The following is a 72,089-nucleotide window of genomic DNA, read 5'->3' as shown; positions in this document are numbered from 1 at the left end:
GAGTGCCGTTTAACCTCCGCGCTCAGGTCGAAGAGGAGCTGAAGAAGCTCGAAGACCTCGATGTCATCGAGAAGGTGTCGGGACCGACTCCGTGGGTGTCTCCACTGGTGGTTGCCCCGAAGCCCAAGCAGCCTGGTGCCATAAGGCTGTGCGTCGACATGAGGCTGCCAAACACCGCCGTGAAAAGGGAGCGCCACATCACGCCCACCATGGACGACATCGTCGCCGACCTCAACGGGGCGAAGTGGTTCTCTAAACTTGATCTCAACGCGGGTTACCACCAGTTGGAACTTGATCAGAACAGCCGATACATCACAACTTTCTCCACACATGTCGGGCTCCGGAGATACAAGAGGTTAAGTTTTGGAGTGTCATCGGCGGCCGAAGTGTTTCAGAATGCAATAAGGGAAGTTCTGTCCGGGCTGAGTGGGGTCATCAACTTGAGCGACGACATCCTGATCTACTCGAACACGCTGGAGGAACACCATGCACATCTGAGGGCCACCTTACAGAGGTTACAGGAACATGGACTAACCCTCCACAAGGAAAAGTGTTCGTTCTACCAAGAAGCGGTGGACTTCTTCGGCTACCGGTTCACGCGCGAAGGGCTACGAGTTGACCCAAAGAAGGCGGAAGCCATCCAGAATGCCAGCACGCCCAGAAACCCCACCGAGGTGAGAAGCTTCCTCGGGATGGCCACGTACTGTGGCCGATTTATACCTAACTTGGCCGACCTGGCCGAGCCCCTCCGCGCACTCACCAGACAGGACCATGAATGGGAATGGACCGGCGCAGCAAACCAAGCTTTTCAGGAAATCAAAGCGAGCCTTCTGGACAAAGCCACGATGGCTTACTTCCAGCCACGCAGGAAGACCGAACTGGTCGTGGACGCCAGCCCCGTAGGTCTCGGCGCCGTTCTACTGCAGGAATATGGCCAGAACGACTGGAAACCTGTCGCCTATGCGAGCAAGGCCCTCACGGACACTGAAACGCGATATGCTCAAATCGAGCGAGAGGCGCTAGCCATCAAGTGGGCCTGCCAACATTTTCACTTGTATCTCTGTGGCCAACCCTTCACCATCGTGACCGACCACAAGCCACTCCTGCCCCTGTTCGCCGGGTCCTCCAGGCTTGCCCCACCGCGGATTGAACGATGGGCCGTACAGCTACAAGGATACAATTTCACCCTAGTCTTCCGGCCCGGCGCCCACAACCCAGCGGACTATCTGTCCAGGCATCCGGATGTCACCAGAAAAGCAATCCCACTGGCAGACAGCCTGCTGGTGGAAGAGTTTGTCCACATGGTGTCCGTGGCTGCCTGCCCGGAGACCCTCACCCTGCAGGAGATGGGAAGAGCCACCGCTGAAGATGAGACTCTGATCCGCGTCAAGACTGCCCTGGACACTGGAAACTGGACGAGGTTTCTGGAAGGAGCTCAAGGACTTCGTCCGGAGATTAGCCATGCCCGACAACAGCTCTGGCAAATCCGCCATGAATTGAGCGTCGGCGATGAAGGCGTTATACTGAGAGGGCATCTCATTGTGGTGCCAGCAAGCCTCCAACAACAGGCCCTCGTGATCGCCCACACGGGCCACCAAGGAACTGCCAAAACAAAGGCCCGACTACGCAGCAAAGTATGGTTCCCAGCCATGGATCGCATGGTGGACGAGATGGTGCGCTCGTGCCATGCCTGCACCATCACGGGGTCAGACCCGGCCCCAGCCCCAGTCATCACTGAAGAAGCGGCGACAGCACCCTGGACCCAGCTGAGCATAGACTTCGGGAGTTTCCCGGACGGCCGACACACGCTGGTCGTCGTGGACTCATTTTCAAAATTCCCCGTCGTGGAACTGCTCTCCTCCACAGCATTTGGACCGGTCAAGAAAGCGTTGGACCACGTATTTGCCGCTATCGGACTTCCGGAGGAGGTGAAGTTGGACAACGGACCCCCTTTTCAAGGGCGAGAGTTCCAAACATACCTGGAGAGCCTAGGGATAAAACACCGCAAGATCACACCGTTGTGGCCGCAAGCAAACGGCGAAGTGGAGAGGCTCATGCGGACTCTCAACAGGGCGCTCCGCATCGCCGTCAACGATGGCAGAGATCCGGAAGCTGCGTTGGATCAATTCCTGAGCGCATACCGACAGACCCCGCATAGCACCACTCACTGCGCACCGGCGCATGTCCTGTTCAAAAGAGCTCCAAGAGGCAACATCCCTGCGTCCTCTACATGGACCCCGGAAGAGAGAGATGGTGATGCCATCCAGGCAAGGAGAACAATCACGAACCAGAAAGCAAGCGAAAAAAGACATGCCAGAGACCCAGGGTTGCAAGAAGGAGACCTGGTTGTGGTACAAGATCGGCACCCTGGGTGGAAATTTAGAACCCCGTTCGAACCGGAGAGATGGGTCGTGGAGAAGATTCAAGGAACAATGGTGACGGCCCGCCTCGGCCACCAGACTGTCACAAGGAATGTGTCTTGTTTCAAACGAATAGGAGTGCCGGCTGGCACTCCCCAGGAAGCCGACGAAGCCATCGATGTCGGCACAGGTGGTCCGGATGATGGAGGAACAGGGGCCCAAAACTCCGTGCCCCTCCCGAGCCGTGACCAGCCAGGAGAAGACGGGCGTCACCTTGGTGTGCCCCGCAGTGACACAACTAGGGGGACTTCTTCTTCCCGAGATGAAACAACAACCCCGGCCGGGGCTGTTGAGTCTCCTGCCCGGACCAACCACAGATACCACCTGCGGCCCAATCCTGGGCCAAGCCAAAGACTCCGAGACTTTATATGCACTTCCCCTTAGCCACGGTGTGGGGAAAGTTTATTTGTGAACTAAATTGAAGGAGGGATGTAGAGAGCCACCCGGCCTCTCACCTACATTGTTGCACACACACACACATGCACGCCCTCACCCTCGGGACGGGTCCGCCCCGAGGTATATATTAAAAGCGCGGAAGACCGCTCGGGGTTTTTTCCGGCATACCAAACTACTTTGTGTGTGTGTCCCCTTCTTTAGTCAGCGCTGCGCGCGAGGCCCTGACCTCGCCCACCACAAAAGGTACCGCTGTAAAATGTCGCCACCTGAGGAGATATGATGCAGACGACAAGGTGCGGCCGCGCAGAACCAGCCACAAAGGAAAAGTCTGAACCGCTGAAGGCGCAGCAGATGGGCTCGAAGAGATCAGGAAAGAGTACCACCATACGAAGGGACGTAGAAGTAGAAGAATACCACTCCGGAGCTGGCACCTCACACCCGGGACTTCATAGCACTTTCTGGGCACGTAGGACCATGAGGCAGCATACGAACCAGGCTGCTAAGGAGACCAGCAGGGAAGTCTTTCCAATGTCAATAATAACTCTTCCACAACAGCTTGGCATAAAGTTTACACAAATAGCTCCCAGAAGCGCAGATGAAGGGCACAATGTTAAAAGAAGAACAGTCAAATGCCATTGGGAAATATTAATACTGGACCTGTAGCGTTCCTTGATATCAAAAGACAAGGCAAATCCAGGAAAGTTTCTCAGAAGATACACTTCAACATGTTTGTAGAAATTAAGGGCAAAGTTCAAAGCGAGTCCTGGGAAATCCTTTTCTGGATTGGCATGAACATCACAGGAATGTTGGACAGAGAAAACCGCAGGTGACACCCTCACAGTTTCATATATATGTGAAAAATTCCTAGGCAGTCTCAATAGTAGACAACAAATTGTATGGACCCAGTGGTAATAGGAACAGGCAGTACAATTTAAAAATAAACAAAGAAACATTAAAAAATAAACATGTTTTTAATATAATTGATAAAAATCATATAAAGAACAAGAGAGTTGAATTTATATGACAGTACAATAAAATAATATGCAGTTAATACATACATAAACACAATCTACAATCTTTATATATAAAAATATGGGCCACCATACAGAGTTCAGTGGTGCCCACAACCAGAATGAAGAAACAGTACTCGACGCGCGTTTCGGCGGAAAACGCCTTCTTCAGGAGCCACAAAATTAAAATCTGTAATTACATATAACAAAGGTTATAAAAACAATACTAGAGTGGCTTATGTTATCAAGTCAAATACTTTATAAATGCAATTTAAACATAACAGTGCGATTTATACAGAACAATGCAATAAAAAACATATAAGATCACCATACATAATGCCTATAACCTAAAACAAAAAGGTCCAACATTCATGTTTTGTGTCTAACAAGTAGAGAGATAACATATTTCACAGCGCCAGATTGCATCGTACTCAAGAGTTCAATAAATGTTTAAGGACATGTCTCTATATATACAGATGCTTCTACAACAACACATATAGGTCGAATGTCTTAACAAACAATATTTTTATGAAAGGAAATTGATGTCAACTTACTACTAGCCACAGGATATAGCGACAATGAGATCTTCTGGGGGTAGTAAGTACACACTGTACCTACAGAACAAATAATCTCTATGTCAGAAGTACCTACAGATTAATGTGACGCATCCTTTAAATACACAAATTATATTCATATTAGAGTTGATAACACAATGAGCAGGGTTATGATAGGTCATATGAACACAAGAGCTGCAGCACCGACACAAGGACATGTGGAGTGCTGTCATTTAGTCTCAGACAAAAACTACAATTTCTTTATAAAAGGATAGCTAGACCACTATGTTGTAGTTATATTCAGAAACCATAGGTACGTTAATTTATAAAACAGAACTAAAATTGTTCTGTTACAGAATTACCTGTTAGAAAAGATGCACAATATCCTTGATTGAAGTAGTACGTATTAGTGGCAAATTAGTCCCAGGTTCGTAAATATCGATGTGATAGTAACCTGAAAAATATATAGTGATGTCAAAGATCAATCAATATGACCAGAACCGATTTAAAAGGTAGAAGCGGGCTTACTAATGAGCCGAAAGTATCTATTATAGGACTATTTACCTTACGTAATATCTCACGGGATTAGGAGCTGGAGGTAGGTCCTGTGTGTGCCACTACTGAGTGCCAAGGTATAGTGCTGTATAGACACTGGGAATAGAGAGGAGTAATAACCAGATGTAAATGTCAAAACTCACTACTAAAGGTGATCGATATTATAAGTGGCTATAAACGTGAACAGTACCTAAAGTCAATGTCCGTAGTTGTTGTTAGTCGAAAACCACGTGTTAAAAGGATAAAACCAACGAGGTATCAGTGCTTGGCAGGATGATAGCTAAAAATGAAGAGGAAGATTATGTCATTTAAACAATTGAATGAGTGCTCAGATACAACGTATGCAACGATTGCTATAAAAAATATACATATATATAACTAATGCTAATTGATGATAGTGACAAACTTAATAACATAATTATTGCCACGAGAGCTAGTTTCATACTTAATGAAAGCTAGCTGTGCTTGTATTATAGAGAAGCGCTCGAAAACGAAAATAGTACTTAACGGTAGTGGTTACTCATAACTGGTAGTAACAGGCGTTTAATTACAGAATAGGTAGCTGAAGAGCTCGGTTTCAAGCTAGACTGATCAAAGTCCGATAGTCTCAGGTCTCGGTGTGAATATGGCCAAATGCGAGAAACCCTCTATTTAAAGAACCGAAAGGAAAAATATTTGATTCGGTTCGGTTCCGCTAATGTGTCACAGAAATACTAACGTGATTCAAAAAAATGAATGGCTGAAATAGAAACCCTGATCTAAGGCCTGTTGTTGTAGAAGCATCTGTATATATAGAGACATGTCCTTAAACATTTATTGAACTCTTGAGTACGATGCAATCTGGCGCTGTGAAATATGTTATCTCTCTACTTGTTAGACACAAAACATGAATGTTGGACCTTTTTGTTTTAGGTTATAGGCATTATGTATGGTGATCTTATATGTTTTTTATTGCATTGTTCTGTATAAATCGCACTGTTATGTTTAAATTGCATTTATAAAGTATTTGACTTGATAACATAAGCCACTCTAGTATTGTTTTAATAACCTTTGTTATATGTAATTACAGATTTTAATTTTGTGGCTCCTGAAGAAGGCGTTTTCCGCCGAAACGCGCGTCGAGTACTGTTTCTTCATTCTGGTCTTGGGCACCACTGAACTCTGTATGGTGGCCCATATTTTTATATATAAAGATTGTAGATTGTGTTTATGTATGTATTAACTGCATATTATTTTATTGTACTGTCATATAAATTCAACTCTCTTGTTCTTTATATGATTTTTATCAATTATATTAAAAACATGTTTATTTTTTAATGTTTCTTTGTTTATTTTTAAATTGTACTGCCTGTTCCTATTACCACTGGGTCCATACAATTTGTTGTCTACTATTGAGACTGGCTAGGAATTTTTCACATATATTTCATTCACCCTGCCCTAGGAGTTTCTATAATCACTACCCAGGGGGTCCTTGTTTTTCTCATGTTGTTTACCCTCACAGTTTCAAACAGTCACAAGAAATCCAGCAGGCACTTGAGATGGTCAAAGGATAAGCAAGTTGTCCGCAAAATGAAAAGCACCAGGAGAGAATACTCAAAGGGGAGATGGTCTGCTGTCCCCTCGCAGGTCGTCACCAGTGTTGAAGTCCAAAATAAGAATGAGCAGACTCCAAGGCAGCTAAGAGCAAGTACCTTTATTCTGATTATCCACTCTCCTCATCAGTCACAGACAATCTTTTCAACATTTTATCTTGAACTCCCAGGGAAGATACCAAGGAACGGGGTAGAGGAGGGGGAACGGAATGTACCACCACGGGGAAAGTAAAACAATGAGATTACAACACAATGCTATTACAGTATTATTTTATATTACTGTTTACGCTGTACGCATTATACTTCGCATTCTGTCTAGCGATTGTAGCAGTTCATATCTCTTGCATGATACATAAGCCTGTTCAATAAACCCTTTTATTGAAACACCCGTCTCTCTATTTCTATGCAGCTATGAAACAAAACATGCACAATTGACTGAGTGAAATAGTTATCTATTGTTTCCACGACTCTGAAGATATTGTTTCGATTCTAGGAGAAACAAAGTTGTCATGTTTATGCGGTTGTCAGAGACTAATCCCTTCTTGTTTATTCGAGAAAGTTTCTAGTGACCTCTGAGTTAGCTGGCACACACACAATTAAGTTTAATATACTCGATAGAGACATACTGACCTCAGTCCTATGTCAAATCTATTGTGTATTTTATTCCAATGCACAGAGCCTATTGGGAATATAGGAACTACACTATATGGCGCCCAACGGTTTGGTGAGGCACTAATTTAATGCTAGATACTGACGTAACTAGTACTTTTCTCGAGACCCCTTTTTCCCATAATACTCCAATAGACGTCTGGAGTGGGTAAGGATTAATAATCAACATAGCTGAGTAGGACGAAAAATCATGTATTAGCTTTTTGGTTTGTTCAATGTTGAAGGATACAGTGTTCCAAAATATTGTGCACCTTATCTTTGTTCCCTTGAAACTTGCTCAGCAGTTTTCATTAAACAAAAATGGCCCTAAATGGGGATAACAACACCGAAACCAGTGGAGCTGCGGCTGATCCAGCCGATACAGCTTTTAACTTCACAGGTTTCCAAGAAACCGATGAGAATGCTGCAGCCATTCCTCAACATTTAAGGAAAGCCATCACTATAAAACTTATAAAACATAGCCTAACATTAATGGGTGGTAGGGTGTTTTTGTGATAGAGGCACATGAATATCACCAGACAGAGGCATTCTATTCATGGATAGTCTTCCCAGAAACAAATCCAGTAACACACATGTTTCACTTCTACAAAGAAGATGATCCACCAGAGGAATATATTCCTTTCAAGGATATTGAAATTCCACTCACATACCATGAGCATGAGCTCTGGTTTAACGGAGCCCTAAAAACATTTAAATCACATTACCAGGCTCAGTCCACTAGTTAGACCAGGAGCAACATGGCCGGTTTTAGCCTGCTATACACCACATCCTGGCATTAACGACATATCAGGCATAGAATTACTGGCTCAACTCAAAGAGTTAATCAAAATCTACAGCCATCTGGTCCAATATGGCATGCGGACTCTACAGTCCAACCTACAGTAGTTATTCCACAACAAACCTCTCACCAGGGGAATACACTAAAAATTACACCACAGACTTTACACGGAGTCATGGGTAAATTACCTACAAAACGTGAACAAATTCCATTCTGAATAGCTCAAAAAAATTACTCAGATCGAAGCAATACTAGCCCTCATGAAAAATACAGAATCTTAACAATCTGTCTACCAATGGGGATCACACCACATCTGGAAGACTGCACCACTTGGGGTACAGTCTTCGCTGCAATCTACACTAAAACACATGGTGTTCCGTCTATGGCGGTAATACATGATGTCCTGAAACAGATTCAAAACAAATACGGGTCAGAGCTTGCTCTATATTTAGGTATGAAACTACTGAAATATTTCAAACAGGTCTCTACGATAATATTATCTAATATTAAAGGATAAGCAGCATCAGTGGCGATCCGCCAAAAATTAAGGGAATTTAATGTAACAGAGCAAACACAAGAACTAGCCAGAATAATTGAAAAATCCTATGAAGAATTAGGCAGAGACAGTTTGGGTGGGAAACCAGTGAAACCCCAACTGTGTGAAAGTCCTGAAAAGGTCTTTACTAAAAGCACTCCTACTCCTTCTAAAAAGAAGTGGGAAAATAGCAAACAAACTTCTAAAGAGTAGCGTTCTCATTCCAGAGGTAGGTCTCCTCAACAGGAGCCCTCTGAAAGGAGGTATAACCTCAGTAATAGGGATAATTTGAAAAAACCTGATAGATATCAAGACACTGATACACGTTCCTCTCGTACCTTTCAGACTTCATCACAGAAATCCGAAAGAAGAGGACGGTCAGAAAACAAAGCAAACGTTTGAAGTCCAAAGACGATTAACACGTTCAGAAGAATAAAAAACCTCAATTCAACAAAAAGAAGGCAGCAGGTCTAAAAATCAGACATGCAGAGGATCTTGAGGACACAACCCAAGAACGAAGAATGGGCTCAGACAATGTTGGACAGCGCAGCAGAAGTCACAATAGCTTTCCAGAACCTGAGGTGTCTTCTGGAGACAGTGGACTTGAATAAATTAATTCAAATTGAAACTGCAGATAGTTCTCCACATAGGTTATATGAAATAACACTCCGGATGGAGGAAGACATACCAAGAAAAGTGAGAGCCTCTTTTGGGAGTGACTTTCTAAGGGTTATGACATTCTTCTAGCAGCACAAGACCGGCCACCGGAATTAGTCAGGGAGTGCCCACATGGCGAAGACATCATTATGCCAGCCTTCTCTAATCATATTCCAATACATCTAAAACATACTTATGCCAGGAAGTGGACAGTAGCCCAAGCCTCAGCATTATACAAAAATCATGTAGGATGGGATGAGGATTCTCCTCACCATAAAATCCAGTTAAAAAATCAACCAACTGCACAAAGACAGTACCCAGTTAAGCAAGAAGCTAAAAACAGGTCAAGGAGATCTTAGATCAACTTGAATACCAAGGGGTGATTGAAACTTGCCCCTCATCAATGAACAATCCTTTGTTTCCTGTCACCAAACCAGACAATACATATCATCTAGTATTGGATTACAGACATCTAAACTCTTGTTGCAAAACATATGCAGTGCAAAATGCACACAGTACAGCATTAAAGAATAACATTGTGCGTAAAAAATATAAAACCACATTAGATATTTCTAACGGTTTCTTTTGTCAAAACATTGCACCTGAAAGTAGGTATGACTGCTTTTTCAATTATGGGGACACAGCATCATTTCTGTCGTCTCCCTCAAGGATTCAAGAATAGTCCTGGGTTATTCTCAGCAAGGGTAACAGAGTTACTACAAACCTATGACGAGGCATTGTCATATGTCGATGACATCTATCTGACAGACGATGACTTGGATAGGCACTTGAACAGGGTGAACACCATTGTACTGGGATTCGCCTGAGAAGGGTGCAAATTCAATTTTAAGAAATCGAGAATTGCCCATCTCAACGTCCTGTCCCTAGGATATGAGTTATCAAGTGAAGGTAAAAGCCTGGCAGCCAACTTTTTAGAAAAGTGTGCGCTGCTCCAACCTCCAAAAACGCGGAAGAATTTACAGTCAATTCTAGGATTCCTGAATTTTGGAAGAACTTACATACTACACTACGCAGAAAGGGTTAAACCTCTCTACGAATTAATCAAACCTGATTTTAAAACAGTAAAATGGACACAAAAACACACAGAAATATAGCGTTCACTCCAAACAGACATGTTAGCAACTAAACATTTGCAAACACTCGTAAATGTATGCAACTTAGTGATCCGAATAATTCCGGATCAATGCGGATTCACCTACTTAACTTTTAACAAAGGTGAAAAAGTACCAATTGCTTACAAATCACACTTGCACACAAAGCAGAAATTAAGTTCACTTCTACAGAAAAAATTCTGACAGCTGTTCAAACTGCTATAGCATAAGAGGGTGCCCTCGCACAGGTAAAACAAATGATGGTTGTGACACCTGTACCTGCCTTAGAAGCAGTAACAAAAGAGAGCATTCCAAATGCAAAAGCTTTACATCTGAGATGGATAGAATGGGTTAATTCTCTTGCTGCAACTGATGTTGAATACGTTTTTGATCCCTATTTAAAAACACAAGCATTTCTACAATACAAACAAGAATGTCCTCTGCCTACTGAAATTCTGCCTCTAAACAAGTATAAATGTATAATTTACACTGACGGATAGCACAACCCGCTACGGGGGGGGGGGTAATAAGATTACACTGCTGCATGCACGATCGTTAAAGGTCGTATGCGCAATGGCAAATTCAGACCCATGGTCACAAAAACGCAATTTCTAGGAGATTGTACAGCTCAGCGAGCTGAACCACAAGCATTCAAAATGGCACTTGAAAATACGGATCGCGAAATCCCCACACTCATAGTGTGGGATTCTTTCTATTATGTCCAATCCTACAATTAATGTTTACAGAATTAGCTTCAAAACGGTTCCCAAGATACAAAAGGTGGCACAATCAAGCATAAAACGCTTTGGGAACAGGTAGTTCAGGTACGAGAAGGACTATAAAACACTCACGTGGTACATACGCTGAGTCATCAACGTGGTGGCGTTCACGTTGAAGGGAATTCATTGGCTGATTAAGCCACAAAGGCAGCTGTGCAAACGGCTTCCGTAGCTGCAATCACTCATTCAAAAACAAAAATAGACAGCGAAATAATGCTGGCTGTCACTGCTTCAACAAAGACAGTGGTAAAACATTACCGAAAGGGTTTCCACTCAAATACTCGTATATAACTGATGGGAACAATGTTCAATTTGCTAGAACCCCTGGAGTGGGGGATAGGGTAATTCCAAACATGGAACATAGATTAGGACTCATCCTAGCAGCACATGAAGAGCTCGCCTCTGCTCATGCAGGTGTTTTTGCCACAATGTGTCATTGTTAAAACAGAGATACTGGTGGCCACGCATGAGGAAACAAACAGAAACTATGTTTTGGAATGTGAAATGTGCCAGAAGATGAAAGTCTCTACTGTGAAACGTCCTGCGTAGACGCCCCTGTTAATTTCAGATAAACCATTATCTTGTGTTTACCTGGACCACTGCGGTCCCTTACAGAGGGATGGTAACTATAAATATATCATGGTCGCAGTGGATTCATGTTCAAGGTTCCTTTGGATGTGGCCTCAGCGCTCGGCTGACGCTCGCACTGTTATAAAAGATTTGCGAGTCTTTATCGGCACATACGCAAGCGGCAGGCTACCTTCTGACCAGGGTCCTCCATTTAGCTCTCGAGCTTACAAAGAGGTCATGGCCAGTTTGGGCGTTGCATTGCGGTATTCTAGTCCATTCCATCCTGAGGGAAATTGGGTTGTGGAGAGAAAAAAACCGGACATAAAGTAATCTATAACAGCTAGGGTATTAGGTTCGGGTGAGGGGTGGGCTAAACATCTAGTAAGTGTCCAACGTAGTCTTAAGAACTTGCCAAGAAGTTCTCTAGGGGGTATCACTCCATATGAAGTCCTTTTTGGGACAAGATTGTTGGTCTCGGACCTTGATTGTCAGACATCAGTGGTGGAACAAAATTTTTTTTATATCAAAGATCATTTGGCTGTTTTACAGGACTTAAATGAACTAATAACGAAACAAAGCAACGAGTTCCTTAGGCCAACCACCACTGGGGAAAAACCAACTATCCCAGCAAGGCCTGTCTGGATCCCAAAGCTTGGTGATCTAGTCAGAGAAAAGATCGCGGACAAGAAGGAATTGGGGCCTTCTTACTGACAACCAGTACCTGTCCCAGCAATCCACGGATCAAGAACAGTATTACTGCCGCCACTTGCTGGTAAAAAGAAGAACAGGTTTGTGTCTATCGACCTGATTAAACCCCACTATGTGGCTGATACTAGGCAGTAGGCCAAGTGTAGTCCGCCAATGTAGCAGACGCTCTCCTCTAGCTACAATCCAAGAGGTTCAAACTGAGAGACTCATCACCTTTGAGGAATCTGCAGTGCGAAAAGGACTAAGCAACAAAGCTATGGAACTTGTACCTCTTGAGACTCAAATAACAGTTCGTCAAGAAACACCTGTCTACAACAAAGTAGCACCTGTTTACAATGAAGTAACAAGTGATCAAGTGGCTCCAGTGATTTCAACGAATCCTAATGCAATCCCAACAATTGACAGAACTGCCTCTGGCTATTTCATTAACTTTGATACGTTTTCTGAGGATCCCAGCAAACCAGAAACAACGCCAGCAAAAAGAACTTTCAAAGAACAAGCAAATGACCTTTTTCATCACCTGGAAAAGATATTTTCTGGTTTCACCATGGTTTGAGCTTTGGATTCTGTTGGGAATATTTTTTCTTCTACTTTGGTTGACTCTGGTAATAACTCTGGGTATGCTGATAAATGGAAGATATGTAAAAATGGACACAGCAAGTAAGAACGTCAACTTTCTACTCAAGCCATACAAATCATCCCATCGTGAACAAAGAAACTGGTCATCGGTGAACATCACAGCCGTTCCTATACCAGATGGTATAGCTTGGGACAAAACGGATTATGGCATTTTTGGCCCGTCGGAGCTGTTGAAGATTCTACACTTATTCAAGATTTCATTAAGTGACTTTGTTTCATCTAGTACCTTTTCAGATGATTGGGACATCGAGACTGTTAATAATATGATGTCAGGAATTGCACTCTACGCAGATGATGTCCTGTTTTTCCTTACAAATCTCAGTAGGTCGGGACTCCGTATCCTAGAGATTATGCAGATATTTGGCGAAGCCTCCGGGCTCTACATGAATCCGCGCAAATCAACCCTCTGGGTGCTGGGAGAACTTTCTGGGGTTGGGACCTGGGCATCCATGCTGCAGGTGGCGGTGGGAGGGCTAAAGTATTTGGGAGTGTTCTTATCTGAAACTCCTACGGTCTCTTGGGAGTGAAACCTAGCGCCAATTTGGGACCGGGTCCGGACTGAGATGAAGATGTGGTCCCGTATGCCCCTCACTATCTATGGTCGGTCGGCCATCTTTAAGATGGTGGCCCTCCCAAGTCTGCTATACCAACTACAGAACCACCCTTACCCGATTCCACTTCACTGGTTCCGACAGGTTGACTCGGCGTTGGGGTAGTTTCTTTGGGCGGGAGGCGCGGTGTGGGTTGCGCTGCGCACCTGTGTTTTGTCGATGTACTGTGGTGGGTTGGCAACTTCTGACATCCAGTTGTATTATCAAGCCTCCCATCTCCTGGTCCTGAATGAATGGTGGTATGGGGACAGGTGGGACCCGGCGTATGCTTTGGAGCAACATCTTATGGGCTCCAACACTCTACATTAAGTCCGATACTCGGCGCAACTGCGGAAGAGGTTGCCACAGTATGGAATGGTGGGGCACATTAACTGAGGAGACTCCCTTGTGGCATAATGGACGTCTGCCTGCACTGGCGTCCCTTCAGGGCTTCCGAGGCTGGGACAATATAGGAATCTCGACGCTGGGAAATGTGATGGCAGGGACGGGCCTTAAATATTTCCAAGATATAAGCGAGGAATATGGCATGCTCCGGTCCCACTTCTTTAAGTATTTACAATTCCGCCACGCCATTACACCGAGCCTGGAGGGCCTTGACTCGCTACCTGAATATAGCCCACTAGAGGCAAATGTATTTATGGGTGACCTGGGGGATAAAAAGATATCTTGCATATATCAGACCTTAGTTACACACTGCTCCACATCATTGCAGAAACTTCGGGAGTCCTGGGAAAGGGATGTGGGGACACTGGAGAAAGAAGATTGGCGGGAGGCACTCGAGGCCCCTAGAGGTGCGGCCATAGCGATGCGCCGGAGACTCATTCAATTCAAATACCTACATAGGGTCTACTTCACAAGGGAGAGACTGTGGCGGGCAGGCCTGATTGCGTCCCCAGACTGTCTCCGCTGCAGCCAGGTGGTGGGGACATTGATCCACACAGTATGGAGTTGTAGTTCCTTGGTTAGGTTCTGGAAAGGAGTGTGGGGCTGTATGTCTGAGGTCTTGGGATGGGAGCTCCCTCGTACTCCACAGTTGGGCTTACTACATGTGCTAGAGGGGGTGGGGGTAACGCATATAAAAGGCACCTATTGTTACTAGGCCTAACCATAGCCAAGAGAGATGTGGCCAAAGCATGGAAAGATCCCCGGGCTCCCTCAGTGCTGGTGTGGAAGAAGGGGCTAGACTTCTGTATGGGGCTGGAGCGGCCAATCTTTGTGGCCCGAGGCTGTTCAAGGAAATATTACAGGATATGGAAGCGCTGGGCGGACTATCGGGGTATGTGGTTGGTCGATAAAGGCCATACCACCCTCCTGGTCCTACTCAACCTCACGGCAGCCTTCGACACCCTGTCTCCCTCGGTCTTGGTTTCTAGGCTCAGGGAGATAGGAGTTGGAGGCCCAGCCATTAGCCTCCTGGCCTCCTTTCGCCATCAAAGGGAACAAAGAGTGAAGCTGGGTGACTTTTTGTCCCCCTCCAAACCAGTGCAATGTGGGGTCCCCCAGGGATCCTCTTTAAGTCCCATACTTTTTAATATCTACGTGGTCCCACTTGCCAGGGTAGTGAGATCTTATGAGTTTGAGGTGTTGTCGTATGCAGACGACACTCAATTCATGGTCTCCCTTACACAGTCTGTGAATGACTCTGTCCGGAATTTTAGAACGTGCATGGAGGCAGTATCCCAATGGATGATCCAGAACTTTTTTAAACTTAACGGTGAGAAGACGGAGGTCTTGATTTTCGGGGATGTCAAGACATTTGGTCAAACGACTCGTGGCCGGCCTCCCTTGGGGATTGTCCCCTTCCCTCCTACTCTGCTAGGAATCTGGGGGTCCTGATAGATACCTCTCTTTCCTTTGACCATCAGGTCAGTAGGACTGTGTCCACCTGTTGTGGTATTATTAGGATCCTTAGAAAGATTGCATCTTATCTTTCTCCTGATACCTAGAAGCAAGCCACAGTGGCTCTCATCTCCTCGAGATTGGACTATTGCAATGCTCTGTATGTGGGCATAAACAAGAGCCTTGTTCATCGCCTACAGATGGTGCAGAATGCCGCGGCCAGGATGGTCCTCAATCTCCCTAGGCTTTCCTCTGTATCCTTGGCCAGGAAAAACCTTCATTGGCTGCCCGTCCAGTCTAGGATTTCTTTTAAGCTTCTTTGCCTTGCCCATGGGGCTATTTATGGCTCTGGATCAGAGGGCATGAGGTTCCTCCTTCATCCTTATTCCCCCAGTAGAGCCCTCCGTTCATCTTCTAAAAATCTCCTCCTAGTTCCTAGATTTGCAAAAGCAAGATGGGGAGGTAGAGCTTTCTCCACCTTTGTACATAAGCTCTGGAACTCCCTCCCCCCAGAACTGGTAGGACAACCCTCCCTGGCGCTCTTTCGCAAGGAACTGAAAACCTGTTTTTTTCTAGAGGCCTACTCGTAGACTTGCATCCGGTGATTTGAGACTATCTGTCCTGTTGATGCCCTTGGGCTAAGTTGCGCGGTATAAGTCTCCCCTCACTCAAGAAGTGTGAGACAATATTGTGCGGCTGGGAAGGGTGGGATCCGGGTGGGGGAGGTGGGGGAAGGGGCGGGATAAGGGGTGGGGGGGGTGTAGAAATGGTAGGTTTTTATGTTATAATTTGATTCAAATGATACATAGATTGCCAATCATCTGATGCTGTGTACTTGATTTGCAGTTCTCTCTGGAATGCGGAGTGCTGTGCAATCTGTCAATAAAATCTGTTAAAAAAAAAAATAATATGATGTCAGACTTAGAAATGTCTGCAGTATTTACAAATCATGAATATTGAGAGATTTCATCAGACTGTGAACAAATGTATTGGTATAACCATTATTGTCATAATTTCTTGCACAAATCTGCAAATCCTAGAAATGTATTAATGTATAACCAATGGGAACATTGTCCTACGCCACCAAAGGGTAGCTCAAAAATATTTGCTATGAAATTTCCATACATTTTAAGGTTCACTGTGCCCAATGCTGAATCGTTTTACTTTAAAAATGTAAACACAACAGGAATGAAAAGTATGTTAACAAATACCAAACAGATTTATTCTGCATCCTTTTATGCCCAACTGTCTAAACTAGGTTTCGACTTTTGGAAAGAAAACATTGAGACAAAAATTGTCTGGGGTACAAAAGATTGGCAGGTACAGGGGGTAGAAGCTATGTTTAGAGCCTGTATCATCCCTGAGCAAATTATGTTTTTGAATGACACTGTCCAACAGACGTCTTGCCTTGGGTTAGCCAAGATCAAAGGCATTAACAATCCGTCCATACCTACACCTACACCTGATAGTGATAATACTTCAGAGGGGGAGGTCGACGTACATACTATTTTGCATCACAACAGAACAGATCCAGATTGGAATAAATGGTTGATCTGGCCCACAGACACAAACAACTGTCAAGATCGATTCCTGAACAAAACACAGGGTTTCACATTCAATAGGCCAGACCCAAGATATGTTCAAAGTCAGCATCCTGGAATAGTAACAACATACAGTGTAGGGAAGCTCTGCCTTGATAGGCTACAAAGATCTGTACTTTAGGATGTAAAGCAACTCTTATTTTTACTTAAAGATGGAGCTGATCCTAGGGAATTCTTGCTAAGTCCAAGAAAACAGCACCAAAACATTTTATATATGCCGGTATATATGCTGCATGTAATGAAATATGGAAGCTTACGCAATCAGAGACTGCAGAAAGGATACGAGAAATTGATCGTATTAATTTAGAGAAATCTCAGTGGTTGACAATGGGTTAACGACTGTCATCGAGGATATATTCATTGGACAGCATAGTGTCTTCTGCCATAGACATCATGGAATAGGACTTGGTCATGGTGCAACATGGTCAGTCGCAATTACATTCTATCATGCTATTAGGCTAGATGTTACAAAACCTTCGTTCAGGCTATGTGCCTTGGCATTTAATCAAAACCACGTCATTGTTATCAGAATTCAATCTCACTGATAAACAGATCAAATTGGCACAAAGGGGAGCAGACTATACAGTGCTGAGCATTGAAAAACTGGAAAGATTGTCATTTACGGTAGCAGAGAAACCAGCTACTGAATGGGTTATACATGTTACAATTTTCTATTTTCAGTATTGCCTAAAACACATACCAGCAGGCACATATGAAAGGTTGGGTAAAGAATACAACAAGAATTCCTGGGAATTACCATACACACACAGATGTTGGAGTGGGGGACGTGAAGTGTTTCTTAGCGGTTCAAATTGTGAAAATGCACTACGCGGTTCTCTCCTTTGTCAGGGTATAAACTTACATGGGGCCTGCAATGGTTCCTCTAACAATCTATCCTGCTACCTGCAAGGTTCACCAGCTGCGGTGATTGATCCAATTTTTGGACAACTTTCAAATGGAAGTTACTTCATGTTGAACGATCACAGCTGCAGTGACATGTTGCCAGGTATACCATATCTAGTACCTGTGTCAGCCAGGGTCACTTGCTGTATGCAAGTATTGTTTCCAAAAACCAAGACAGCCAGGGAGTCACCACTTTGGCCTCCACTGAACATCTCTTCTATACGAATTAATACTCTAAGCAGAATGAAAGCCATTCTTTTGCACAAAACTGTGCCACTGACCTCGGCCAAAGAAACCTATGATCTACAAATAGCAAGGACTTCTGCCGAGATACATGCCCTTTTAGCTACAAACTGCCCTATACATTTCTCAGAAATGTTAAGTCGTATCTTGAACACATCTGATACGAGCGGTATAGTAAATGTATTTAAGACTGTATTATCCGGAATGTTAGCACCTTTTTAAGCAGTCCTAGGAATATTTCCAACCTCCGTGCACACTGTGTTTGGCGGACTGCCCCTCCTTTTGGGACTCGTTGCAGGGATACTATTTTTGCTCCTACTGCTGTGATATGGCAAGTCAAATCACCAGCGACACCCATTTCTCCATGTAGACAACTCTACTGGCGATGAAGTGTCGTGAGCACATCGTCCAAATTGTGGGACTACCTCGTCTATGAGAATTAAATTCCACATGGTTTCTGTCATTCAGACCAATTTGGCAAGATTGCATCTTACCTGTTCTACGCTGCCTGCAATGCGGAGAAGAATGCGTGGTAGACACATGCCTCACACTCCCATCAGTCAAGCCAATGGATGTTGATACTTTGCTTGAACCGGTAATGGCCGGTGTTGTCCCCAGCGGGTACCAATTCTGATGACTGCATTCATTGAGATCTCACAGACGCAAATTGCAACTGCTGAGGTACGAGAGGAAACAAGCGCGCAGGTAACATCCATTACGAACATTGCTAATGCGACCAATGCTGACGGCGATGCTTCACATTTATGTGCGGATAATCTTCTAAAGAAGGTAATCCAACTTTCACCTACAATGGTAGACAACTTTTTTTCAACAGACATAGAAGATTTCATGTTTTCTCCTAGCCCTAACACTGACTTTTGATTTTGGCACACAGACTTTTGATTTTGGCACACAGTGTTCTGAGAGACTTTGAATTTGACCTTAATTTTTCAAAACAAAGTACTAACTTTTGGAACTCTCTTTCCTATGATAAATGTTTTTTGTTCCAAATTTGTATTTTTCGATTTTTGGCACAAGTAATCTGCTTATAGTTGAACTATTCATAGAGAACAAGACTTCTTTGAGTACTTCCAGAGACAATATGTGACCTTGATCGCAAAAACAAACAGTTTTATGTAATCTGACATTAAATGATTTCGGCACTTTTTCTTCTGTATTTACGAGACATTTCATAAATGTATATTTTCATGATTCATTCATTTAGCATTTGCGAATGTCATGTATGCTTAGAATGAAGCATTGCCTTAATGTGTACAGCACCAATGCAATAGTTTGAATGTGTTATTTACAATGTATTTGAAACATGCTTTTAGCACTTCATGTATAGATATGATTTAGATATGTTTAACATGTTTAGAACTTAGTAATGTCGTACATAACAACGTGGAGTGGGTGTTGTATGTCAATTTAGATTCCGTATGCATTGCCCTTATATAGGCATAGATATCCAGTCCTTATTTAGGCATAGTCCATGCTACCCAAATACAGGCATGGCTACTTCCATCTGTTCATCTACGTCACAACGAGTTCTTGGAAAACCAGGCTCTTAAGCCGTTAGGGACTTCCCCTTTCTTGGATATTGATTTCTCCAAGAACTAATTTATTATGCATGAACATCTATTCCTTAGGAGTTCATTCATGACGTTCATATGCCCGACTATGTCAATACTGGCATTCCTAAACACCTTCAAGGTATAAATATACCTTCACTTGCTATGGCAAAGCAAGGTGTGGTTCGGTGCAGTTCGACTACCTACTTGCACGACACAGCTCGCCACAGCAAGTCCCGAAGGAAGCCAACTTTCCAGCTGAAGCACTGACCAGAAGCATTCGTCCTCCTGCCGAGAAATCCAGCTCCAGTGTTTCTGACTCCCCTTGTGGGGTGTTGGGAAATCGAGTCCCGAGAAAGAGATACCAACCTCTCTCATTCTAAGGTATGGAGCTGATTAGAACCTAGAGAAACTTTTGGCAGATTCTTGGCAAAACTAAACTTAAGCTAAACAGCACCTACTTCTTCCCTTGTACTAGACCTAGGTTAGGTACACTGGGGTAGGCGTATTTTAGAAGCACCAGTTGAGTATTTTAGCCTTTGTTATCTATGTATGTATTTTTATATACTTCAAAGCAACAGACAATGCTATTACAGTATTATTTTATATTTCTGTTTACGCTGTACGCATTATACTTTGCATTCCGTCTAATGATTGTAGCAGTTCATATCCCTTGCATGAGAAATAAGACTGTTCAATAAACCCTTTCATTGAAACGCCCATCTCTCTTTTGCTATGCAACTCTGTAGAAACGAAGCATGCACGATTGACTGAGTGAAATAGTTATCTATTGTTTCCAAAACTCTGAAGATATTGTTTCGATTATAGGGGAAACCAAGTTGTCATGTTTATGCGGTTGTCAGAGATTAATCCCTTCTTGTTTAATCGAGAACGTTTCTAGTGACCTGTGAGGTAGCTGGCACACACACACAATTAAGTTTAATATACTCGATAGAGACATACTGACCTCAGTCCTATGTCAAATCTATAGTGTATATTATTCCATAGCGCAGAGCCTGTTGGGAATATAGGAACTACACTACAAAATAGCAAGAAAAACCCACGCATTGATAAAGGTAATAGTCTTGCCTTGTTGGCCTATTGATTTTGCCAATGCTTTCTGCAGATGCTGAGCAGCATTACAAAAATAAATCCATGGCAGAGTCCACCCCTAAAAAAACTACAAATATAATGGTGCAAGAGCATTTAGGGTGGAACTAGGTCTGATGCAACACGGAGAGCACAAAATGTGACTTGTAAGCAGCACATGCAGAAGTGAGCAAGAAGATACGGTCCCCCCTGGGTGGTGGAAGCAAAAAAAAAGCTACCAGATGAGGATCCATGGAAGGATAAAGATCATCCAGTCGAAATGACTGTAAAGAAGCCCCGTAGAAGGGTCAAATACTAAGAAGCCAAAGAAAACCCATAAAAAAGATGCACACTAAAGTATGCAAAAAAGTTATGGATTGAATGCTTGAATTAATCTCAGCTTGTGGTAATTACACAGGCCTGCATCCCAATCCATTGTTATTTTGCACACCATGCCACCTCAGTTTCGATACAGCTAAATGCAAATCAGTCTTGCCCTTGCTACAATTGGAAGAGTCCACCCGAACTGCCAAGCCTGGTCCTACCTGAACCAGAACACAAGCAACTCAGAACCGGTTGTGCCCTAGTTATGGGCTTATCAGCCAGGTAAAGCTTTATTCCAGAAACACAGAGTGCACAGGACCACGTCTGGGCCTACCCATCCCACTTAGGGCAACACACTGAAGTATACAATAAGGGGGTGTATTGAATGTTTGAATTAATCTCAGCCAATGGTATCTGCAAGAAGGTGAGACTCACAAGAAAGCCAAAAAAAGGCATGCAGTGAGTTGGTCCAAAGCCTATTGTATGGATTGGTATTGTCCACAAGAGGTTATGTTATGCAGATTCATAGAGTGCCCAGGAGGGTATATGGCGTTGAACAGGTGAGATCTGGGCATACCTAGGGACTACTCGAAAAGCCCGGTCTTTGGTAGGATGCTATTATGTGTAGCAGCGGGTCATTCCATACTTTAGAAGCGATGTAGGAAAAGGCTCAATTGCCAAATCTGGTTTTCTGTATGCGTAGGTTTTGTGTAAGTAGGAGTCTGGATGACCTAACGTTTGTGAAAGCAGATGCGATTGTTGAGGTATGCTGGATCAGTGTTATGTAGTGCCTTGAAAATATGGGTGGCAAGTTTGAATTGTGCTAGTTTGTGAAAGAGGAGGCAGAGGAGCTCCTTCTAGTGTGGTGTAATGTGAGTACGGTGTGAGAGGTTGAGAGTGATTCTGGTCGCCGAGCTCTGAATGGTCTGCAGCCTTCTGGTGAGTTTTTTGTTGATCCCGGAATAGAGGGTTTTCCTGTAATCCAGCTTGCTTGTGACCAGGGCGTGCATGGCAGTTTTGAAGGTGCTGATTGGGAGCCATTTGAAAATGCTCCTTAGCATCTTCATGGTAAAGCAGCATTGACTTGGGCAGTCGTGTTGAGTTTGCTGTCGATGATGATCCTGAGGTTCTTGGCATGGGTGGTGGGTGTCAGTCCTCTCTCTATTGGCAACCAGGTGGAGTCCCACAGTGATGTGCTTTTTCCGAAGACTAGGATTTCGGTCTTTCCGGTGTTCAGCTTTAGTCTGTAGGTCTTCATCCGATGGGCGATTTCAGTCATACAGGCATTGAACTAGATCCAGGTACTGAGTGTCTTGTCATGAAGGAGAGAATGAGTTGCATGGTATTGGTACTGGAGAGAATGTTCATATGGTGAAAGCAGATTATGCTGCCTAGAGGGATCATGTATGGGTTGAAAAGGTTCAGGCTCTGGGAGGATCCTTGCGCAACTCAGCTGATGAGGTCATGGACATCTGAGGTGTACCGTGCCCTGCTGACTGACTGGGTCCCTCCAATCAGGAAGGAGCAGATCCATCAGAGTGCATTTCCTTGGATTAGTATGTTGTGTAGGCATTAGATGAGGATGGGGTGGGAGACTCTGACAAATGCTGCGGAGAGGTCCAGGAGGATGAGGGCCACCGTGACTCCTCTGTCCAGGGTCATGTGGATGTCATCCATGGAAGTGATGAGGGCAGTTTCCCTGCTGTGGTTGGGTTTGAAACTAGACTGCTTGGTGTCAAGTAATTGGTGGTCGTTGAGGTATTTGGTGAGGTGTCTGTTGATGATTTTCTCCAAGATCTTGGCTATGAATGGTAGCAGGGAGATTGGTCTGTAGTTGGTGAGCAATGAAGGATCCAAAGAAAGTTTCTTCAGCAATAGGACAGATGTAGTTTCCAGGCATCCAGACTTCGTAGAAGAGGGGGAGGTACTCAGAATGTGAGCATGGCACTGATAGGTTGCCGTCGTCTGGAGTAACGATTCAGAAAAGGGGGTGGTGATGAACAGAGTGTCTGAATTAAGCAGACCACTCTTACCCAGTCCAAAGATCTGGGCTTGATCCATCACCGTTATTTATCTCACTGCACCATCCCAGCTCAGAACCTGGCTATATGCAAATCAGTCTGTCCCTGGCCCAGTGCATCATGGGAACAGGGCAGACTAAACTACCAAGCCAATTCTTCACCAGAAAGGAGACAAGCTACCGGGGACCGGTTTCTGGCATTTCAGCCGTCTTCGGCCCGGCTTGCTTGAATCCTGATGGTGCAGTGAGAAAGGGACTCATGTCTGAGTATACCCTGCCACACCTATAGAGGCCAAAAACGATTCAGAAAAGGGGGTGGTGATGAACAGAGTGTCTGAATTAAGCAGACCACTCTTACCCAGTCCAAAGATCAGGGCTTGATCCATCACCGTTATTTATCTCACTGCACCATCCCAGCTCAGAACCTGGCTACATGCAAATTAGTCTTTCCCTGGCCCAGTGCATCATGGGAAAAGGGCAGACCAAACTACCAAGCCAATTCTTTTACTGGAAAGGAGACAAGCTACCGGGGACCGGTTTCTGGCATTTCAGCCGTCTTCGGCCCGGCTTGCTTGAATCCTGATGGTGCAGTGAGAAAGGGACTCATGTCTGAGTATACCCTGCCACACCTATAGTGGCCAAAAACGATTCAGAAAAGGGGGTGGTGATGAACAGAGTGTCTGAATTAAGCAGACCACTCTTACCCAGTCCAATGATCAGGGCTTGATCCATCACTGTTATTTATCTCACTGCACCATCCCAGCTCAGAACCTGGCTATATGCAAATCAGTCTGTCCCTGGCCCAGTGCATCATGGGAACAGGGCAGACTAAACTACCAAGCCAATTCTTCACCAGAAAGGAGACAAGCTACCGGGGACCGGTTTCTGGCATTTCCAGCCGTCTTCGGCCCGGCTTGCTTGAATCCTGATGGTGCAGTGAGAAAGGGTCTGAGTATACCCTGCCACACCTATAGTGGCCAAAAACGATTCAGAAAAGGGGGTGGTGATGCCGTCTGGAGTAGGCGTGTTGGAGAAAGTGCTCCAATGGGACCATTGAGTTGATGGACTTTATGTTGGCCACCGCTTTTGGGGTGATGGGCCATGTGGTTAGCATTGTTTCGTTGGATACGAGTGGGAGGGGTTTGGCGAGGTCTGTTGGGTTTGGTTGCGGGCTTAGGCTGCTGTAAATGGTGGTGATTGTGTTTCTGAAGAGTTGACAGAGATAGTTGCGGAAGTCCTGTAATGGGGTTATCGAGTTGAAGGTGGGCGGTAGTGAGGTGAAATCTTTCACAGTAGCAAAAATGTATTTCCTTCTGTTGGTGCTGGCATTAATGCAGTCTGCTAGATCAGGGAGCTTGGTAGTTTGGATCATTTGGTGGTAGCTCCCTAAGGCAGATTTGAATGTGCTCCTGTCTGCATTTTCCGGGCTCATTTTCCATTTGCTCTCCAGTTGTTGGTAGTGGTGTTTCGTCAGTCTGAGTTCCTCTGTGTACCAACTGGCCTAGTGTCTATATCTTGTTGTATCCTAGTGTCCTCCCACATCTAACACTAAAATAGGTCTTTGACAGCAGGCAGCTAAAAGCTATTTCTAGGTAATACCTTAAAATGGGTAACTGATGTAGTGCCAGAGGCACTTCTTTGGTTTGACACCACTTTATGACTTTTGACTACCATCATTTTAATTGACTTTGGTGTTTCATTTTACCCTAGCATGAATGTACGACCTGGATATGCCTGGTTTCCCATGAAGATTTCACTTGTGTACTCTCATTGTTTTAAAGTGGGAGCTGTCACAGAGTAGAACAGCTTGCCAAGAACAGAACATGAGGGATGTGCATTTGAAAGCAAGACAGAGAGAGAAGTGTGGAATGTACTTTTTGGTCTCGAAGTGCAGTGTTATGAGCAGTGGTGCTCAAATGTGCATTATGTTGTACATTAGCAGAAGAAGTGTGTGAATCTTTAGGCAGTGGTGCACGAATGTGCATTGTGTTGTACATTGGTAAGTATTATGATGTTCTTACTATTGGCTTTGACAAGCCCTCATTTTATCTTGAATTCTGACTCTGTTTTGCTTGAGCTTTTTTGCACGCACAGGCAGGCACCCAAAGTGCTTAAGTTGTTTGGGTTATTCACATTCAAGGTTGCTTTGTTTTCTGGAGTAGATTGTTGAATGTACTGCCAGAGGCTTTCATAAGCTTCTTTAAGATGAAGGCTGGAACATGTGAGTATGCAGAGGGAACGTGGGAACTCCTTTACCGTTGGAATGCTTGCATGTAAGGTGGCCAATTCCAGTAATTTTCCATGGCGCAGAGGGAAGGTCTCTCGGAACCTTCTAGTGTGTTTTGAAATTATAAAGCTGAGGTTTTTTGACTTGGAGACAAGGATTTTGGAATCCAAACCGGGATGGATGCATCTACTTCGGTACAGCAGAACCCAGTTTGCTGGAGTGGGCTACAATATAGTGTTTGCAACCGGTGAGGTGATTTGTTTTTGAGTATTGACGTTGTTATGTGTGAGTGAGTCAGAGTGCACATTCAAGGTAATCATCGGATGTATTTAGTGTATATATATTTCTGTTTTCTTGCAGGCCGTCCAGTATTTGCTGCTTGTGTTTATTATTTATGCATTGAACTGCTGCATTTGGCAAGTGTGTTATTATTGCTTGCATATTCACATATGTATCTATGTGCATTTGAATGTTCTTTTGACATCTGGGAAAGTCTTTCTGTTAGAGAGCATTGCATAATTAAAACCCCAAACCTAGTTCTGAAAAGAGAGTCTTTGATGTGTTTCATTTTATAAAGTGAGTTCCCTCTTCAGGGGTGTGTGGTGTTGTGTCTATTGCTTCGTCGTAATTGAGCCACGTGTGGTATTCTACATTATCTAAGTGCGAAGCAAGACATCGGACTAGTAAAAAATAGCCACTCAGGGGGCAACTCAGCTCATCAACCCCTTGGGCACCAATGCTGTTGATCCTGCCACACTACTGATAGTTACTCCTCTGCATTTATTCAACTTGCATGATACTTTTGCGACTACATTTCAATATGAAGGAAGTTAACCTGAAACACAAACTTTATGACCAACCAACCAAACCCATAGACTACGGAACTACAGCACCACCACTTACATTTATCTAAGGTTATGGGAAAGAAGCAGCTCTAACAGTCAGGATGTCGAAGGGGAGCCAACAACAGTTGGTTGACTTTGACAGCCCTGTAAGAAATTGGATTATTATTTTGGGAAGATGACTACCCACATCAAAGAATAATCATAACCATTGGCAGGGTGAACCCTCAAAGTCACTAAATTAACCTGAGCTCAACCCTCTCGTGGCTTCAGCGCAGAGCAGACAGGCTTAACTTAGGCCAATGTGTAAAGTATTAATGCAGTATCAAAACAGTTCTGAAGTCAAAATGCAAAACAATAAATATCACAGAAAATTAAAGTAAAATTTACTAAACAAACTGACACCAAAATAACAAAAATTCAATGAGGTGAATTGGAGATGTAAAAGTTTTTTGTTTCTTTAAAATATTTTTATTAACAAAGCTCATGAGACCATTCAGTACAAAACAAAATCTATATAGCATATTGGCAAAAAACACAAGAACTGAAAAGAATATAATTGTTGGGGAGCAGCAAGAACAATCAACAATTACCATCTCCCTTACCGCTTCATGACTACCTCCAATTCTCTGTATTTCTGCCAGGGCCCCTGCACTTTCTTCCATTTGTTAGTACACCCCCTGCTTTTGTATACAGTTTATTCAGCCCTTTGGCACCAGTCATGGTCCCACTTCCATTCCTCCCACCGCAGGGGTATTTGCGCCCCTCACCCATGGCAATATTTTGTTTCGCCACCCCGCTGCCAGGGCCAGCCATATCTCCATATACCTAGACCAGTCAGTGTCCCCTTTAATCACCAAATTCAAAGAGACTTTATTTGATTGCTTTTTGAGACAATCATAAAAGTACATATATACAGTTCATTCAATAAAACTATGAAATATAAATGATACATAATTACGTAAAACAATTTGTCATACAAACTATCATATGTCTCCATAATTACAGAATAATAGTTTTCCTGTGACTAAAACCTTTTTTTAAAACATGCTTATCCTCCAAGTTCTGTGTACATCGCGAGTAATGCAGGACGGCATTATCTCAGACCCAGCTCCTTCAACATCGAGAGAATCCAAACTTTCCTCAGGTTACTGTAAAATTTACAGAATAAAAAGACATGTATTGTTCATTGTTCCGAACAATTGTCGCATGGACACGGTCCTAATGTTTGCGACCAATCAGTCATACCTGGGAAGCTCACTAGCCTGTGGATAATATTGCATCTAAAACAAGTTAATTAAAACCAGTCATATCCACCAGGTACAAACAATAAATATGATTGAATACTGAAAGAGGATAAAATCAATTGATTGTACTGGACTGTAGGTTTTAAACTCAGTCGCCAGTCTTATAGAGTACAGAAGTAGTAGTCCCTGTTTCTTTTATTCCTTTCTACTGAGCGACTGCATAGTGCTTGGGTTATTATAATATTCCAAGTAGCCAAGATCAGACATAAAGTTTCTAATAAACCTCAGCCATAGGATCAATAGCACTCCTTCAAGTTTTAAGCTGTCTGCTAAAATGTCCTGATTTCGCTTGGTCTCCGGATTAGACCATATTCTATGCCATAGGAGAACTGGCTCCATTTTGATCAGATCTGAAATAAACAGCAGTCCCAGCTCCGAATAAGCAGACATAAGCAGACGTACTACTAAGGACAGCTAAAATCTATCTCAAGAAGATGTTCTCCGCCGTCTGAAGCGACTAAGTGTCCACAAAACCCCAAACTGCCGCTCCATACATGGCTGCAGAGACACACTTCGCTTTTTATATCTGCATTAGTTCTAGTGGTGGTCTTCTCCCTAGTTTTCTTGCAAAATTTGTGAGGGCCGTTGTTGATCTAGCCATAATACTTTTTTTGTCATAATGGCTCGAGTCCAAGAGACTCTATGATCAAACAGTATGCCTAGGCATGCAAAGCTTGTAGTGTGCTCTATTTTCTGGCCCACCAGGAACATAACCCTACATATGTGACTCCCAGGCCCACATCTCATAATATAATTCTTAGAGATATTCACCTTGAGATCCGATTGGCCCATAAACTTAGTAAAACTGTTTAGAACCCGTTGTAGACCTACTTGGGTGAGTGAAATTAAAACTGCATTGTCTGCATAGAGGAGTACAGGGATGGGACGTGCAGCTATTTGTGGGAAGTCGTGATTGTCCTTAATTAATGTCTCACATAAACCATTAATATAAAGATTAAAAAGGAAAGGTGCCAGGACACATCCTTGCCTAACCCCCTTCCTAATGGGGAATGGAGCCTATGCCAAAGCGCACTCACGCCTTAGCATTACAATATAAGGAAGTGGATAATTTGTATATCTACCCATAGCAGTTCTAGGATAGCCCCCAAATCCTCATGTTTCACAGTGTCAAAGGCGGTAAGATCGACAAAGGCCAGGAACAATCTACCTTTTTTCACTCACGTGTACTTCCCCACTAAAATAGATACATTTAAACTCTGCTCCACTGTCCCTAATCCCGCCTGGAAACCATATTGTATATCGGACAGAATATTATTTTCCTCATCTCATTCATTTAGACGTTCCAGTATTATACGTCCAGCCACTTTTGTCAAAGCATCTAATAAAGAAATAGGTCTATAACACTTGAAAATGGAACAATGGTGGATTCCACCCATGTGGTTGGGAAGTGGGCAAAACAGCTAGCAGTTTTGGTCTCCATAGTCAGAACATAGGGAACATAGGGTCAGAACATAGGGTCTCAGGTTTGCCAATCGTTTCCCTTTGAATACTCTCGAAATTAATGGCAGAGTTTCCATCTATATTGTATACTCTCGAAAAATAGTCAATCCACAGATTCTCGGCTATGGCGACCTCTACTGACGGCCCCTCCTCAGAATTCAAAAGGGTGATTTTACCACCCTCCAAAAAGCCAAACTATCACCCCTTACAGATGCTTCATGAAGGGATTCCCAAGCCTCATTTCTCACTTTTGCTTTTCGTTCCCTGAGGACCACTCTTTTTCCCCCTCTCACTCTCCTTATATTCTCAACATTTTTTGGAAACTTTTTTAATTCCATTTTTAGATTAGAATAGGCCAGCGAGCACGTTGAATCAAACCAGCCACAATGATTTCTTTTGTTCTTCATTGGAACAAATAATGATTATCTTACTGCCTCAGATATTAACTTAAAGGAGGAAAGGATGCCAGCTGGGGTAGCTGCCTCGTCCAGGCACATGTTGATGGCTGAAATACACTTACCTATCACTTTTCTAGTAATAGCTACTGTTGGAAAAAGAGTCAGCCTCTGTGAGGCCTGCACAAATAACATGACTACATTTGTCCTTCACTGGGAACCAAACACCCAATTGTAGCGCCTGACTCTTGGAGGATAGTGTTGCAGAGCAGTCTGAGGTTTAATCAAGGGAGGTTGTGTGGGCTAGTAGTCTCCATTTGCAGGTGCACAAAGATAACACTCAATAATTGATTGTCCAGTCTGTACTTTGCTTTATAAAAGTAAGAGTACATTTATTAAACACACACACTACTCAATACTATGCACCAATTTACAAATATACATAAGCTGTTGGAATTACATTGTGATATTGCATGACATCTCCACCCCTCCCTCAGGGGGTGGGGTCTAGTACAACCACTCCCATGTATGCACATCATCTTGCCCCCAATGCAGTTAGTTGATCATAACCTGGGACTTGGGCCCTGCGCACTGCAGCATCCCAGTGGCGACCCACCCCATTACTTCAACCAGCATTAAAAATGGGTACACTTGCCTTGGTGACACATAACCGTGACTGAGAATCTCCTACTGACCATAAAGTATGCACCTCTACATCGTAAGGGCTAACAGTCTGGGTTGTTCCTCAGCTAACAGCAGCAGCAAGAATACATGTTCAAGCACCATTTTAGAATGATAGTACACATAACATTTGGATATCATTAAAAATGCATATCAATTACAGCCCCTAAAGGCATCAGAGAGGAAACCACAGGATTATGCATATACAGCAAGACACCTAGCAGGAATGTCTGACAACATAACCCCACTTTGTTAATGACATCACTTTACATGTACTTCATATTAAACACATGAAATTCAGTCCCTCTAAAAGAAATAACCATTAGTAAATGCATTTCAATGCAATCACACCATTTCACCTCCAGGGGATGCCCTTATCAAGACATCCCCAACTCAGCCCTTCACTCCATGATGCACTTCTTAATCCACCCCAGCTGTAGATCAAAAGTTCCAGCCTAGGAGGTGATGCAATCTTGGCTGAGCCCTTGAGAGGTTATTCTTTTTAAATCCTCATGTGACTTAGGGTGGGACTACACCCCGGGGGCCTCTCTGAGACCGGTAGCGGAGCCTCACCTGCTTTGTCGTCAGTCTTCTTAGGGGTCAACGGTCGCCTTCCTTCCGGGGGCCATATCTGCCCCATTTTTGCGTCTTCTTGCTCCTTTGCCTTCCAGGTCTCCAAGAGGGTGCATTCTGCAGGGAGCGGTCTTCACTGGCTCCCTGCGCCAGCCTTTCGCCTGGCTCTCCTCCTGGGCCTCTCTTCTCCCTGCGCAGAGGCCCCTGCTTCTGCGCACCGGTCCAGGGCTCTTCTTCTGGCGCTGTTAGGGCCCTGGGGGGCAGTCAGGGGATACCTCCTTCCAACCGCCCATTGCCAGGCTCCAGCACCTTCCGCCTCAGCAGACCACACCCCAGAAAGAGCTTCTCTTCCTGTTCAAGTTCTTTTAAGAGTTTGGGAGGGGGCTGGTAGGGAGTCTCTGTTTGCCCTATAACACAGTGACACATCATTTCCCTGCCCCTGCTCCCTCCTCCTTGTCCAGCCTCTGGGTTTATTAAAAATGGCGTTGTCCAGTGTCTCTGGCCACATGGTCACCTTCCCCCAGTGCTGCCTTGACCTTGGTTCAGCTTGGTGCCTGGCACCCAGCGACAGTTCTTGATGGATTAGTCTGTAGCTCCACTCATCTTCTCTCCTTGGAGGGAAGGTCTTCACTCTGGGAAGGAAGGTCATTAATCTAACCTGCCAGGGCCAGACCCCAGCCAGTGACTCAGAGAAATATGACATTTCTGGATGACCCAAAAGCAGTACAAATATGACTTGGGACTCTGCACAATACTTCTTTTCACATATGCTACAGTGGACTTTAGTGTGTGTCTGGAATCGGTAGACCTTATGGAAGTTACATTAGCCCATTGGCTCCACATCTCCATCAGGGAATAATGAAGTGAAAAACACAGTAAAACGGGCGTGGCCAAGGCGGCGATCATGGCGGACGCAGCTTGAGTGAGCTCCGTCCCGCCGATCCGATATCCTGCATATATCCCCCGCTTCCCTCATCCCCAAGAGCCCGAACCGACGAATCCGCCCACCGGACCTTGCTGCGGAGCAGTGGTGATCTTTTTGGGGCTGAGGTGGATTGCTGTGCGGTGATTTGGGCCCTGGAGCAGTGCGGCCTGCGGCCACGAGTGGAGCCAGGGCTCTCGCCTTGCAGGGGCAAAACGGAAGTGCAGCGCGGCCGGCGTGCCGCAGAGGAAGGAGCCGGTCCCTGACCATCGGGACCCCGGAGGCAGCGGCGGCGAAGGTACCCGGCGTGATTGGGAAGGAGACCGGCGGGTCGACTACTGGGGGCCCCCGCTCCACAACACCAGCTGATTTGAAAGCAGGATCGGCGTCTGGGCGGGCTGCTGCGAGGTCGCGGTGGCCGGGCGGTAGCGGCCGCTCTGTGAGGCAGCGGAGAGCCCCCCCCCCCCTCCTCCCCTGGTGACACGACTTTCCCCCCCCCCCTTCCTCTACAACACCGGAGCGGCGATTCCTGGTGCTGCTCGAAGGGGGGGGGGGAGTGACATTTGGCCTGGGGGCACAAAATCCGGCGCCTCTCCCGCAGTGCCCTGGACTCCCCTGGCTCAGAAACACTGCAGGGCCACAGGGCAGGCCCATATGAGTGGAGGTGGCAGCAGGCACCAGCGGCCGGCCATACCCAAACATTGCAGCGACTGGCTCGGCGGTGACGGCCTGTGGGTCGGTGGCGGTAAGCCCCCCTGGAGAGCGCCCTGCGGAGCAATTTACGTGGCCCTGGCCCTGGCGTTGGCCCATCTGCTGGTCATTGGAGAGTGAGGCAGCCCCATGGAGGTACAGCTGGAGCGCAGGGGTTCGGCGCCCGGGGCAGAGGCGCGTCTTGACCGAGAGGGGGGCCACCTACACCTTGTTTATTATACTGATAGCGCCCTGGGCCTGATTTCCACATTACTTGGCAGCGATGACGAGGGGCGGCAATAGCGGACACTCCTCGAAGCAGGGTACAATAGACAAATTTACGGGGCCGCCGGGGGGTGCCGGTGCGGCCGGGGGACCTCCTGCATCTGTCCCTGATAATGCTGCCCTCATGGCGGCGATAACACAGTCCCGGGACATGTTAGACGCAAAAATTGGGGCTGTCGGAGCAGATGTTACATTACTGCGCCAAGACCTACGCAATGCAGTGGCTCGCATAACGGAAGCCGAAACAAGGATTACTGGAGTGGAGGATGACGTCGCGACCCTTAAGAAGAAGGTGGCCAACATGGAGGGCATCCAGAGGGGCCTTACCCTGAGGGCAGAGGATGCTGAAGGGCGCGCCTGAAGGAACAGCCTACGGTTTGTGGGCTTTCCGGAAGATTGTGAGAAGGGTTATATGGAGGCCTTCCTGACCACTTGGTTGGAAAGTTGGATGCCGCCGGAGTCCCTATCGCGCTGCTTTATAGTCGAACGGGCACACCGGACGCTGATCCAGAGGCCGCCGGTGGGGGAACGCCCTAGGCCTGTGATAGCCAAGCTGCTCAATTATCACGACCGCGACGCGATCCTACGTCAAGCCCGTATGAAGGACCCCCTGCTGTATGACAATCATAAGATCCTAATTTTTCCGGACTACACTAAGTTGGTGCAGAAGCAGCGCCAATCCTTCACTGAAGCCAAAGCGAGACTGCGGGGTCTGAAAATTCAATATGCTCTGCTCTACCCGGCCCTCCTGCGGGTGGTGTTTCAATCCAGGACCTTATTCTTTAACACCCCAGAGGAAGTCTTCGCCTGGACGGGCAAGACAGTCCGTATTAGAGTGCACACCCCCCCAGGTCGGGATTCGGACTCCTCCACAACTGGGCCCCCTCGGACTCCACGGCGATCGCGCAGCAGAAGCAACTGGAGGTCCCGCTCTTAGAAGAACTCCTCTTCCGAAAATGGGGCGGCGGGAGCTACTGGGGCTCCAGACTCTCAGGAACCGGCGTCTTAGCTATCGCAGTGAACAGTGATTGCTCCATCTAGAATTGAGGGCAGATGGTTCGCTCCCCCCTGATGTAGACAGCCTTGGCGGACCGTAGCAAAGAACTTCATTTGTACAAGTAACTTTATGGTTTTGGGACTCGGGTGGGGGGACGGCATAGGGAGGGCGGACTCGACCCCTCTGTTAGGTCTAGTTTGTTAGTGGGTTTAGGGTAGTGATGGGGGTCCATTGGTGGGGTGGGCGGTCTGTCTCATGTTGGGGGCAGGAGCCACGCTACACCGCGACAGATACTTCATTGTTCATTGAGGTATGGGGTGGGGGCGGGGGGCGGGGGGGGAGTTGTGGGAAGTTGATTGCAGTTGGCGAGGGGTGGTTGGGGCCTGAGGGAGGTGGGGGGGGGGCTGTCCTGCACACGATTGTCTCGAATGATGCTGTTGTGGCGTCCACTCTTGTTGTGCCTACTACCTGTTGTAAGAATTCATCTGCGCTTAGATGGGGGCTGAAAACCCTAGGCGGGCGCAAGTTGGTGCCTTAATGAGAGTGATGAGCTGGAATGTGAGGGGTATGCTGGACAAGATCAAAAGAGGGGCGGTGTTGAGACAAGGGAAGAAGGAGAATGTAGATGTCCTAATGCTGCAAGAAACACACCTAATGGGTAACAAAGCACTGAGCTTACAGAGATATGGCTAATATCAGGTCTACCACGCGGGCTTTGGGAGAGGTTCTAGGGGGGTGGCCTTACTGATACATCGTAGACTGGCCTACACACACACTAAACACTGGATAGACCCTCAGGGCCGTTATGTCTTTGTACAGGGGACGGTGGGCTCAGAATCAGTGGTTTTTGGGAGCGTGTATGCTCCACCCCCACTGCAATGGGCCCTGATTGAAAAACTCTTCACGGTATGGGCCGAGATCCCAGAGAGCCTTGCGGTGATAGGGGAGGCCTGGAATGATGTCATGCAGTGTCGAATTGATCGCCTCAGACTCAGGGGTGACCCCGCTGTGGATACCCCCACTAGATTACATGGCATGGTGAGTGGCCTGAACTGGGTAGACGCATGGCGATATTTGCATACACATGAGAGGGAGTTCACGTACGTCTCGGCGGTCCACCGCTCGTTTTCGAGACTAGACTACATTTTTGTTCCTGCCGCGGTCATTACCAGAGTGGTCTCGGCGGCTATCCTGCCGCAGGGACTTTCGGATCGCTCCCCCGTGGTTGTGGAGGTTGCCCTGGACAGGGAGAGACGCCCATTCAGGTGGCGCCTCTCCATCTGGCATTTGCAGCAGGAGGCATATCAGCAACATCTAGAGGTGGCCATCGCCCGGTACTGGGATGGCAATTTAGGTATGGTCTCTGACACACGGACAGTTTGGGAGGCTTTGAAACCTACGCTGCGCGGGGTGGATATAGCATGGTGCGCAGCGGCGCGTCGCAGACGACGGGAGGAACTGGTGCGGGCCACGGCAGAGGTGGTGCAGCTGGAAACTCAATGTGGGGTGGCGAATCGCCTGGAGGACGTAGGGAAACTTATACTGGCGCAGCAGACGTACGCTTCCCTCCAGTTGGACGAGGCCCGCCAGATCTGGTTAGCGACCAGAAGTAGGATTTATCAATGGGGCGACAAGTCCAGCACCATGCTTCATAGACTCTGCCAAAAAGTGTTCCAGGCACAGGACCTGCCGGGCCTCAGAGACGATACCAGGGCCTCTATTTCGGCTCGAAGGGAACTGGCGAACAGTTTCGCTGGCTACTTTGCAATGCAATGCGCCCCGCAAGACTCTCTCTCGGCACTCGACATTGATAAGTTTATAACTGATCTCCCGCCCCGCGCGCTTCCGGATGATGTGCGTGAACGCCTTGAGGCCCCACTTTCGGCCAAAGAATTGGGCACGGCACTGGGGGAACTCAATACTGGTAAGGCCCCTGGGCCCAACGGTTTCCTAAGTGAATTTTTTAAGCGCTACCACCTGCAACTAGGGCCACACTACAAAGCCATCCTGGAGGCAGCACGGGAAGAGGGACATGCGGAAATAGTAGTATTTTGCAAACCCGGTCAGCCTCCGGACCGCCACGAGTCCTATCGGCCAATTTCTCTTCTGAACATTGAGGCCAAAATACTTGCTAAAGCGTTTGAGAGTCGCCTTCTCCCCTACATATCAGATTTGGTCCATCCAGATCAAGCTGGATTTATGCCCCGCAGGGCGACACAGCATAATATTAGACAAGCCCACGTGGCAGTGGAGGCGATGAGTAAAACCGGGGATCAGGCGGCACTACTACTAGCTGATATTGACAGGGCCTTTGATTCTCTGAGTTGGACCTACTTGTTTGCCCTCCTTCCGCGCCTTAATCTGGGGCCCCACTTTATGTCCTATATCCGACTTCTTTACACCGGCCTGACGGCCTCGGTGAGGGTGGCGGGGAAGGTATCGGCAGCCTTCCCGATAGGCCGTGGCACTCGGCAGGGGTGTCCCCTCTCGCCTTACTTGTTCGCTCTAGCTATGGAGCCGCTGGCGGCGTGGGTACGGATGGATGCACAGCTGAAGGGATTTGAGTGGCAGGCGGGACCATCGGACAGAATCGCATTGTATGCGGATGATGTCCTATTCTTTCTTACAGACGTGAACCGGTCCCGGCCGCGGGTCCTAGACATCATGAGAATATTCGGCGAGGTCTCCGGACTATGCCTGAAACCGCAGAAATCCACCCTATGGACTTTGGGAGACCACTTCGAGATCGGGCCGTGGGCCTTGACACTGCAGAGATCGATCGGGGGTCTTAAATATTTGGGAGTGTTCTTGACGACCATGCCGACAATAGCCTGGGAGCGCAACGTAGTTCCTGTATGGGACAAAGTGCAGCAGGAAATGAAGTGCTGGTCCCGCATGCCTCTCAATATATACGGTAGATCGGCCATCTCTAAGATGGTTGCCCTCCCCAGATTACTGTATCAACTACAAAACCACCCATTCCCAATCCCGCGGCATTGGTTCCGACTGGTCAACTCGGCTCTCGGTCGATTTTTGTGGGCCGGCGGCGCGGCAAGAGTAGCGCTGCGGACCTGCTTTCTGTCCACATACTGTGGGGGGCTGGCGACCTCATATCTTCTATCGTATTACCAAGCCTCACATCTGGTGGTCCTGAATGACTGGTGGTACTGTGGCGGGGGGGACCCGGCATATGCCCTGGAACGATATCTGATGGAACCTGACTCCCTACACACGGTATTATACTCACCGCAGCTGCGGAAGAGACTGCCTAGAGCAACGCAAGTTGTGTTCCAGGTATGGCGGCAAGCACTGCGCCGCATGGGATGGTGGGGAAAGCTGACAGGGGAGACCCCGCTCTGGCACAACGGGCAACTCCCGGCCCTGATGTCCCTTCCGGGATTTAGGAGCTGGGATTTGATAGGTATCTCAACCTTGGGCCAGGTCCTCAGAGGCACTACGCTTAAAACCTTTCAAGACCTCAGTGCCGAGTTTGATATGCCCCGCACCCAGTTCTTTCGCTATCTACAGTTTAGGCACGCTCTGGCACCCGCGCTAGTGGGCTTGAATGCGCTACCCGAATTCAGCCCGATAGAGGCAAAGGTCTTTATGGGGGATTTAGAGGATCGAAAGATATCCAAAATATACCAAACATTAGTGACACACTGTTCCTCGGATCTACAGCCCTTGAGAGATCGCTGTGAGCGGGATGTGGGAGAGCTGGAAGATGAGGACTGGCGGGAGGCTCTTGAGTCCCCCAGGGGAGCAGCAATAGCAGTCCGTTTACGCCTAATACAATTCAAATACCTGCACCATGCTTATTATACCATTAAGAGACTGTGGAAGGTAGGGCTGATTGAGTCCCCGGCGTGACTGCGATGTGGTCATGAGTTGGGCACCCTTTTGCATACAGTGTGGGAATGTAGTGGCCTGGCGAGATTCTGGAAGGGTGTGTGGGACTGTTTGTCGGAGGTGCTGGGGTGGGAGCTCCCACGCACGGCGAAATTGAGCCTGCTTCATGTGCTTGAAGGGGTGGGCGGAAATGTTTACAAACGACACTTGCTGCTGCTGGGACTAACACTAGCCAAACGAGATGTGGCACAGGCCTGGAAGGACCCTGGGGCTCCCAAAGTAGCCGGGTGGAGGAAAGGACTGGACTTTTGCATGGGACTGGAGCGGCCGGTGTTCGAGGCCAGAGGCTGTCCCACAAAACACTATAAAATATGGAAGAGATGGGCAGACTACCGGGGATTGTGGCTGGAGCCTCCACCGCCGCCAAGGGGCGAGGATGGGCAGATGTAGTGGGCATATTAAGGCACAGTTATTTCCATGGATGATTATATACTTACCCATAACAGTGGTGAAGAGACGGAGTGTTGCAGGAGGGGGGTGGGGGGATGGTTGGGTAGTTGGGGGGGGGGGGTGGAGAGTGGAGGGTATGTTCATTAAATGTATCGCACAATATGAACCGTGATTGTTGTCACAGCCCATCCGGGGTTCGGAGCACTGTGAATGTTTATTTCTGCGATTCAATAAAACCAGTTTTGAAAAAAAAACACAGTAAAACACACTGACTTTCCCTGGCATGTTTCTTTCCAGTGTATAAAGCCTATTCTATGTCACCACCCAAGTCTTCATAACTCCTGCCATATCATTCACTCTGTAGCTGCTCCTATACTGCGCACGCTAGGAATCTCCCCTGCGCAGCCCCTAAACGTGCGCACACACATGTACACGTGTCTGCATGTAACCAGCCTGGTGTCCCTTACTCCAGCTGCTGCGCAGTGGCCTGGACAAGCCAGGGGGACACCAATAAAATCCCCATGCAGTCTCTAACATCCTGAGTTCACTGTGGGTGAGTCCCAACTTATGAGGCTCCCCCACAGTAAAAGCTCAACAATTAGGTGCTCAAAGAGCAAAAAATCCAGGCAGCCCATAGTCTCAGTGTGAGAAGTTAGCCTGGTATATGATGTCCACTATTCTAGTGGGCACCTTGCACCAGTCTAAACGACCCTTATGATGGTGGTTGTAAGGTCAACCTTATAGATCAGCTATCCTAGTGGTGCATGTAAATGTAAATGTAAATGTACAGGAATTTATATAGCGCAAATCACCAAGCGGTTTCTAAGCGCTTGCTTAGGGAACCCGTCCTGGTATTCCCCTGTGAGATAACCCCTGCAGGGTATCCACAAGGTGAAAGCCAGGCATCCCGCCGCGAGGGGCCGTTGTGGAGATTAAGCAAGCTATTGCCCAGAGTCGCAGAGGGTGAACCCTTGAATCGAGTAGGCACCGGAGCGAGAATTGTCGAGTCCATGGACATTTTAGGACTCGAGACCCCGCTGAGCCGGGAATTGAACCCTGGTCCCAGGCTGACCTCTGCTTCCAGGTCTACCTCCTCTAACCAGTGAGCCACACTTCTCCACAGCATGGACCAGCAGTCTTAGGCTAAAACTTCAAAGAGCATGTGAAGCAAGCTGTTTTACCAATTATAATACCTTGAATACCAAATGAAAGGACACCACACAAGGTATGAAATGCGTTACTTACCTGTAACAGCAGTTATCCAGTATTGGTGTCTTTCATAGATTCACATGCCTGAATCATTCCCCGTCGCCGAGACGGGAGCCTCCGGTACATAAAAAAGTAATGTCCTATAGACATACATAGAGAAAAATAGGCCTAAGGGCTTCCCCTTAGTAGCCTTTCGTCGTCCTTATGTAAAAAGGACCAAACTCTCACAGTTAGCCAATCAGCTCCGACCTCCCTCTAGAACCTTCCTGGGAGGAGCCTCAGTCCCTCAGATTTTCGTACGCACCCAGCTAGGTTGGCGTAATATTGTTAGAGAGGGATGTGAGCCCTTCCAGGGGAGGCGGGAGGGTTGCATGTGAATCTATGAAAGACACCAATACTGGATAATTGCTGTTACAGGTAAGTAACGCATTTCTTATCCAGTATTTGGGTGTCTTTCATAGATTCACATGCCTGAATCAGAGTAGCCAGCAATTATATATGCACAATCGTAAAGCAAGAAGTTCTGCAGACATGTCAGATAATACACAGATCATCAACAACATGGTAAAACAGCGCAAGCAGAAACATACAATCATAAGGAATGTGCATACCTGGATGGCGGGATGTAGGAGGGCTCACCTCACTGAAAGAGATGGCGTAACACCGCCTGGCCCACTGCCGCGTCCTTCTGAAGCTCTATATCCAGGCAGTAGTGCCTGGAGAAAGTGTGCGGAGACTTCCAGGTCGCCGCCCGGCATATGTCCAAGATTGGCACTCCAGCGAATAGCGCCGCTGACGTGGACATCGCCCTTGTGGAATGAGCAGTAACACGATCAGTCAAAGGCCGTCCGGCCTGGTTGTGGCAAAATGCAATCGCCGAGGAGATCCATCTGGAGATACTCTGTTTCGCAAGAGGCAGGCCCATTCTCGGTCTGCTGTATGCCACGAACAGTTGTGTAGACTTTCTGAGATCCTTGGTTTTATCCAGGTAGAACTTTAGGCAACGTTTGAGATCCAAAGAATGCAGCGCCCTTTCCGCTGCCGTGGAAGGGTTCGCAAAGAAGGACTTAAGGACAATCGGTTCGTTCAGATGAAAGTCCGAAGGCACCTTGGGTATAAATTTAGGGTTTGGTCTCAGTATCACCTTGTCCTGTCTGAATTGCAGATATGGTTCCTGAATGGACAACGCTTGTAGCTCGCTAACTCTCCTGGCCGATGTCAAAGCGTGCAAGAGCGCCGTTTTCCAAGAGAGGTGTTTGATAGACGCCCGATGAATGGGTTCAAACGGATGTCTCATGAGCTGGTTGAGAACGAGATTCAGTTGCCAGGTCGGAGGGACCTTCCGAGGCCTCGGAAAGGATCTGTAGAGCCCCTTCAGGAATTGCTTGACCAGCCTACTGGACCACAGGGAAGGTCCTGTAAAAGTTCTGGTGAACCTAGAGATCGCCGTCAGGTGAACCTTAATGGAAGCGTGTGCCAACCCTGACTGAGCCAGATGTAGGAGGTATGGCAGTATCTGTTCAGGGGTGACTTCAAGCGGCCGCAGGCCCTGGCCCGAACACCAAATGCAGAACCGTTTCCACTTGAGGGAGTAGGTTTTGTTCGTACCACCTGCCCTCGCTTTCGCCAGAACGTCCCTGCAGTCCTGCGGGATATCTAGGTCACAGAATTCTCTGTGCTCAGGAGCCAGGCCGATAACTTGAGCGAGTGGAGGCTCGGGTGCTGTACCTGTCCGTTGGACATCGTTATGAGGTTCGGGTGCTGCCTCAGGCGAATTGGAGGCCTGATGGAGAGGCGAAGCAGATCCGAGAACCAGTGTTGTCTCGGCCAGAACGGAGCAATCAGGATCAGGGTGCAAGGCTCCGCTCTCATCTTCCGGAGGAGCCTCAGGATCATCGGAAACGGAGGAAAAGCGTACGCAAACACGCTGAACCAACCGATGGAAAAAGCATTTCCCAGTGACCCTTGTTGGGGATGCCAGCTTGCGTAGCACTGGCATTTGGCGTTCCCCTTGGTGGCGAACAGGTCGATTTTCGGGACACCCCACTGAGAGAAGATGTGAGCCAGAGTGTCGTCGTTCATTTCCCACTCGTGGGAGAGGGATGTCTGTCTGCTGAGGGCGTCCGCGATGGTATTGTCCTTTCCGGGAACATATTCCGCTTTGAGCGAGATGCCGTGCAACACCAGCCAGTTCCAGATTTTCTGCGATTCGCGTGATAGAGAGAGCGACCGCGTTCCCCCCTGTTTGTTTAGATAGTGCATCGTCGTGGTGTTGTCTGTCTTGACGAGCACCGGGGAGTTCTAGATGCGCGGCAGGAAGGCTTGTAGAGCAAGATAGACCGCTCTCAGCTCTAAAAGGTTTATGTGGAGCAGTTTCTCCTGATCCTCCCACTTGCCGCTGATCTGAAGGTCCTGGAGAACAGCGCCCCAGCCCTCCAGGGAGGCATCCGTTGTTATTACCAGGGGCGCCGCCGGAAGGAGAAACGGCAAGCCTGCCGTCAGATTCTTTCGATGTCTCCACCAGTGCAGACTTTCGGAAATCTTTGGCGTTATCCTTAAAATGTCTTCGAACGAGCCAGTACTTTGAGTCCATTGGCCCGTGAGAGCCTCCTGCAAGGGGCGCATCCTGAGCCTGCAGTGAGGGATGAGGAGTATGCAGGAAGACATCATTCCTAGCAAGGAGGTGTAAGTCCGGACTTTGAGGCGTGTCTTTGTTGCCACAGCCGTGGCCAGGGACAGTATCTTGTCCTTTCTTTCCTTCGAGGGGAAGGCCTTTGCGCATTCCGTGTCCAAGGTAGCTCCGAGGAAGGTAATCCTTGTCGTCGGAGTAGTGTGGGATTTTTTGAGATTGAGGGTCAATCCCAGCTGTTGAAAAAGAGTGGTGCAGGCGTTGGAGGACTCGGCTGCGCCTTCGGGTGAGGGTGCCTTTACCAGCCAGTCGTCGAGGTAGGGGAAGACTTGGTGACCCAGCTGACGTAGAAAAGCCGCCACCGGTGCAAGGCACTTTGTGAAAATCCGCGGCACGGACTTGAGGCCAAACGGCAGGACCTTTAACTGATAATGTCTGCCTGCCACCTCGAACCTCAGGAACTTTCTGTGACGCTTGAGGATGGGGATGTGGTAGTAAGCGTCCTGGAGGTCCAGGGAAGTCATGAAATCTCCCTTTTCCAGTGCGCCCAGGATTTCCTGGATTGTCACCATCCTGAATGACTGGCTCCGAAGGAAGGTGTTGAGCGCTCGGAGGTCCAAGATGGGTCTCCACTTGTCTTCCTTCTGTCGCACAAGGAAGAAGTGGGAATAAAATCCCGTCCCCTTCAAGGATGTTGGAACCCTTTCTATGGCTCCTTTGTGTAGCATGACGGACAGTTCCTGTAGAAGGAGGAGTAGGTGCTTGTGCGTCCGTCTCAGGGGAGGCGTATTGGGAGGGATGTTTGTGAATTCGAGAGAATGTCCAAATCGTATCATTTGCAGGACCCACCGGTCCATGGTAATGTGTTGCCAATTGGTGAGGAAATGGGTCAGTTTTCCTCCAATTTGAAAGGATGGAAACGGTGGTGGGACTGGCTGGAGTAAGCGGTCACTGGCGGCCGCTAGCGCCCTTCTTGGTATTTTTGCCCCTGAAGGTAGATCTGCCATAGGAAGATTGTCTACCCTGTGGCTGCCTGTGCTGGAACTGACTCCTGTTATTGTACGAGTAAGAGGACCTGTTCTGGTAGGAACCCCTATAGGAGGACTGACCTCTGGAGCGGCCGCCCCGAAAGGACTGGTTTCGAGACTGCAGGGTGCCCAGTGCCCTGGCGGTATCGGTATCTTTCTTTATGGCCTGCAGCGCCTCATCGATTTTGTCACCAAAAAGATGCTGGCCGTCGAAGGGCATGTCCAGCACCTTCGATTGAACCTCCTGGCGGAAAGATGTAGCCTTTAGCCAGCCCTGACAGCGGAGAACCGCAGCCCCAGCGAGTTGACGGAACCCAGTCATTGCTGCGTCGATAGCACAGTCGATTATCTCTGCCGCGGAATTCTGACCTTCCACAAGGAGAGCCTTGACCTCGCTCTGGACTGCATCGGGCAGTTCTTGTAAGTAAGGGGCAATGTCCTCCCAGAGTTGGCGATTGTAGCGCCCCAGTAGGGCGATGGAGTTGGCCACTTTGATTGTCATTGCAGACGTAGTCGTAAACCTCTTGCCAATCGTGTCCAGTTTCCTGCCTTCCTTGTCAGGAGGTGCGGACAGCGGGGAGGATGGGTTGCAAGAGTGTTTCTGGGCCGCCTGAGTCACCACCGAATCCGGTTTAGGGTGGCCGTTGAGGCAAGCCGCCGCCGTTTGTGGGGCTTTATATTTCTTGTCCAGGCGTGGCACCACCGCGGGCACAGAAGCGGGCGTTAGCATCAGTTTCTTGCCCTGGTCCCATAGAAACTCAATAATTGGAATAGATTTAGCCGACTTTTGGCTGTGTTCTTTGAAGTCATGCAAAAAGCATTCCGTTTCAGTCGATTCCACGACCATATGAAACCTCTTAGCCGCCCTGTACACCAGCTTGTGAAAGCCGCCAATGTCCGCCGGCATCGAGTCCGCTTGGCGTGGGTGTGGCGAAGCCGGGGACGACGAAGCTGGAGAGGACGCCACATACTCTTCTTCGTCATGCTGGTCCGAGTGGACGTCTCGGACTTCTCCTTCTTCCAATTCTTCCTCCTCCTCCTCCTCCTCCTCCTCCTCCTCAGAGGATTCCTCTGCCTGAGGTTGGACCTTGTCACGGGGTCTCACCACCTGAGGCCGGATCTGTTCGCGTCCGCTTTGAGCGGGAGGGTGATTTGGGGCAGACGCCGGGGCACGTGTGACAGGCGTCTGAATCCCACTGTCTGCATCCGGGAAGCGCTGCTTGTAGTCTTGCACTAGGTACCGCAGATCATTGACAAGGGTCGCCGGCAGGCATATCATTGGGGTGACCTCCGTACGGACAATAGTGTGGACTGAGTGTTCCTGATAAGTGAACTCCTCATGCTCTTCGTCAGTACTCTGGCATTTGACATTAAGGTCCGAGATAGAGGTAGCGGGACCTGGCTGGTCTTCCCCATCAGACTCCTCACTTTGGAAGATTTCCTGAGGTGGCTGCTTTTCCACTCTACTCGGAGACGTCGATTCCGGGGTGAGCTGCGCCCTGGTAGTTTTGCCAGACGCGGCCTGCAAACCTGCCGCGGTGAGGGGAGCCGTTGACGGTGTTGACGAGAGGGCAGACACCTCGACTAGCTTGGATTTCTTCCATGGCGCTGTCAGTGCCGTCTCCGTCGACGTTCCGCCCGTGGACGGAGCCTCTGTCGAGGACGGGGTAGTCGACGGCACCTTCGCCGTGGGTGACGATGTCGACGTCGATGTGGTCGTCGATGTACAAATGGCGGGCTTCTTCGGCGTCGACTCCTTCGTCGACGGCTGCATGGTCGAGCTTCCCGTCGACGGTTTTGTAGTCGACGGTGTGTTCTTCGGTTGTGATTTCGACGATGATGGGCTCGTCAACGCTGACGTCGTCGGCGGGGACTCCGTCTTTGATAAGGTCTTCGTCTTCGACGATGACTTCAGTAAAATGATAGAGGAAACAGGTCTACCTGAGGACGAGGATGTAGTCGTGGTTGCCGCCGCAGAGGGCGACGACGCTGACGTCGTCGACACGGTGGTCGTGACCGAGGTAGTCCTCTGGGCATGTCTAGTGGTAGATGGAGCAGGCTTTTTGAAGGTTTGATCGCCTCGAACAGACACTGAAGATGTCGCAGATCTCGCCTCTGAAGACTTTTTGTGTGCCTTCGTAGGAGGAGCGTCTGTATGGCCAGGGGAATGTACCCTGGGCCTCTTTTTAGAGACTTCCGAGGACCTGGAAGCACTGCCTTCTGAAGATTCCAGAGTGTCTCTGTCCTTAAGCCTGTCGAGCCATGCGAGAAGGCGAGCCTCTCTATCCTTCACAGTCTTTTTAGGGAAGGCTCTACACACCCTGCATTTGTCAGAGACGTGGTCAGGGTACAGGCAATACAAGCACAGATCGTGCTTATCATCCGCATGAATCCGCGTCTTCCCGCATGAAGAGCAGGCCCTGAAAAGAGCTTTCTTCTGCGATTCCGCCATGGAAGAGGCCTTTTTCTGTGATTCCGACATGGAATAAGGCAGCGGAAGGGCAACACTTACTGTAAGAACAGTGTAGTGAAGCAGTGTATTGAAGATTTGAGATCGAAGAAGCACTTTCAAAGAAAGTTAGATGATTTTTGAAGTAAAACCTGAGGAGAGCTCAGGCTGGAGACTCCCTAGCACAACGTGCGGTAGAAAATCTGAGGGACTGAGGCTCCTCCCAGGAAGGTTCTAGAGGGAGGTCGGAGCTGATTGGCTAACTGTGAGAGTTTGGTCCTTTTTACATAAGGACGACGAAAGGCTACTAAGGGGAAGCCCTTAGGCCTATTTTTCTCTATGTATGTCTATAGGACATTACTTTTTTATGTACCGGAGGCTCCCGTCTCGGCGACGGGGAATGATTCAGGCATGTGAATCTATGAAAGACACCCAAATACTGGATAAATATAAATATATATGTATTTATTACTAACACAACCCCTCTGAACTCTTTATGAGGTCAGAGATCGAGATACAGTACAAGTTACTCAATAAGCATACTTTAAGTTGCACAAATACAATTCTGCCCTAGGGGCCTCACGAACCATATACTAAGTAAGTGGTATAAGAACCACTTCAGGTATAGTGAATAGGCCTAGAGCCTAGGGAATCGCTGGGGCTACACTGAACAACCAAGGGATTGGAAGTAGGAGGCCCACGGGAGGCGTGTGCAGTGTCTAAACACACACGCAAGTTACCATAGTTATAATGGGAATGTAAAAGTTACAAAATAGTAGATTAAGGACACTTCTGGATGGACTACGGTAAAACCCTTTTAAACTAGGACACTTCGAGAGTCATCACCCACTGGAGCACCAGAGTACTCGAGTTACCTCACCCAAGGAAGCTGGGTGCATAGGAGTTCTTTCGTGTTTGGTTTTGTCGCTGTTTCCTATGGAGAGCTGCAAGAAAGTGCTGCAGGTGACCAGGAGAAAAGTGTCCGGGTGGATCCAAGGGTGGATCGGAGTAGTGAAGAACCTGAAAGCAGAGGGGACAGAGTCTGGGTCACTAGCCAGTGACCAGGAAGGAACCAGGCGATGTCGAGATGCAATCAGTTGAAGAGGCGAAGCTTGTGTTCGAGGCATGTGGGCTGCTGAATTCATATCTGTGCATAGATCGCCACCTAGTGTTGGGTCCGGATGATTGCACATTGTTGTCCTGGAAGAGTCTTCGAAGTATCACGAGATAGGTGGCTCCTCCCCTGGACTACAGTGCGCATGGGCATCGCCTCCATCCCCAGATTGTTTTTTTCCGCCATTGGGTTCGGATGTGTTTCGGTTCCCTCTGTCGGAACCGATAGTTGTTCAACTTCTAATCAAGACCAAAAGGTCTCTAGGCTGGGCATCGGTATAGTTGCGTACGAGTTTCTTTTCTGACTCTCAGCTCCGATCTCTTGCTGCCCTTCCACGTGCTTTCGGCGCGGACGGGCCTACACTACACTTTTTGCTATGGAGCGAACTCCGTTTAAGAAGTGCCCGGTGTGTAACTCCAAATATTCACACCTCGACGTGCACCCTGTGTGCAATACATGCTTGTCACCGGATCACCATGAGGACAGCTGCATGGCGTGTTCAAAATTCCGGTGCAAGAAGACTTTGAAGATTCGTCGGGCCCATAGGCTCCAGGCTAAGTTATCGACTGCGGCGCCCCCACCAGACGACATATTCCAGGAATCTGTCGAGGTAGAAGACGACGGACAAGGTTCGGGCTCTAATCCCGCGTCCGAGGGGGAGACCTACGACGCGGGTGAGGAGAACTTTGACGAAGTCACCGACGAGGTAGGGGACGACGATCAGGCATTTGCCACTATGGGAGATAGCTCGGAGGAGGAGCATCCCCAACCAGACTCAGGGGTTATTCCCCTTCATACGGCCCAGGTCGAGGGATCGCCTTCGGGCCTTACCCAAGATCTAACTATGAGTCCTACGTCCCCGCCTCCGGGCCCGGTCACGGACATTTACGAGACGCCACTTACGTTGAAGAAAACGAAAGTGAAGCCAACTGGTCACGCACCCTCGGATGCGAAACCGAAAGTGAAAGTTGCGCTGGTGAAGAAGGTTCTGGAGGCGTCAACTTCCAAGAAAACCAAAATGGCCGACTCGAAGGGCCACGCCAAGATGGCCGACCCGAAGCCCTCGGGGTCGGTGCCGAAGGCGAAATCGTCCGACGCGGCTGCGTCGGCTCCGAAAGGGGTTGTGGACCCGAAGACGGCTCCGAAGAAGCGTCAGGGCGACGACGCGCATAGCCATGGGGCGTCGGGCCCGAAGAAGGCGCCTGCGGGTGATCAGGCTCTAGATGCTGAGAAGTCGCTCGAGCCGGTCAAGCCCTCTCCGGCCTTGACGAAGAAGGTGGCGGAATCCCTGCAGCGGATTCGAAAGGACAGTGTGGTTCCCGCTTCGGGCACTGTGGCGCCAAAGCTCACGCCTAAGCCTGCGAAGGAGCAAACGCCTATCCGTTTCACCTTTCCTCCCAAGTCGGCGCCGAAGGCCTTCGCGCCAAAACAGGGCGGACCCTCGAAGGAGGTATTGGCACCGAAAGCTGCCTTGGTGGTGTCGAAGCTTCGGCTCCAACCGCTTGCTGAAGAGGAACGTCGTGAGGTAATCATCGACATAAAAACACCGGGAAACTGTCTCTCCTCAAGAGGAAGATCACGACCGAGCCGGCGTTGGAACATTTTAAGATCCCTCTCAAAAACAAAAGAGACTCTGCGGACTCTTCGGCGCTGGTGGAACCCGTGTCCCCACAAGCCCTAGGACACTCGCCTACGCATTCCGCCGCCGGCGATGCGGACGGAGAAGACGCCGAGTACAACTATCCGGTGTACTCGGATCCGGAGGAGGAGCACGAACCTTGGTCAGCCGGAGGCGACCCAGAGGACCCGCAGTCGGGCCAGGACGCGCAACTTTTTGCGGCGAAAACGTCCCCGACTGAGGACTCAGCGGCCTTTAACGCTCTGATCGAGAGAGCTGCGGCTAACCACGACGTCGAGCTGCACTCGGACCCCGTGAATGTGGACTTCCTGTTCGACACTTTCTCTATAGCAGAAAAGTCAGTCAAGACGCTGCCGATGCTTAAAGGTGTGCTTAAACATGCAACGGAGGTCTTCAAGGAGCCCACCCGGGCGCGTGTGGTCAACCCTCGCATCGACAGGAAATATAAGGCAGCGCCCACGGATCCTACATATATCAAGGGACACTTGCCTTTGGACTCCTTGGTTGTTTCCAACGCTCGGAAGAGGGCGAACTCTCAAACTACTGGTGACGCTCCTCCCCCAGACAAAGAGTCCAAGATCTTTGAGGCCTCAGGCAAACGGATTGCTGCACAGGCAGCTAATATCTGGAGAATATCTAACACACAAGCCCTACTTGCACGTTATGATAGGGCCCATTATGACACTTTAGAGGCCATACTGCAACACTTGCCTGACCAATACAAGGAGGCAGGAGAGATGCTGATTCAGGAAGGAAAACTCATTACGAATGCATCCATCAAATGCGCACTGGATGTGGCAGAAACAGCCTCCAGGGCTATCAATACCAGTGTGTTGCTTAGACGCCATGCCTGGCTTAGAATTTCAGGGTTCAAACCTGACATCCAAACTACAATAATGAATCAAACAGTGAATCCTGACCATCTGTTTGGCCCTGAGGTGGATGCCACCCTGGAGAAAATGAAAAAAGATACGGAAACTGCCAAGTCTATGGGGGCTTTACAAAGTCAGCAGTTTCGGAGTGGTTCCTTTCGCCGCTCAAATTCCAGAGGCACCTCAAGGGGACAGGCATCCCAGTCCACACAATATTACAAGACTAACACCCAAACCTCGTACAACAACAAGGGTAGAGGTGGTTACAGAGGCAATAACGTCAAGGGCAGGGGACGTGGAAACAATAGCTCCAGGTCCACCACCACCAACAAACAGTGACGTCTTGTCACTGCCCCCCGACCATACAACACCGGTCGGGGGGAGACTCCAGCAGTTCCTGCCGGCGTGGAAGTCCATCACCACGGACAGGTGGGTGGGGTCTCTTATCCAGTACGGGTACTGTCTAGAGCTTACTTCCATTCCACCGGACATACCCCCAAGGAGCCGTCCTATGTCAGGCGAGCACTTGACCTTGTTGCAGCAAGAAGTTCTAGTCATGCTGCAAAAAGGGGCGATAGAGCTCGTTCCATTGCAAGAGCGGGGAACAGGGGTTTACTCCCTGTATTTCCTGATTCCCAAGAAGGACGGATCCCTCAGGCCAATCCTGGACCTCAGGCCCCTAAACTGGTACATCCTCTCGGAGCACTTCCATATGCTCACGTTGCAGCAGGTGCTTCCCCTGCTTCAGCAGGGGGACTTCCTGGCTACGCTGGATCTGAAAGATGCCTATTTTCATATCCCCCTGCATCCTTCCCACAGGAAGTATCTCAGATTCACGATTTTAGACCAGCATTACCAGTTCAGGGTTCTGCCGTTCGGGGTCACCACGGCACCAAGGGTATTTACAAAGTGCCTAGCGACTGTGGCGGCGCATCTCCGTCGCCAGCACGTCCACGTCTTTCCCTACCTGGACGACTGGCTCATTCAGGCAAGGACAGAACGACAGTGCGTCGACCATGTGTCACGCACCATTCATCTCCTGCACGATCTGGGATTCTCTCTGAACTACCCAAAGTCCCATCTCCAGCCCCCCCACGTGCGACAGTACCTGGGCGCGACAATCAACACTCTGGCGGCCACTGCGCAGCCAAATTCAGTGAGAATCGCCAGTATCCAGGCGCTGATCCAACGATTCAGACCCCAACACTCGCTTCCAGCGAAGGTGTTCATGCAGTTGATAGGCATGATGGCCTCCTGCATCTCCATTGTCCCGCACACGAGACTACATATGCGTCCGCTTCAGGAGTGCCTTGCACGTCAGTGGACTCAGGCTCATGGGCAACTGACAGACATAGTGTTGGTGAGCGGTCGGGCATACAACTCTCTGCATTGGTGGAATACACAAAACCTTTGCAAGGGCCGACCATTCCAAGAGCCTGTCCCACAGATTATCCTAACGACGGACGCCTCTCTCCAGGGATGGGGAGCGCATGTACTCCATTACACTGTGCAGGGACTATGGACACTACAGCAAAGGAAGATGCACATCAATGTGTTGGAACTGATGGCAATCTTCATGGCCTTGAAGGCGTTCAAAGTACATCTGTGCAACAAAGTCGTGTTCATCCGGACGGACAACATGATGGCCATGTACTACATTCAGAAGCAGGGAGGCACACACTCTCCACAGCTGTCTCATCTGGCTCAGAGCATGTGGAAGTGGGCCATTCAGAGGAACATCTTCCTCATGGCAGAGCATCTCCCGGGCAAGGACAATCAAATGGCGGATCTGCTCAGCAGGCACAGCCATCAGATGCACGAGTGGGAGATACATCCATCAGTACTCCAACCGTACTTCCAAAGGTGGGGTCATCCAGAGATAGACCTGTTCGCCACAAAGGAGAACGCAAAATGCCAAAGCTTCGCCGCCAGATTCCCACACCCCCAATCACAGGGCAATGCGATGTGGATGAACTGGTCAGGCAGATTTGCGTACGCTTTTCCCCCAGCACCTCTGATACCGCTGGTGGCACGCAAGCTCAGGCAGCACTCGATGACTCTCATCCTGGTTGCTCCGACGTGGGCTCGCCAACCATGGTACACCACGTTTCTAGAACTGTCCGTGGTGCCGCATCAAAGGCTTCATCTCACTCCCAGCCTTCTGACGCAGAGCCATGGCGACATTCAGCACCCAGATCCGCAACAGCTCAACCTGGCGATCTGGCTCCTGAAGTCCTAGAGTTTGGCTACCTCAATCTTCCTCCCGATTGCATGAACATCATTCGGGAGGCAAGGAAGCCCACTACCAGAGCTTGTTATGCGGCTAAATGGAAGAGGTTTGTCATCTACTGTGCTAACCACAATATTGACCCGCTAGATGCTTCCATTCAAAACATCATTTGCTACCTTTTCCACCTGTATCAATGCAATCTGGCATACTCTTCCATCCGCATTCACCTGTCTGCTATGGCAGCATACCTCCAGAATAGGCAACACCTGTCACTCTTTAAGGTCCCTGCTATCAAGGCCTTTCTGGAAGGACTCAAAAGGGTCATTCCACCAAGGACCCCACCAGCTCCAGAATGGAACCTCAATGTGGTTCTTACGAGGCTGATGGGTCCTCCCTTTGAGCCACTGCACTCTTGTGAGCTTCAGTTTCTGACTTGGAAGGTTGCGTTCTTAGTAGCAATTACATCGCTACGGAGGGTTAGCGAGCTGCAGGCGCTCACCATCCAAGAACCTTTCTTCCAGGTACATGCTAACAGGGTGGTGCTCCGCACTAACCCTAAATTCCTACCCAAAGTGGTATCCCAATTCCACTTAAACCAGACAATTGAATTGCCGGTGTTTTTCCAAAACCCAGAGACGCTGGCGGAGCGCATGCTCCACACCCTTGATGTTAAGAGGGCCTTGATGTACTATGTAGACAGGACAAAAGATTTTCGCAAAACCAAGCAGCTTTTTGTTGCTTTTGCCACACACCACAAGGGAAACGCTATCTCCAAAGCAGGGATTGCTAGGTGGATAGTAAAGTGCATTCAGATCTGTTACGCTAAAGCTAAGCGCACCCTCACTATCCCACCGAGGGCCCACTCCACCAGGAAGTTGGGGGCCTCTATGGCTTTCCTAGGTAACATTCCCTTAGAAGATATCTGTAGAGCAGCCACATGGTCTACCACACATACTTTCACTAAGCACTACCGTGTAGACGTGCATTCCAAACAGCAGGCAGCTGTTGGTCAGGCTGTTCTAAAAACACTTTTTCAGACTGCTGCAGCTGGCACGGGCGGCCGCCGCTAATGGAGGGACTGCTATGTATTCTATGCACAGATATGAATTCAGCAGCCCACATGCCTCGAACTGCAAATGCTACTTACCAGTATGCATCTGTTCTTGGCATGTAGGGCTGCTGACATTCATATCGCCCACCCTCCTCCCCGGCGCCTGTAGCAGCTGCAGTATTCATTCATATATATATACATATGCTCATAGCATGGTCATCACTCACATTCTTCACTCCATCTCTGCCAATGGCTAAAAACAATCTGGGGATGGAGGCGATGCCCATGCGCACTGTAGTCCAGGGGAGGAGCCACCTATCTCGTGATACTTCGAAGACTCTTCCAGGACAACAATGTGCAATCATCCGGACCCAACACTAGGTGGCGATCTATGCACAGATATGAATGTCAGCAGCCCTACATGCCAAGAACAGATGCATACTGGTAAGTAGCATTTGCACTCTGCAGCCACCAGGACCAGAAGGCGTCGACGACGACGACCATGAGCTGTATTCGAGCTGTCCCACAAAGGATCTTGTTGACTGCGGTGTCGGTATCCGGATTGGACCCAACAAGCCTTGGCAAACGCAATCCGCGCAGGATGGGAAGATTGTCTTCAGGTCAGATCAGCAAGGTCTGGGGAGCTTCTCCTTTGCAGGGAAGCTGGAGCAAACCCGGAGCAACCAGGCAAATGGTGTAGTTTCACAAAGAAGTCTTCGAAGGGCTCACTAGCCAACGGGCTAGCAACTGGGAAGACGCGTTGAGCTGAAATGCAGGCGCAGGCCCCACGCGGCACTCGTGGAGTGTGGAGGGCTGAGCTTCGTGCAAATACTGCTCGGGTCTGGGGCTTCTCAATCCCCAATGCATAACTTTGAGGTTACCTCAGAAGCTGCACGGTTAGCAAAGAGCAGGTAGTCCAGGGTGTCGGGTTCCATGTTTCTCGTGTCCACCACGGGTCTCAGCTTTGCTGTGGATGTGGATCGGAGTCGAAGAAGTCTGGAAGTCCAGTTCCTGAGTCGCAGAGTCTTCGGGTTCCGGCGGGAGCGTCGACAAAGCAAACCGGCAAGTTACTGGTGGTGCCTGTTTGCACAGGGTGGTCACTCCTTGACCACAAGGGAGATGTCTTCAGTCTTCTAGTCAGAATAGAACGTCGAAGGTCCAAGAGTTTCATTTCAGAGTTTCAGTCCAGGATAATCTAATGTCTCTAGACACAGCTCCTATCTTTATACTAACTTAAGGGGCTGGATTACCTGCTAGGTCCCTCCTATGGGTGGAACCTGGGAAGGGGGTGGTTACCCCCCTTTACTTTTGTCTAGTTTTGCGCCAGAGCTGGGGCTGGAGTGCCCCAGCAACTGGTTTGAACCGGGCTATGCATGGAGCACCTTGTGTGCCCCAGGCAGTGTCTGGAAAAGCATCTTTCCATTGAACCGACCCTGCCCCAATACACTACAGGCTGTCAGAAACCTATTGTCCAGGCCCTCCTTGCTGGAGTTTCATCCAGCTGCAGGAGGCCAGACTCGCATCTGAGGCAGCAGCATCCATTTTGTGATGCTGAGGCTCTGTTTAACTTTAACCGAGTAAAGCAGTAACTACATGTCTTCTCCCTCTAGAAGGGTGGAATGCTACCCCCGCCGCCAGAACTGGCGCGAGGGTGTAGTATTCCAAAGTGTTTGACACTTTACACAACATGTTTTGATAAAGCCAAACCAAAGTTAGCATTAACCGCAAGGATTATAATGCACTTAAGAGTATATGGTATGGCTATATCATAGGACAGCTATAAGGACATGGTTCCGAAAGCTGCAGAAGGGCTCAGCTCATGCTATAGCATCCTCTCACATAAAACCAAGCACTCTGCCTTCAGGATTGTGAAGGCCTGCCATAGGAGTGACTTATAGGTATATATGTGTCTATATATAAGGTTAGATATAGCTATACTATATCTAAGTAAGGGGTGATTACACCACCTTGCCCAAGCTGAGCGATCAGCCTGTGGTGTCAGTTTGGATGGCCAGCCAGTGGTGGCATAATACATGCTGCAGGCCCTGGATGCACCTATGCCCTGGGTACCTATGGTACACTATACAGGGGCTCACAAGGTGACCCAATTCCCAATTAAGTATGTACCTAAAGTACATGGTATCAATTTAGAGAGAGAACAGCTGGGCTGTGGGTCTGATTAGCAGGCCCACAGCCACAATAAAGTCGAAAAACCAGAGTATCACAGCAAAAAGTGGGGGTGACCATAGGAAGCAGACCCTACTCTCCTACACAATCCACCCCCCTCCTCAACGCAGGGACATTAAACTAACTTTGACCAGTTGAGTCTTCATATTCTAAGTGGAAATATCTGGAGAGTCCATCTGCATTGCCATTGTCAGTTCCAGGTCTATGTTCCACTGTAAAGTCCATCCCCTGTAGGGAAATGGGATTTTCACCCCTTATCTTATTTAGCCACAAGAGGGACTTATGGTCTGTCTGAATCTTGAAGAGAGTACCAAACAAGTATGGCATCTGCTTCTTCAAATCCCAAACCACAGCAAAGGCCTCCCTCTCAATAGCTGACCAACGTTTCTCTCTAGGGGTCAGCTTTCTGCTAATTCAAGCAATGGGCTGGTCTTGACCATCTTTATTCAATTGTGAAAGAACAGCTCTCACACCCAAATCAGAAGCATCTGTTTGGACAATGAATTCTTTGGAGTAATCTGGACTTTTCAGAATAGGTGCAGAGCACATGGCCTGCTTCAGGTCATCAAATGCCTTTTGACAGCTTACTGTCCACTGAACTTTCTTTGGCATTTTCTGTGAAGTTAAGTCATTAAGTGGTGTCACAATGGACCCATAGTTCTTAACAAACGTTCTGTAATAACCAGACAGGCCCAAGAAAGCTCTGATCTGTGTCTGGGTGGTTGGAGGAGTCCAGTCCTTTATGGTCTGGATATTGCTCTCCAGTGGTTGAACCGGACCTCCACCTACAAGGTGGCCCAGGTACACAACCTTACTCTGCCCTATCTGGCACTTAGTAGCCTTTATAGTTAGGTCTGCCTTTTGCAGGGCCTCCAAAACATACTTCAGGTGGATCAGGTGATCCTCCCAAGTGAGCTAAAGACAGCAATATCATCAAGATAAGCTGCACAATAGTCATCCAGAACTGAGGTGACTTGGTTCACCAACCTTTGGAAAGTGGCAGGTACATTCTTCAAGCCAAAGGGCATCACCACAAATTGGTAATGACCTCCTGGGGTCGAAAATGCTGTTTTAGCTTTTGTATCATCAGCTAGTCTGATCTGCCAGTAGCAAGCTGTCAAGTCAAATGTGCTAAAACAACTTGGCAGAAGCCAATCTGTCAATGAGCTCATCTGCCCTTGGTATTGGGTGGGCATCTGTCCTAGTGACATTATTGATACCTCTGTAGTCCACATAAAACCTCATCCCTCTCTTACCATCTTGGGTGTGAGGTTTAGGCACTAGGACTACACGACTGGCCCAAGGGCTCTCTGAGGGCTCAATAACTCCCAACTCTAACATCTTTTGGACCTCTGTCCTGATACAGTCCCTGACATGATCAGGTTGCCTGTAGATTGTACTCTTCACAGGCAGACTGTCACCAGTGTCCACCTCATGGGTGCACCAGTTTGTCTGACTTCGAGTCAGTGAAAACATATGTCTATAGGACTGTAGAACTTGTCTGCAGTCCTGTTGCTGTTGGTCAGCGAGGCTGCCTGCCAAGGCTACACCATCAACTGAGCCATTGTCAGGGTTTTGAGAAAGCAGGTCTGGGAGAGGGTCACTCTCCTCCTCCTGTCCCTCATCTGTAGCCATGAGCAAGCCCATGTCTGCCCTGTCAACATATGGTTTCAGCCTGTTGACATGAAGCACCCTGTGGGGGCTCCTAGGAGTTCCCAGGTCAACCAGATAGGTTACCTCTCCTTTCTATTCAACAAAAGTGTGGGGTCCAGACCATTTGTCTTGGAGTGCTGCTGGGGCCACTGGCTCCAACACCCACACTTTCTGTCCTGGCTGGTACACAGTAAGCCCAACCTTTTGGTCATGCCAGGCTTTTTGAAGTTCCTGGCTAGCGTCAAGGTTTTTAGATGCCTTTTTCATGTACTCGGCCATCCTGGAGCGGAGACCAAGTACATAGTCCACAATTTCTTGCTTAGGCTTTTTGAGAGGTAACTCCCATCCTTCCTTCACCAGACAAAGGGTCCTCTTACAGATGCCCAAACAGAAGTTCAAAAGGGCTGTAGCCAACCCCCTTCTGTGGGACCTCTCTGTAAGCAAACAAAAGGCAGGGCAGAAGGATGTCCCATCTTCGCCTAAGCTTTTCAGGTAAACCCTTGATCATGCCCTTTAAGGTCTTGTTAAATCTTTCAACTAGACCATTGCACTGTGGATGGTAGGGTGTGGTGAACTTGTAGTTCACTCCACACTCTTTCCACATAGCAGTTAGGTACCCAGACATGAAGTTTGCACCTCTATCTGAGACAACCTCCTTCGGAAAACCCACTCTTGAGAAAACTCCCAGGAGGGCTCTTGCCACAACAGGTGCTGTTGTGGCCCTTAGGGTAATAGCTTCTGGGAATCTGGTGGCATGATCCACTACCACCAGAATAAACCTGTGCCCAGATGCTGTTTGGGGATCCATTGGTCCAACAATGTCTATCCCCGCTCTTTCAAAGGGAACCCCCACCACAGGTAGTGGTATTAGGGGGGCCTTTGTGGTGCCACCTGATTTGCCACTGGCTTGGCAGGTGACACAGGAGCGACAAAACTCCTTGGTATCTTCTGACATGTGGGGCCAGTGAAAGTGAGGGACAAGCCTGTCCCAAGTCTTGTTCTGGCCAAGATGTCCTGCTAAGGGAATATCATGGGCTAAGGCATAGGTCTTCAAACTTTTGGGTGCCGAGACCCCCCCCTGTCAACATTTTCAGTCGTAAGGACCCCCTCCTGACAAACATTTCTAAACCTGTAGGCAGGGCTTCTGGGATTACGAGGCAGGTGAGGACCAAATCACACGAAAGGCTTGACTAAATTGTGTGAGAGGAAAATGTAAATAATGTTATGTGATGCTACGTTATTTTGGGATAGAATTGCTTCATTATTTTGATATGTTTTGCACACAATAACACAGAGGAAAGATTTCACCCCATCAGTACCAGTTTATAACCAAAATACAGCAATTAACATCAGAAAGATGTCTCGTCAACCCTTGTGATGGGCCTTCCACTCCGCAGGAATACGTGCTGCCACATTAGAAGCTCACCTCGCCCTGGCCGGGAGCAGCAGGGGTCCCTAAAACCCTGGCGGTCTTGTGCAGAGTTGAGCAATTTACCCATGCCGCTTTCCTCTCACCCCCTCCCTTACATCTCTCTCTCCTCTCCCAACCCCGTATCCCTCTCTCATATTTCCGGCATTTTATGTCACCCCTTTTTACAACTTCTGAACTCTCCCTATTCAACCTCTCACTTCACCCTTAATCACCTCTTGCCATTCTGTATTTTCACTGCCCTCATCTCTAACAGTTTCTCACATTTATCTCATGGCCTCTCTGGCCCCGTCACTTCCCGTGCCCATCTGCACCTCTCATTCACCTCAAGTCTCTCCATTCAAATTGTTGTCTATTTGTATCTTACACCTCTCCAGTCCCCCTATTCCTCTTTCACATCTCTACTTTGTTCTTTCACACTTTCTTGAACAAATGTCCCTCTCCCCTGTTACCTCAGCACCAGTGCTTAATTAGAGCAGGTGGTTTCCGGTGCTCCGCACTGGCACCTAATTGTGCACACAGGCACTATGACCGTTTTCCACATGGCGGCTCTGTCTGTGTAATTTAGAGATGAGCAGAACAGCTGTTTATTAATTCAATATACATTCAAAAACGATAAACTCCTGACATTCATGCCATTATTATAGCTTTGGGGGCTTGAAATAGTCACACTTTTACAGTGTTATGGTTGGTAGTTGCATAGGTATTGTCATTGGCCGCACAGGCAAGGCAATGGGTGGGTGGTTAAAGTTGCAGTGGCACCAACAAGGCACCTCATCTCTCTGTAGTACCTTTCTGAAATTTTTTTTTTTTTATAGTGCTACGCATAGTTTACTCACACTCAGTTCTGTGATCTGCATAGTACATATTCTTTGTAGCAGGCACATTAACCCTCTGCACTCTGTGGATGGGAAGTGTGCCCATATGAGTGCACTGTGAGCGATGCAACAGTATGAGAGTAGCGAAAGAGGAGTGACTGCAGGGTGAGTGAGGTGGCCATATTAATTTGGGTGTGGATATAAGTGCAGAGTGGGATGAATGAATGCATGGTTAATGATCGGCTTGTTTGAGCGAGTTGCAAATTGAGCAGTGAGGGGGCAGGTGAATGAGGTGTCACATGAGTGCAGGATGAGTGCAGGTGAGTAGGGTGACTGCAGGCTGAGGTACAGGGTGAACAACGCAAGTGCATTGTGATTGCAGAGTGATCACTGTGAGTGCAGGGTGAGAGGGTGAATAATGTGAGTGCATGGTGATCAGTGTGAGTGCATTGTGATCGCTGTGAGTGCAGGGTGAGCTTGAAAGTGAAGTGCAAGAATGAGAAGTGAGTTCTCTGAATGCAGGGTGCATTTCCAGACACTTGAAGTAACTCAACATATTATTGACGATGGCATAGGGTTTAAGATATAAGTTAAACTATTGCTATTATGACATTAATCAGGGATCGAGGGTGGAGGAAATAAATAATATGCTGATTTTGCAACATACTTCCAGTCCTATGGTTAGGGTTGCCTGCTCATTATTTTGATGTCCCATATGGTACAAAAATAAGCAGTCACCTAAAGCTGTATATTTCAGCACTCATCTGTGCATACTTGGAACAGCAAATCTAAATAGAAAGTACATTTAATAGTGTTCTAGGGCTGCCTCAATGATCCATGACTGATAATTAAAGGGAACAAAAACAGAAAAGTCACATTACGAATGTATTTATTTATGCGTTTGATATAGCGTGGACTTTACCCAAGGGTGTCAGAGCGCTTCACAATAGGAACAGTAATGTTACATGAGGAGAAAATTACAAGTGAACAAATTACAAAAGCAAACGTTAAGTTACATGAGGCAAAAGTGACAATAGTGAGCAACCAAAATACAAGAGGAAGCAAACGGTACATTACAGGAGGAAAAAGTGATATGTGTGCAGGTTACAAAAGCGTACAAAGTATCAGTAGAGGTATAATACTGCAATAAATGGCAGACACTCAAACACAAGAACAAACGTTACGTAGGCTATGGTGGCACTTGTGCAAGTATATAAAGCAAACAACATGTGAGAAGTAGCAAGAGAAATGGCTGGTATTTTTTTCTTCTGGAAACCCTACTTTTTATTTCTTTTCATGAAATGCATTCCCACGCTATTGCAGTAAATGTAAAATACAAATGTAAGGAAAAGGCTGAGTTGGGGCCCAAAGGGAACTGGAACTATATAAAAAAAACTAAGCCTCAGTAACCAGTTTTCAAAAGGTATGTAAATATGCATATGGTCGTTAACGACCTGTGAAAAACTCAGGGGTGCCGGGCTGTGCTGGAGATAAGACTGCAGACACAGCCCAGCGGAGCTCACAGCAGCTCGAGCTGAGACACACTATGGGGGAGGAGGGGGGCTGAATCCCTGTAGTCAGATGGGCCCTGGCAGAAGTGTGATCGGGAATGCGCGACCCCCTTTCCATCACTCCACGGCCCCCCTGGGGGTCGCGCCCCACACTGTGAAGACCCCTAGGCTAAGGTAAGAAGGAAGCCCCTGAATGCCAGAGGTATGACCAACCTCCTGGAAGCACCAGGCTTGGGGTCTCTAGCCTCTGAATACAGGAGCCCTTCATCCCAATAGACTCTATGGGTACCTGTAGAATTCCCAGCAGCCTCAGCAGCAGCTTGCTGTCTGAGGGGTTCAAGAGAGGGGCAGTCCAATTGCGCCAGCCTCAGGTCTGCCCTTGAAGGTCCCCCTGTCCCAAGAAACTCAACCTGACAAGGTTCAAGCTCTTCTAGGACAGTTCCTGCTTGCGTCTCACAGTCAGCTTCCTGGGAAGACTGATCCTCATCCTGAGGCAAGGGGGAAGGCACTGCCTTAACCCCATTGCTCTTACTCTTGGAAGGCAACTGGTCCATAGTTTCAGGATCCAGTGCCTGTTCAGTTTTGCACTTTTTGGCCTATGACCTGGTCACAGCAAGGACATGTGCTGATATGCCCATCATCTCTGCATGAGTCCTATACTCCACGTCAGACCAGACTGAAGATTCCAGATCATTTCCCAACAAACATTCTACAGGGAGGTCGGAACTTACAACAACTCTTTTGAGGACAGTTATCCCTCCCCAGGAGAAATTAACAATTGGCATACTATGGGTGGTAGTGACATTGTTAGCATTGGTCACTAGGTAATTATCACCTAGTATTATCTGTCCAGGGTCCACAAAGTTATGCGTCACCATGGTGACACTGACACATGTGTCACTGTAGGCCTGAGCCACTTTATTATTAATCAAAGGAGTCTTTCTGAACTTGCCCATGGTTACTGGGGCTCACAGTAGAGGACATAGCCATGTCCACATCACAGACAAGAACAGCTTGAGTTGGTATTCTGACTAGGCCAGAATTCATCTCAGTTCCCAGGGTTAACCCTACTACACCCTTCTGTTGAGAACCACCACTATTAGCTGTACTAGGGGGAACAGTTGCCTTAGGGGCAATGGTGGCTGGAGCTGTCTCCTTCTTGGTGCAATCACTGGTCCAGTGAGTATTACTTTTACAAAAAATGCACCAGGGATTCTTTGGACCTTCTTTCTTCTTGGATTTCTTGGAACCCCCCTCATTAGAAGCTTTTTGGGGACCTGGCGAAGCCTTCTGGTCTTTTGCTTTCTCCCCACCCTTTTGGTCTTGCTTCTTCTGATCACGACCTTGGTTCTGTACTTTCTGCTTCACCCTGGTTCTGACCCATTTGTCTGCCTCCTTTTCCAATTCTTGGGAAGAGGCCAGATCAGAGTCAATCAGGTGTTGATGCAATAACTGGTTCTGACAGTTGTTAAGTATTTGTTCTCTCATGATCAAATTATACAATCCTGTTTAGTCATTAACCTTACTGCCCAGTAACCAGCCTTCCAGAGCCTTAGTGGCACAATCAACAAAGTCAGTCCAGTCCTGAGTCTGTGTCTTCTGGGTGTCTCTGAACAGCAACCTATATTGCTCAGTGGTTAAGCAAACCCATCTATCAGAGCACTCTTCAGGACTTTGTAGTTATCAGCATCCTTATCACTAACTGTAAGGAGCTTATCTCTGCCTTTATCTGAAAAGGAGAGCCATAGTATAGCTGCCCACTGACTCTGGGGTACCTGCTGTACTTTGCAGGCCCTCTCCAAAGCAGTTATTCATTTGTGGATGTCATCCCCACTCTTGTAGGGAGGGACAATCTTACTTAGGTTTCTATGGTCATATGACCCTTCCCTATGTCTAGGGATATTGCTGCCACCAGTGGACTCTAGTCCACACAATTTTCTCTCTCTCTCTCAAGAGCCAGTGTCTCTTTCTCAAGGGTAACCTCTTGCCGCCTGATTCTAAGCTTGGTTTATCTCATACTAGCCTTATGTCCCCTTCTCTCAGGGTAAGTCATTCTCCTGAGAGCTGAGGCATCTGCCCCTATTGAGTCACCAGAGTGGTTGGATCCACTAGAAAGTAATCTCCTCCTTCTGTGCTCAGTGTTAAGTCTATTTGGGGGCCTGTACGGGTCTCTGCCCTCTCCAGCCCCACGTCGGCTTAGGTTGATCTGGTTAAGTTCTACTTGGACCTGTTCAGCACCCACTTCATCATCATCATCATACCCTAGATTGTCATCATGGGAATCTTCTGTTGAGGGATGGCCCCCTCCACTACCTGTCTGATCTGGGGTTGCTGCCTTCTCAGCATCATACTCCACTAAAAGACCTATTAGGTGTCTCAGAGTTGGACTCGGTCATTGTCTCAGTTTCCTGAGTGAACAAACTTCTAAGTTCATTAAAAGTAAATGTATCATAGGGAGAAGGTGCCTTGGGAAGGTCAACTTCTGCTGGGAGAGATCCACTAGGCTCTCCTCTTAAGGACATTTTCTAGTGAGGTGTGGTGTGTGTACCTACCTACACGAAGTGTTATCTACTAAAACCTCTCTAGGAGTTGTAGTCAGGGTGTGCTAGGCCCTGTGCTCTACAACAACAAAGTTCAGTAGAACTTAAGTATTCTAAGACTTGATTTATATGTAGCTCTAGGTACCTTAATGTGATCTTTCAAATGATATCTTAAGATTATATGGTAAAACAACAGCAAGCTCTTATCCCAACCTCTGCACACCAATGTGAGATGTTAGCCTGGTATATGATGTCCACTATTCTAGTGGGCACCTTGCACCAGTCTAAACGACCCCTATGATGGTGGCTGTAAAGTCAACCTTATAGATCAGCTATCCTAATGGTAGCATGGACCAGCAGTCTGAGGCTAAAACTTCAGAGAGCATGTGTAGCAAGCTGTTTTACCAATTATAATCCCTTGAATACCAAATGAAAGGACACCACACAAGGTATATATAAAATATATATGTATTTATTACTAACACAACCCCTCTGAACTCTTTATAAGGTCAGAGATCGAGATACAGTACAAGTTACTCAATAAGCATACTTTAAGTTGCACAAATACAATTCTGCCCTAGGGGCCTCACGAACCATATACTAAGTAAGTGGTATAAGAACCACTTCAGGAATAGGCCTAGAGCCTAGGGGATCGCTGGGGCTACACTGAACAATCAAGGGATTGGAAGTAGGAGGCCCACGGGGGGCGTGTGCAGTGTCTAAACACACATGCGAGTTACCATAGAGTTATAATGGGAACGTAAAAGTTACAAAGTAGTAGATTGAGGACACTTCCGAATGGACTACAGTAAAACCCTTTTAAACTTGGACACTTCGAGAGTCAACACCTTCGGGAGCACCGGAGTACTCAAGTTACCTCACCCGGGGAAGCCGGATGCATAGGTGTTCTTTCGTGTGGAGGGTGTGGCAACGTGCAAAGAATAAGAAAGGGATACTCACATGGGTCCCAGCTGGGAGCTACACACGTGAAAAAACGAGTAATTAGCATTCAAAAAGTGGGGGTTGGAGCATTGACATTGTATTGTAACTTGGAACAGACCTGGAACTTACCCCAAGTGTGAGGTGGGTGGTGAGCAGGCTATTAAGTGAATGCACACAATGTAAGGATCCAAGTGTGTGTATGATGGCATGATCAAAGCGCTGTCAAGACGGGTCTGTAGAGAGGGGGAGGGAGCATGTGCATTGGTAATAGTACGGGGACACTTGTAATGGGGTGAACTATATTTAATAAAGGCTCAGCGCTTACCGAGTCCGATTCTGAGCGCATGCATGGAAGCAGGCTACTTCCTTCTGTCGTCAATCACGACAAGGCCATACTTTTTTCATATGGAGGGTGAGAATATTCTCACTTTGGTGTCTAAAAGAAGAGGTCTATGCATTAAAAAATGTGCGCTCAGGGAAAACGTGATATAGCACCGCGCTGACAGCATTCAAGCACAGGGCATGTGCCCGCTTACCTCTTATGGAGAATGAATCAACTGCAGCCTGTGGCAATCCTTCCAAGTAGCAGGAAAGCATGTGTCTGTCTGCTCAAGTAGGATGACAAGGGGTCAATGATTGCTCTGGATTTATAAAGGCCTGCCTTCCCGCCAAAAGCCTATGTTCAGACCTGACTGTGGAGTGTGATCAGCGGATGATATCTGTATTTCTGCTATCAGTAATGAAAACAAAAAACAGACTGCTGCCTGACGCGTGTGTAAAGCCCATCCACACTCTTAAGGGCATGTTTTGTGCGTGGATAATATTTATAGATAGCAGACATTTATAGCGTAATTAATTTGATTATTCTGCTGAGTGTGGGGACTGGCCGGGTGTCCTAGTTTTAAAGCGCGCTTACTTGTGTCCGATACCCATTGTGTTAAAGGACAGTGATGTTGTGTGCTGTTTACATGGCCTGTGCTATGTCTTGTCCATATCAGTGCCAAGACGATAGGTGTTCAGATTGCCTACGGTGTGCGTTTTGGTGGGTATAATGGGATCACCCACTTTTCGCTAGCCCATTGTATGGAATTGTATGTCAGGACAGTTATTCCACATTATTTATATAGCCAAGAACATATTATAGAGCATTCATATACATATGTGATGAGGCATTCAGGTTACATTGTTGACATGTGTGCCTAGAGTATAGGTTGGTATGACAGTGTGGCATACCATACGATAATCCATTAATGGTACTTGACGTCAAAACACTAAATTACGTGTTCTAAACATTATGGGGCATATTATCAAGATGGTTTATCTCCGCTTTATTGGCTTTAAAAGCCTAGAAAGCGGAGATAAAATGATCTCCCTATTACCTAGCTGTCGCTAACACCAGTTAGCGACAGCTAGTAGGAGATAGCGACCATCTTGGGCCCCGCTTTGCATGTCAGTGATATTTATCACTAATGACATGCAAAGTGGGTGTGCCAAGATGTTAGCGACTGGAAACAGTCGCTAACATCGCTATCTCCTATTACCAACTTTTGGAGATATTCACGCTAAGCGCGAATATCTCCAAAAGCTAACACCTGCCCCTGAGCAGTTCTTAGCCATGTTATCCAATGGTAGGTGGATAACATGGCTAAGAGCATTAGCTCAGTAATGCATGAATATCACGGACTTTTCAGCGATATTCATGCATTTCGGCCAATTTTTATCGCTTAGGAAATATACCTTGATAATAGCAAGGTTCCTAAGCGATAAAAATCGCCGCAGCTCGGCGATAAAAAAATCGCCGCTAAACCAACATAGCGATAATTATCGCTAGTTGTTGGCAATATGCCCCCATGTTCTATCACATGTAAGACGATCCACACAGTGCACAAGACTTTACAACTGTAAGTGATAGTCATATCACATACTATGCTCATATAATTCTGTTACTATGTGCAATTTCTTCATCTTATTTGGGCTTATTGTTTACGACATGCCGAAATGCTCAGGATGGATTGTTTTGCTTTCCTTATTCAACAATTGATTTGTAGGATATGCATTGTAGTGATTTTATGCAGAGTGTTTATCAGGTATGAACAATTATTGTAATATCAGGAATACTGTCGGCTCAATCTGATTTGTAGGGTAGCATAATTGTGACATGACTGCCGGTTACAACTCTATACAAGTATGGCGGAGTTCCTACACGTTTTGTTACAATCCAGTGCCCTGTATTGTGTTTTCTAATCAACTCCGGTGGTGAAGCCTATGTGTTATACAACCAGTAGTACTAGCAAGGAGTTATGTTCAATATACCCCCTGTTTCCACTGGCATGCCATTTTCAGTATTGTACTTGCCATGTTTGTGTTTAACCAGCTATATGTAAATTTACATGTGTGGGAAAAATTAGCAAGGTGCTGTCTAATTATACAGCTAGTTGAGATCTAAAGAGGTTAGTTACTCAGTGTAGTGATGAATCCTCGCCACTCCTCCGCTGTATTTAATCTTTACGCTATAGAGTCAGTACGTTCTGTCCAACAGCTTTCTAGTCGTTGGAGAATTTGTGTAAGATCTCCTCCTCTTTCTGGGATGGAGGCTCTGTTTATGACTTGCCACCTTATGTCATCTGCAGTGTGGTTTTTTTCGGTGAATTGGCTGACTACTGGGGCGTTGACTCCAGAGTATCTGATGCGGCTACGGTGTTGACTAATCCTACCTTTTATCGGTTGTTGTGTCTGTCCAATATAAGGCAGTTGACAGGGAAAGAATATGCAATATATAAAATTTCTTGTGTTGCAATTAGCAAAGAAATCCAGTGTATGTTTGATGTTTTTGTGTTCAAATTTGTGAGTGAAGACATATGACACGCAGTTGCCACACTTGAAATTGCCCTTGACCTAAGGCAGGCACCAAGCGGCCGTCAGTGTTCTGGTTGTCTTTGGAATACTCTCAGTGGATGACCTGACTAGATGATCTTTCACATTCTTGCCACGCTTAAATACAAACATAGGGACATCAATGGCTGGCTCTATGCTCTTTATTATGTGCCAGTTTTCCGTACATGGTTGGTATGTGTACCAAATGTGGTCACACAAATTAGTCTGTCCACTTTTGTTTTTTCTTTAGAAACCAGTAGTACCTCCCTGGGACAGAACCAGGCGTGTTTGAGCGACCTTCTAACAAGCCTGTTAGGGTACCCTCTAGTGATCAGTTTAGATTTCAGAATCTCTGCCTCTTTTATGTAGTCGTCTTTTTTCATGCAGTTTCTGCGCAAGCTCAAAAACTGCCCAAATGGAAGACCGTGGAAGACGGGGTGGTGACTTTTATAAGAAATCAGTGTATTTCTTTCCGTTGGCTTCCTATGGAGAGAAGTATACAGTGCCCCATTCTTGTGTTGTATACTGAGGACCAGGAAGGCTACATTGGACTTATCAATGGTGGTGGTGAAAGTGAGGTGTTTTTAGATATTGATCTGACAAAGTCATCAAAGTCAGACCTGCTCCCTGACCAGATGAGGAAAATGTCGTCAATGTACTGCTTCCAACATTTAATGTTGGAGCGGTAAAGGTTCATGTCACTCAGAGCAAACTTTTGTTCTACATGGTCCATGTAGATGTTTGCTAGATTCGGCACAAAAATCCCTCCCATGCTCGTGCCCGAGCACTGTTCATAATACACACCGTTTGACACAAAGTAATTGGAACTGAGGGTGATCTTAAATAAGGAAATGGTAAATGCAGTGGGTACCAATGTAGGTCTGGTGTCTAGTAAGTCCTCTATTACCTGAATACTGTCATTCTGCGGTATGTTGGTGTATAGAGACTTAATGTCAAGTGTAGCCAGCCAATCTGTTTTAATGTTATATGGCTTGTTTTCTATCAAATTAATCATAAGCATAGATTCTCTTACAAATGTTTCTTGTTGTGGAACAAAATCCTTAATAAAGTGGTTTATGTATTTCCCAATAGGTTATAGAACAGACCCACACCCTGATAGTATTCGGCATTCTGGTGGATTTGTGGTGCTCTTATGAATCTTGGGGATGGTGTACAGAATTGGGGTACTCAGGTTCTCTATGTTAAGGAATTCGAATTCTTTTTTGCTTAGAAAGCCTTCTTCTTTCCCTTCTCTAGTTATTCTGAGAATTCTTTCTCTGATGTCTGACAATGGGTTTGTGTCTACTTTCTTATAGTGTCAGACCTCTCCTATTTGTTTCTTGATCTCGATGTCATAGTCACTTCGCTCTTGAATAACAATTCCTCCCCCTTTGTCTGCCGGTTTCAGTCTAATGGATTTGTCATTCTTGAGGCCCTCTAAGGCTTTCCTTTCATCCAGGCTAATATTGTATGGTATGTATTGACTACTGGTTTTCAGGTTACCTATGCCTGTAAGGATGATTTTTTCAAACATAAGAAGTTCTGGCGGCATCATGGCGTTAGAGGGGTAAAAGGTGTAGGTGGTCTTAATCCTGTGGCCAAGTCTGATATTATTTCATTCCTGTCCATAAAGAACAGTTTCAGACGTATTTTTGGGAAAAACTGGTATAATTCAGTTTTAAGATTGAAGATATTAGTCCGTTCTGTTATCACAAAAGATAGGCCTTTACTGAGAAGGGAAATTTCTGAGAAGGATAACACATGTTGAGAGATTGAAAACGGGGATTGTGTCTATGCATAGATTGTGTCTATGCTGGTGTGTCCCTGACTCAGTACGGCTGGGGCCCCCATTGGTAATGCTTTTTCCGGGTCTGTCTCTCTCCTGAGTATTGATACCATGTTTTGGCCTTTCTCTTCCCGCCCGATCTAAAATAGGCCGACCAGGGTGATTATCGGACGGCTTACACCTGGTTGGGCGTCTGAGTCGTCCGAGCCCCCTGATGACTCTGAAAATGTGATTGGCTGGTTCCTCCCAAATCTGCCCCAAGTATTTTGTCTGTTTTGGATACCTATGGTGTTGTAGTAATCTTCTCTAAGATAGGGATAGGCCTTTTCTTTTGAGAAGTTCTTATTGTCCTTCGTAACTTTGTCTGCCTTTTTCTTCAACTCAAAGGAGTTCAAACCATCTATCGATTTATTAAGTTTGTCCAGGAGTATCTTTGCCTCTGCTACTCCGTCACCTCCCAATAATTATTTTTCCAATTCCTCAATTTCCTTGAGTTCGGCCTTTGCGTGTTCAATAGCTGTCTCCACACCCAACACACCCAACACCATGAACAGGTTGTGGAGATATGGCTAAAGCTCCCTTTGACCTTGGGATCTTCTCTGAATATACCCAGAGCGTTTCTGACCTGTAACCCTTGCGGAATACTACCAGCCTTCAAATGCTCAGTTAGCATCAGAGCATGAAGTTTGGGCCTAACATGCTTTTTCTTTGCTTTCTCCAACTTTTCTAGCAGTGGTTGCAGAGGGCTCACAACAGTACTAGGATAGCTGGAGAACAGGGATGGGCCACTAATTATTTTGGCGATCTACTCATCGATGTATAGGGGTGCTTCTCTCTTGGACATCATAACCCAGGTAGCTACAAGTACACCCTATGTGAACATAGGGTAAGTGGGAATCCTGTTAACAAGATAATCCCTTACTAGTAGGACAGATATTGTTTTGACAAATTAAGCACTGCAATGCAGTGGCATTAGGTGCAAGACCTGCGAAGAAAGATCCTGCTGCTCATACCACAGCTGAAAAAAGAAACCACAAATAACTCAGCAAGCCCAAACTAAATAAACATGAAAACAGACACAAATACAAATAGTATGTCTATATGCATACCTATACTAGCATGAATATACCCCATGCCAAATAAAAGTGTTAATCAAAATTGCATCATAAATGACCCTCTAACTGTCAAAATAAATTACATATCCAGACTGTGTCCAGAGACACTAAAAAGCGAAAACGTGAGCAGAGCAGTACATTCTAATCGCTCTCTCTTTCTCTCCCCTTCCCCATAATGCCAGGACAAAGGAAAAATCTAGCCTTCCTCTTTTTCTCCACTGACCTGTAGGTGGCGCCTGCCAATGGCATATACTGTTGGAATAAAAAAACAAGTTAATTTCCTTCCAAAAAGAACTTTCTGGTGGATACTAAATCTAGCTGCAGATTCCCCACTTTGGTAATATTCTCAGGTGCTAGACTATATCCAGTGAAGAAACTGCACTTAGATAGAGTATAGACCAGAAAGAGAGTTATCAAAGGCAAGTAACTTGTTCTTCCGATTGATACTTGATACTCTGTCTCCTCCTCCCTATCACCCTTCGGAACAAGATTCACTCCTTACCCAGTCCTACCTCACATCAAGGAAACTTCAAAATGTCATATTGGAAATCAAAAGCATCCTACAGGAGGAGCTTAGCGCGCATCCAAGATGGTCGCGTGAGCTGTGAGCTCCCGAGACCCTCGCCGCCTCCTACATCTATCCTGTCACAGATCCTGTTTTTAACTACGGGTTATTGTAGCTATAACTCTCCTGATCTACTTGGCCTTTTCAAAAATTGAATCGGATGCCGGAAACCTGAAATACTCCGTCCTGACGCCTGAAGGCCTACACAGTGAGACAACCTGGGACTTGAGCATCCGAAATACCCGGGGGGTAGTTGAACAACAACGGCTGATGGAAGGAGACTGCTACCCCTGGTCTACTTTCGGTTTCGCTTTTCCTGCTCTCGCCCGCTGAAAGACGGCTGCTCTTTGTTCTTGCCGGTTCATGAGACAACTTGCTCAACTGCTCCTAAACGGCGCCCTGCATTTTGCTTTTTCACAGTTTCTCTCCGTGAGGAGCCATTTGCACCAGGTCCCAAAAGCCCCTTTGGGGCGCACAGCTCAATATGGCGGGTAAACCTGAAAGCGATAATCGGACGACCAAGAATACGTCTCGGGTGGTGCCACTCAATCCAACATTATGGATCGATATACGCGCCCCAAGGGCTCCCCCAGCGGGACTGGCAAAACTTCGGAGGACCTCGGAGGTGGCCCCCCAGAAACGGAGGAGCTGACTCTACGAGATGTAATGGGCACCATCGCAAGCATGAAGTCATCCATGGGCCAGCAGTATGAAACTTTGGCCTCCAAGATCGACACAGTGGCTGTTGATGTCAGTTTGATCAGGACGGACTTGGCCAAAACCAATGAGAGGGTAAAGTCTCTGGATATCAAAACTGCCAGTCTTACCACCGACGTGTCCGACCTCCAGACTGAGGTCCGGAACTTGCGGACCTCAAGTGAACAGTTTGCCCGCCGGCTCGAGGATTTTGAAAGCTGCGCAAGGCGCAACAATGTTCGCATCATCGGAGTGCCGGAGACTTCTGCTGAACAATAGACTGATCTCCTTGTTGAAGATCTGATTTTAAACCATCTTACTCCGAAGGGCCTCAGCAACTTTTTTGCGGTGGAGCGTGCCCATAGAGTTCCGGGCGGCAGACGCAAACCGGGTGCTACACTGCAACCCATAATTGCTAGGATCTTCAATTTCAGGGACAGGGACGCCATCTTGCAGGCCTCTAGGACCAAGGACCCCACGAAATTTGAGAACGCATTCATCAGCTTCTACCCCGACTTCACCCAATCGGTGCAGAAACAGAGACTGGGATTTACCGGGGTGAAACGTAGACTAAGAGATCTGGGCCTGAAATACGCCATGCTCTTCCCTGCCCGGCTACGGATCGAACATAATGAACGTGTACTATTTTTTGATAGGCCGGAGGTAGTTAGTGACTGGTTAGACACTTTGTCAACGCAACGGGACCATGCGGAGCAGCCTAAAGGCGTGGAGGGAGGCCAGACGGACAAGGAGGAGTGAGGAGACCGTTGTGAGCAACTCCCATACCGCGCAGCGGTGGTTCGTCTTATTTTTGGGTCAATGACACTTTCACGATACACACCCTGAGGCGGCGGGGGGATTGGGACTTTTCCTCCTCTTGGGGTGTTCCTTTTTCTTCTTGTAGATTAGCTTTTTGGGGTAGGGCGACAGGCACACTGCAAGTTGGGGTGGTTTTTTGTACTATCGCAGGGGTGCAGGGAGGGGGGATGTCTGTTTGGGGTTTCTTGGGGGAGGGGGGGTTTCTTTCCTTTGTTTGAATTGTTTCAGAGGCTACGTATTGTGGTACATTTTGATTTCTGTGTCCTTCTCGGGGTTTGAGGGACCCCACCAATGCTTATGGGATGGGGGATAGGGGGTTGAGCGTCTTAAGTTGGAATGTCAATGGCTTGGGGGACAGGATAAAGCGGGGGATAGTACTTCAATACTTGAAACGCCACTCCCCTGATATTGTACTATTGCAGGAAACACACTTGGTGGGGAACACTTTTTACGCTATGAATCGGAGGGGCTACCGGTTGATTGCACATTCAGGGTTCACCTCTGGATCGAGAGGGACTGGTGTTCTGGTTAGAAATTCCCTCCCCTTGGAGGTCGATGATACTGTCCTGGATGATAGGGGACGGTCCGCGGCCATTATTGGTAGATGGGAGGGGAAGGCGATCTCCATCCTCTCAGTATACTTCCCCCCCGGGTTTTCAGACCACGACTTTTGCCGACCTGGGGAAATTGGTACTGGAGCTTCCCGAAGGGATTTTGGTTGTGGGAGGAGACTTTAACTCTGTTGTTTGTGGCATGGAAGATCGTAACCCTCCCAGGGCCCTCACGCGGTCGCAGTCCTGCCTTGGTGGCTTTCAGGATACATTTGGGCTGGTCGATTGCTGGCGGATGTTACACCCTGGGCAAGCTCAATACACCTTCCATTCGGGAGCACACGGGAGCCTCGCTAGGCTCGATTACATCCTTATGCCTGTGGCACAGGCCGTATCGGTGAGAGAGGCCCGACATTTGCCCAGAGGTATCTCGGATCACTCCCTGCTATGGCTACTCATAGATCTCCATCTGGGAGCCGGGGGTCGGGTTGCCCCGATCAATCCCTGGCATCTCCGTAATCCGGAAAC

Source organism: Lissotriton vulgaris, chromosome 1_1, assembly GCF_964263255.1.
Source record: "Lissotriton vulgaris chromosome 1_1, aLisVul1.2, whole genome shotgun sequence".
Classification (NCBI taxonomy): domain Eukaryota; kingdom Metazoa; phylum Chordata; class Amphibia; order Caudata; family Salamandridae; genus Lissotriton; species Lissotriton vulgaris.
Note: the sequence above shows the minus strand (reverse complement) of the source record.